The 65,013-nt window shown below is 40.5% G+C and overlaps 1 protein-coding gene across 1 annotated transcript; it reads right to left on the minus strand.

The window, feature by feature from the left end:
* Window positions 1-9,417: 9,417 nt before the first annotated feature.
* GABRA4 (gamma-aminobutyric acid type A receptor alpha4 subunit) lies at window positions 9,418-47,410 on the minus strand. The gene is made up of 9 exons (XM_026033495.1): window positions 47,317-47,410; window positions 47,096-47,214; window positions 36,968-37,035; window positions 34,844-35,064; window positions 34,659-34,741; window positions 32,767-32,910; window positions 31,265-31,417; window positions 27,208-27,467; window positions 9,418-12,017 (listed from the first exon to the last, which is right to left on the minus strand). Exons 1-9 carry the CDS (start codon window positions 47,397-47,399, stop codon window positions 11,484-11,486), a joined length of 1,665 nt encoding a protein of 554 aa, XP_025889280.1. The 5' UTR covers window positions 47,400-47,410; the 3' UTR covers window positions 9,418-11,483.
* Window positions 47,411-65,013: the final 17,603 nt, after the last annotated feature.

Below are 65,013 nucleotides of genomic sequence, written 5' to 3' on the forward strand. Positions count from 1 at the left end.
TTCATCATATTGCTGCTGAAACCCATCCCTTTCTTTATCTGTTCAAGTGCAGCATTAGGTTGATTGAATCACTAAGCTAGCATTAACATTCTAAAATAAATGTGCTAATATAAACTGCAGGAGGATGCACATCAAAGTTTGCTACAGCTCTTCCTTTTCCCTGATTCAGGCCACAATTAGAAAGACAAAGTGCTTAAGAACTCTCACAATTGTATTTTATTTGACATCAGCAATATACACTGGAGTATAATAGGAACAATTTTTGCACAATCTTTCTTGCAAGATGGATTTTCCAAATACACAGATGTTCATAATACAGGAAGGTAGTAACAGTTAAGCTGCACAATAGCAAAACAACTTGACAGCTACCAAACCACCTTTTATATTTTTTAGTTCAATCAGGTGACCAGCATTGAACAGATGTGTTCAGATAATTTAGTTAACCCCTGATTCTTCCGATCTTCCAGCCATATTTTTTGTTATTTCATTCCAATAAAAAATGTGCATGAAGAATCATGTAAAGGAATTCAACTCTGAGGCTTCCCTTGCTTTGACTTCCTTCCAGTTTTTCCTCATGCATGAGTCAATACAACGGGATATACGTCAGAATTTGGCATGGCACAGAGACTCTTGCAACATGCATCTAGGACAGTCACATATTGCAGAATTAGTACATTTTTGAAAGAGAAGTTAGGGGATTTAGGTCTTTCTAGAAAGACTATTAACAAAGCATTTCTACTAGGCTGTATTAGGGCATATTTTCTGCATGCCACAGCTTTTACAGAAAACAGATACAACTACTTCAAAATGCTTCATTTTTTTTCCACTGGGAATATTTCTTACAACAGTCTAAGCTTAAATCTAAATGCTTTGGTTGCAATGGACGGGGCTTCACAAGAAAAAAAAAAAGCTCACAGCTCATTAAAATATCAGTAAATATTAGCTTTTTCTTGCTTTTTTTTTCCCCACTTAAAAATGCCACACAGCTCTAAACAGCTACTGTACATCAAGTAGGAATTCATCTTCCCTTTTGTTCCTTGTGTGGTACAGCCATTACACTTTGAATTAGCCACTGGCACAGAAACAAATATCTTTCTCCCATTCTCAAAGCAGAGAAGCAGACTGAGATTGGAGGCTCCATATTATTTGTTAGGTGAGACGTCCATGGAAGCGTCTCAACAGTCTGTAATATTAGAACTAGCAGGAAAAGCAGTCACTGGTAGAGCAAAAGGCAAGAGCATAAAGGTGGGAGCAATATAGGAACTATATGACAAATGTGGGCAATTATTATATAGATTTTACTTATTGTGAGCAAACAAATATGTATTTTCAGCCAAGCTTTTAATATGTTTTTGCAATTCCATGTATTTGTTAGTGATGCAACATTTTTCAGGTGTTTCAGGTGAAACAGTCCTTGCCCAGTAGCATACAGCACATGTGGAGCAGTGGCACCAGTATAAATCTACCACCTCACTGCTTTATTTTTTCAGGTAAGTGCCCAGGAGAGTGGCTACAGATACTGCCACAGTGAAAACCTTAGGGTGCTAGAGAAGTATCTGAGCTCCTGATCAGTATTGCACAGTTTCACAGCAGGGAGAGGGAGAATGGCTCATCGATTTGATAAAATTAAAACTGGATAATCCAGCAGATAGAAGACCAAAGGGAGCCAGAAAATCCTGTGTCCGTATTTCAACTGACTTCTATTTCAAACATCCAAATGCTKTATGTTCCTGCCTTTGTTGAAAACTAGATCTTTAAATGCACCCAGGTAAGGGCAAGGCCATCACTCTCGTGACAGCTGGAAGACCCTGCGCCCACCTGCACCCCAGTTTATTCCATGCCAGGCTCTGCTTGGGAGATGCAGCCCCCGCAGCCAAGGTCTGGAGGGATCCTCCATCCACAGCACCCATGGTGCAGCAGCATCCCTAGTAGCACCATGAGGGACAGGCCAGGTGGCACCAGAAGGATGCAGAAGTAGCCGCCTGTGCTGGAGCTTCATTTTGAAGACAGAACATTTGGGTTTTTGAGCAGCTAACGAGCAGCTCTTCAGCCTAATTCAACTCATGTCCTACCTCAGCAAAACACTGAATAGTCCAAGGCTCAGCTGTTCTCTTCTAGAGCTGGGATACCTTCCCCTGCTGTCCTTTACCAGGACTAAATTTAGATGCATTTGACCACATTCCTAACTCAGCAAGGCAGGGAAACCTGGGGCACTGACTGCGCGCGCTCCCGTCTGGGCTGAGGAGCTGAAGGTACAAATTCAAAGCCTTGGTTGCGAATACCTTGCCCCCTGCACTTCTCCCAGAACACAACAGAGAGAAAAACTTGTAAGTGGAAAAGCAAGACGTCAACTAACTTATTAATAATAAGAACAATTGACAGCATATAGGTCAGACAGAGGACTTTTTGTTTATTTATACATTTTCTATTATCCAATTTCAATATAGTTATGCATATTATTTATAGCTAGTGAGACGTAATCTTTCTAAATCTCTCTACAAAATTCACTTGTCTCTTTACAGTCTCAAAAGAAAAATATAAAAATCGATATATTTGTGGATCAGCCACTGACCATCACAAGGCTGAGCACCTTTCCCGTCRTGACAGATAATAACCAGCTTTCAGTTCAAGATACAAAACAAACAAACATGGATATTCATGGTATCGCAGCTTCTTGAGTGAAATGGATAAAAATAAAATCCATATTTTCATCATAGAAAAAATACTTTGATAAACTACAGTATATTTTTTAAATGGAATAATTAAGTACCATTCAAATGAGACACTGTATTTGAAAATAAAAGCTATCTTTTTAATATAAATCACCTTTGAGACTCTCCTGAAATTACTCTAGGAAGATTCTACCTTCCTATAATTTGCAATAAACCTTGTGATTTCCACATATGCAGGTGAATTAATGAACCAGGAAGAAAATGTCACCTTGTTTTCCTTCCCACTGCTCCCCTTCACAAATACATAACAGAATCGAGAAATAAGAGTCAAAGAAAAAGCCCTTTTACTATGTTTAAGGTACAGGAGAAGGTGTAGGAAAAAACAGTTACACTTAAAAAAAAAAAAAAAATAGAGAGGCAATTCTGTACCTAGGAAAGTCCATGAATTGCTGGACACACTTTACCACTGCAGGGCTAGGGAGAGCAGATATACCCACCAAGCAACAGAACTAGGCATATTCTGTTTAATTAGCACACATGTACTTGACCCTCCTAACACGGCTCACATCAGAACGTCTAGCAGATGTCCAAGGAGAAGACAAGACAGCAGGACACCCTGATCCACATGCGTGCTCTGSATACTCTGTGCTGCCGCAGTGGATGTCAGCAGTGCTGAGCTGGAGGAGCAGCTTTCTTCAGCTTCAGGACTCCAGGAAAACCCTTCCCATCCCACGCCCAGGACTCTAAGGGCCCAATCCACCACACTGCGGTTGGATGCACTGCAACATGGATGTATTCCAGCTGGCAAAAGCCAAGCGAGCTCAATCCTAGTCCTGTAGTGATGGCACCAGAAACCTTAGGGCAGATGAACGGTGTTGATCCTCAAGCAGGAACTGCAGCGGGTGGTGAATTACACACGGCTGCAGCTGCACACTGCCAGTGCCTAAGCTTGGAGAGGAGGTTAGGGTGCCTTCTTAAGTGGCTTAGGCCAGCGTAAGATCGGCAACACCTCTGAAAGAGGTGGCCTCACTCTMCATCTCTTTTGCCCTTGCCTTCTGCCACCTCAGTAAGGTGACACCACTCATGAAGCCAGGTTCAAAACTCATCTTTTCCTTCCATAGGATCTGCTTTCAGCTCAGCACAYGGACCACAATGTTTAAGAGCCAAAACTGAGCCACTCACAGGTTTCCCTGTTTTCAAAACATCCCTGTTACTGCAATGAATTTTTAACTCCCTTTTTTTTTTTTCTATTTAACCAAGTTAAATTAGGCAGGAATCTCTGTATTCAGTCTCTTAAACAGAAACAAAGCTAGGCAATAAAAGTTCCAAAGTGCTTCACTACTGAAAATAAAATATATGGAGTCCTAGAAAGCTTAAAACTGACACTGTTTATATCTTTGGCTAAGAAATGCTTTAAAATAGAGAAAAATAGTAATACTTAATAAAGTAGATTTTTCCCCTTATCCTTAATTCTTCCTGGCTAGTATAAAAATATTCTCTTTAACAAAAAGAAGTTTAACAGAACATAAATGTTTCTAAGAGTGCATTAGCAACGGCTTTTCTTTATTACTTTCTCAACATATTTATAATAATAAAAAGAAATATTTATTTCTAGGCTGTTTCCTGCCAGATGCTGTTCTAGTACCTCTAATAGAACATATCTTAAAATAACTGCTTGGAAGCAAGAAACTGATTTTTTTTTCATCCTTACTCATGTTTTCTCCTCCTCTTCCTTTTCTGCCTCCAAATAACTTGACTGACTTTGGCTCTGTCAAATTCTGGCCTACTTGTGGTTTTTGTCCATTAATTGCTTTGTCATTAGCATAATGGGGAAAAAAATGACTACTGAAGACACCTGAGGTTTGAGAAAGCCTGTGAAGCCACTGTCCTAATGCCAGTGGAAGCAGGAGAGAGTCCTCAAGCTGTTCATAGCAACTTTAATCCAGGCCTAAACAGCAACCCCAGCCTCTTCACCACCTCCTCTGTACCAGCACTAACTGCACAGCAAGMCAGATCTGAGAACTGATCCTAACCCAGCCAAAAAGATAAACTGGCTTTTTAGCTAGACAAGTTATTCCAAGCAGCTCACCATATCCACACAAATACTTYTCCCCACACAAGGCAGGCAGCAAGGAAGAGGGCGAGAGCATCACATTCAGCAGCAGCACAGATCTCTGTCAGAACAGTCATGTTCCTAAAAAGCCGAAGTCTGTCTACATGGTCTGCTGCAAACTGCTCCAAGGGAGCAGGATAGAAGGCTGCTTCAATCCAGAAGCCTGCTAGAACAGCTATGCCTTGACTTTTGTTATTCCCTGCGAAAAGGCTCAACTACCCAATACCAGGAGTTTGCACAAGTGGATTTGTTCCCACTTGTTCCCCTGTGCTGCTGGTATTGATTGGGAAGGCAAGCAGCAAAACGACACCCGCAAAACTCCACAAATACCCTGTTCATCTGCCATGCCTCAGATCTCCGCTGTTCCCCTGCTACTGTCCCCAGCACACTGGGAACATTGCCACAAGTGAATATAACAAAGGAAAATCAYATAAGTACACAATTATTTCTTTAAAGTATGATTCATTTGAGGATGTGGTAAACTCACAGAATGGGAGATTTGCAATCTTGCAGCAGTAAAAAAGACTATGACGTTACAGTGCAGTAATGAGGTTCAGTCAATCTCATTTTGAAACCACTTTAAAGAAATACTAGTTCTCCGAATTTTGCATCTTCACTTACCATGCAGAAGAGCCACCAACACAAGATGAGAAGGCAAATAAAGCAGTACACAATATAATTTCGCAAGACATTGGCTCAGAAGTCCAGGTGAGCTTTTCAGACAGTCAACTTCTACCAATCTCCAGTCAATCTTTTTTCCAATGATGAAAACATATCCATAATAACAATTATATACTACATGTTTCTTTACACCATCAGATCATCTGTAGAATGCTATGGCAATTCACAGCATTTACTTCAACATGAATACAACACTCACTAAAACACACAAGAAACGTTGATGCAGATCAACAACAGCAAAAAAAATAACCGAGATCTCTGTACTAGCTGAGAGTTAGTTTTTTAGTACAATATTTTTTAACTCAGGTTCTTTTTCTTGCTAAGAATGGAGATATCAAGATAACCACCTACCTCATACAGTGCTTCAGGGTACTCTTTCAAAAAAAGAGTGCTTGCAAATGCTTCTTGCGCTTGCCTCCCTTGATATTCAGAGAATTTATTCTACTTGAATATTTTTATATACATGCGTATGTATGTATCCAGGCTGTGATCAAATTAAACACTAAAATTATACTATTATCATATGATATCATTCAATAATTGACTGGAGTTTGGATGCTTTTCTAATGTTCTGTTTACAAAAGGGAGTCTCCATGGCTTTAAAAATATTTTATTTTAAAGAAGCCATATGTCTCTCAGTTTTTCTTGCATAAAGAAATGAAAATACAATTTTACTCAAAAATTGTTGTGAGCTGCATTGGATACTAATTGCTTTGAAGCCCTTTCTAGTGCAATGATTTAAAAAGGATACAACAGTCCAAAAGATACCTTTAGAYGTACTGTTATGTATTATAATGCAAAAATATCCAACTCTGAAAAGAATATCTAACACATTTTCTAATTAATGTGAAAACAAAGTATGTTTTACACATTTTATGAATTTTACAGTGATTACATTCTTCAATCCCTCAAGTTGGCACACAGTACATAATAGTATTACTAAAGAGATTTGTTTCTGTTTTTTATCATTTTTTGTTCTACTTTCAGAATTACTTTCAGATTCAGATTTATACAGAATGTACTAAAACTGCACACTACAGATATACCCTCCAAAAAATTACATTCCAAATCTGAGACCTACAATTGAAGACTGTAAATATTAAATCTTACCGTACTTTTCAGAAAGGCTGTGCTTTTCCTGGAGGGAGAAACAGTAGGCCTGATTTTCATTTCACTTGTCTAAAGTGCATGGGAATCAATAAAATAAAAAGAACAACTTTGATTTCAGCAGATTTCAGTTTAGATTCTTAAGAAATAACTTACCTTGCAATCATAAAGTAAAAGAAATTATCAGGTCTTGGAAAAAAAAGAAATGTTTCGAAARGAAAGATTCTATTTTTGCAACTTGATTAGTTTCTTCTTGACTACATTTTTTCTCTTGATTTTTTTTCTGAAAGATACTTACCATATTTAAAGGACACTATCCTTTTGCCTTTCACTGAAAAGTTTTGCTCATATAGGTCTGCTCCTTGTGCCACCTGCCTGTTTGTCATTCTATAAGCAATTAAAGATTTAATTTTACTTATTTTAAGAAGCATCAACTGACCTGAAACAAACTTACTGCCACSATTTTTTGCAGGTCTGTAGCACTTTCAAAACTTTGATTCAAATCATTCTGTTTAACTTGAGGATTAAGTAAATTCATGACCAAATTTTTGTCAGGCATTTTTTACTATAATTTACAACTTAATTAGCTCTAGGATAGTTACCAATTTTACAGCAATCAAATCCTGTCAGGAATTCCCCYGAAGATAAGGCAAAACTCACCAAATTTTCCTTCTCCTAGATCTTTTGTGTCAGRCAGAAGTTTGGAGGCCATCATCCAATGTCCACAGTCTCCTGAATCCTCTTTGAACCTATTTGGGCTTTCTCAAGGACAGTAAGCTACAGCTGAAGCCACACTCCAGCCTCCCACACAGAGTCTCCTGGAAAGCCTCCCCTCCTGTGGCATTTATGAGAAAGTCTCCCATGTCGCCAATATCTGTCACTTACACAACTCGTGTGGTTACTTCTCCCCTTCTGACCTTCAACAGCATAAGAGAGATGATAATAGCAGGCTTTGGATAAATGGCAAAAATATATATTGCATTGTCATGTGTCTGCATTTTGCACACAGATGTTGTGCTACATCATAAATTACATTTTTTTTAAAATGACATATGGGAGGACAGCAGAAAAATGGAAGGGGATTGCTTTTTGATATGTGCAGAATTCTAGTTCCACTCACTTTTTCTCTGGAAATGCTGGCTAAATCTTATTAAATATAGTTACTTTCCCCAATTTTTGTGAAGTCTATCCTGAATAATGGAGATGATGAGACACCAAAAGCTATGCTCGAACTCTCTGTAAGCAGCAAATTCAGTATTTTTAAAGGGAGAATCTCTGATCACATTCCTTGTTAAATTATTTGCCCTTTCTGTCCATTATCAYATAATCTACCTGTATCATCTGAGGAAAATGAAGAACCAAAGATAATACGAGTTTATAAAATGTACTTCTCACTCCTAGGAAAAAAACATTCAGCAGAAGTAACCCAAAGCATCTGAGAAAAAATGCATTACTGATGTCCATACAAGGGTAGCAAACCCATTTTATAGGTAGAGAAACAGACTCCACTTCTGTTTGGCCAGCTCAGGTCACCACAGTTCTGGTGTCTGGGTTGGCCTCTTTGCTCCACTTAATTATCTTAGTAATTTCAGTGAAAACCAACAGGCTGATAAGAATGTGACCCTGCTCACAGTTGACTTGAAAATACAGGACAATTACTACTAAGCTAATCTTCTTGGACTGATTTTTAACTAGTTTTCTCAAATGACTGCATTAGTGGTTGGGTCTGCAGCACTGAAAATTGTAGGAGTTCTGCATTTGGCAACAGCATCTCCGAGGCAACAGCAGTTTGTGGAAATTTGTCTGTATTTCCTGGTAAGGTTTTCTTTTATCCAGTTTCCTCTCCTGATTTTAACGCATGACTGTCTGGGATGATGGGTTAGTTTTGAATTGCTATGGTATCGTCAAAAAAAGATTTTTCAACCTATAGAAAACAAAATAAATAATTCCTGTAATATTCATCTCACTCCAAATCCTCCCCAGTAATCTCTCTGGTTACTGAGATGACACCTGCAACATTCTYCCTTAGGATTCTGGTTACCTGTATTCTGTGTTGAATATTTGGACCACTATATTTAGCACATTCCTGTTTTCATTTCTACTTCTGTATTACACAGTATGCAGAAGCTGTCAGGATTACTGAGTACACTGCAGGCTGTCTACTGTCCCTGATCACGCTACAAGGAGATTAAATATAACAAAAAGCCACTGTTAACAATAACCTCCTATTTACATTGCCCTTACATTCTTTGGAAAGTTAGTTATGGTAGTTTGTTCATATAACGCAGCACAAAAAAGTAGCACAGTACAGTAAATTAGTCCTAGACTCATAATGAGATGGTTTTATATCTCATCTGGAATGCAAGCATGCAAATGCTGGAAGGATCTTCAGAAATACAATGACAGATTAAAAACACATATATTCCATATATGCCATTAAAAATTTCTTCCAAAATGGAAGCATAGAAATAAATATTTGTAATTTTATTAATTTTTGCAACCATTTTTTTCCTCCTTAGAAGTCTTTAAAAAGAAATAGGAACTACAAATGAATCCAGGCAGTGCATTCAGATCAATCTTGGTCAAATAGTTTGAATCGGCGTTGATCTCACTGAACAATGCACTGAGAAAGCTGATTATACAAGCAGTATAGGGGGATGGGAGGAAAGGAAGAGACTGCTGTTTCTAGTGAATCATTTAAAGCTCTGCCCAAGAGAAAACATCCTTGTTTTTCATCAGAGAGGAAAGTGAAGAATAATTTCAGTAACTTCTGGAGGAAACACTGGGTTCCCAAGAAAAAGCCATAAATAAAAAGAAAGCCATAAATATGGCTACAGCTGCAGCTCCTAGAGACACATCCAAAGATGCAGACTAATGCAGATAAACAACTCGTACAGGTGCTGCATTTGCAGCTCCACACTAGAGAAGGTATCATCGTTTCCTAAGGAGGGTGGCAATTTCAGGCTTCATCTAAATGTAAAAGTAAAGGACCGTAYATCGCATCCTGACAGTGCACATGAAGTTAATAAATAAATAAACCCACAAATCCTATGCATTCTATCATATGAAATTTAATGACATACAAGGAAATAGTAGCCTGGAATCCTCACTACGTTTCATGTTTCATTTCATTACATGTTTCTTGCAGACTGCCATGTCCTTTAACTTAAGTGGTCAGATTCTCAGCTGTGAAATATCTTCAGGGTTTGGACAGGCACAAAGAGGCACATAGAACACAATTCCAGTTTTAACACTCTGGAGTCTTTTTACACCAACTCTTACCCCAACATAATGCACAGCAGCCCTATGCACTTCATCAATTACTCCAGCTGCTTGTGGTCTCCTCCCCACGCCCCTATCAATAACTTGACTGTTCCTTAAGCCCAGACCCAAACAACATTCACCTTTATCTGCCCCCAGCACAAATCTCTGATTGCTGCCCACATGTCAATTTGATAGGCCAATATATTCAAAGTAGAGATTATTCCACCTAAAGGAGGTTCAGGTGCTCCCAGACAGCCAGATCACAGCTGAGAACGTGGCCTTTAATTTGTCCTTATCACCTGCACAGAAATACCAGCCATTTGCCAGCCAGATGGATCTGTGCAAACATTTTTAGATTTATTGCCAGCATATCTTCCACCCACTCTGGTGAATAGATCAAGATTTCTAGTAGGTTTAAATTGCTCACTTTTTAAATAAAGATAGGCAATTGCATTTTGCAATTTCAACCATTTAAAAAAAGGCCCTATCTATGCAGTAGTTTAAGCAATGGACTATAAATGCACCAATGCACCTTGTGTTACCCCCCTGATCTCTCTAGATACATTCTTATTTATGCAATATGAACCCTTCACAAAAGAGTATCTTTCCTTTCTTCATTCAAAGATGTGCCACAATAATTCTGCTCAAAGGGCAGAGAAAATTATTTTACTTAATTTTGAAGCCACCTGTAAAACTGCTTGCAAAATTTAACATGATTCAAACATTATATAAAAGAGGAGAAAGAAAAGTAGGAGTTTGAAAGAGAGTGTGACTAAAAAGAAGAAAAAAAAACATACRCAAATGAAAGAACAAAAAAATTAAGTAAAAGGTTGAATACTGTGGGCCTGATCTACCATAAGACATGTACCTTAGGAGCAAATCCACTCAAGCTGCTCAGGAAGGTCAAAGAAGAATCAAACTTAGGATTTTACCACACAAAAAAACTTCAGTTTCAAAAGTGGCATCAGATTTCAGATTTTGCAAGGTTCACTCCATATTTTGGAGCGAGAATTTCCTAGGCTGCAATGAAAAAAATAATGGTTAGTAAAAATATATGGAGCTCTAGAACTCCTTTGCATAACTTTTCTGGAGTCACATTCTCCAAGGCTGGACTCTACTCTCCTTTTCCATTGCTTATTCCACCTCCCCATCCTGCCCACTTCAAACTAGCAGAGAAAGTCCCTTCCCAGCAAGTACTGCCCAAGTATCCAGGACCTGGGCCCTGCACTCTGAGGATGCAATAAATACTGTGTCCAGGCAGCAGTGCTGGTGCCTCGGGGATTTGCAACAAGCATYGTGCGTACCCCTGGCAATCAGGATGTGTTCCACCGCACAGCTCCTCTGTGCGCCTCTGCCTTTGATGTGTTTCCTCTTCATGCTCCTCTCAAAGGCAAGTTCTGTGTAGCCAGGGTGGCCTGTCTGAAGAGAGTGATGGTTCACTGCTAGTTGAAGGGAGGAAGACAATTCCGTCACCCATTACTCTGGTAAGAGTTAACTGATTATCCCCAATAACTCCAGCCTTTACAACGGGAACGTAGCACACAGCTTTTATAAATAAGAATTATTGACCTCTTTCAACAGTTTCAAAAGAAGAAACTCTGCATCAAATGTGAGTATAATTTAGAAACTACTACATAGCAGCAAAACTACATTAGACTTTCTGATTTTTCCATGGTGTCCTTGGATAGATACACCACCCAGTAGACCATGTTAAATGCTCCAAACGTAACAGGGAATAGGATGCGTGCATATTTGTCTATCTTACTGGTGCCAGAGTGGGAGGCAGGGGGAGCAGGGGGGGGCATAGCAGATGGCTTTGCAGATGCTCCTGACGTATTAGGTGTGGTGGTCTGGATCTGTTCCAGTCTGGATCCAAGCAAGCGCTGAATGGAGGGGGATCCAGCTGCAGCATGCTGGGATACAAATCCCGTTAGAGTCGGGGTGGAAGGAGGAGCTGGAGGGGTAGCTCTCGCAGAAGATAACGTCTCTGACGCACTGATACGCGTGAAGGGGTTTGGGCTCGATGCAGGAAGGGAGTGGGCTGTAATGTCGGAAGACCCCTGAGTTACAGAGGGAGGCTGCACGGAGCTGTGTCTTGTATCGATGCGGCTCCCACCATCGGCTTCGGACTGTACCGTGGCATTCGTTCTTTTCCTCACGTTTGAATTGGCATCTGTACTCTGCAAAGACAATACTGTAAATGCTTAAACAGAAGCAATGGAGACCTTACAGCCAAGAGCTATCAGAGCAACACTCTAAAGCATCAACAGTASTTTGATCCTGGAGCTCAGAGACACCACGTGCTCATGGAAGCAGATTTAATAAAATGATAAACAAGAATTTCTCTTACCATTGACTGTACCAAGGAGATACCATCCGCATGAATGCATGAATCACACCATATGAGGTGTTATCTATATAAACTTATTACCATGAGACTAAAGATGCTTGAGYTAGTTTTTGAAGCCAATCTCTCTGGTGATTTCCTCCTTCTCCGTCGATATAAAAGTAGCCTGGACCAACTTACCAGCCATGATTGTTTACTTCTGCTTTGTATCTCTGTCAAAGCTACTGTAGTATATACAGCATATAACTACATAAACTGCATTTTGTTTTGTAGATGCTATTAAAATGCAAATATTTGCCAAACCAAGTTACCACATTGTTGTTCTTCCAAAAATAGAGAAAATCCTTTTCCATGTCAAGCACAGGCAATACATTCACCAGCTGCAACTGAAGCAATGAATAAATCACTCTTTCATCAACTACTTCTTTCCATTAATTAACTCAGAAGTGGTGAATTTTCCATCCCCATGGATGTCTTCAGGCAATTCTGGATGTCTTTCTGAAAGATTTACTTAAGCCAAATACAGCTTATTAGGCTGGATGAGGAATTGAAGTACAGATAAGCATATACAGATGGGAAATCAAAGCAGATTTTAATATTTTACTGACGTCTAGGAGTGGGACTCAGCCTCTGCCCCTCTATGCATCTAAGCAGAAGACTAAATGTATACTGGGACTCCTCTAGAAGGATGCCTGAAGAACCTTTGGGACTTGAACCTTCAGTCTTAAACCTTTTAGATATAATCTGTGAACACAGTTTGAGTTAAGTCCCATCGCTTTTCAAGAGATGTGGATTTAAAGGTACACAATGTACCTAGGTTAAAGAGCAACACTGCAAGTCTAAATGTAGGCAGGACCAAACAAGCCTTCATTATGCATCAAAATAAACATGGTTTGCACCTATCTGATGATACGTTTTCCAAGCACTGCCCTGCACCACCTATAGCTGCGGTGCCTTTGGCTCCGCTCTGTTGTCCCATCTAAAAACCCTGGCAAAGATCACATCACAAGGAAGAGAACAAGAGGGGAAAAAGGGGGTAGCAACCCCTCTGGCCACCCTCGGCCAACAGGAGCTCTCTCCAKCCAAGCACCAGGGCACTCTGCTGTCTGCCTGCACTCCAGAGGTCCTAAGCAGAAAATACCTCAGGTGTAATCCAGGCTGCTAGTTTGAATACTGAGAAGAGTGCAGGTCTGATGAACCAGTTGTGGTTAGCCATTTTACTTAAGGGAATAGGGAAATGGGAGCTAAAGTCAAAAAAAAAAAAAAAAAAAGAAAGATTCTAATAAAGAGAAAAATCACTTGACATCTCCCATCTCCAGTATTTCTACCACAACCAGAATGCTGGTCTCAAATTCTGTTAAYTGCAGTGCAAATCAAGCACTAGCAATACTGCTAGCCTGAATTTGTCTAAAAACATCACATATGTATTCCAACTCACAGTTCATACATCAAAAAATATCTCTTAGATTTCATTGTTTCTCCTCTTGCATAGAGGCATGTCAATCCCTTTTATTTATTTGCATTCATTTTTTATTAAGAGCAAATGACTGAAATTAATACATAAACACCAAAGGAAACACATATTTTATGAAAGAAACTTTACTTGTTTCATTTGATAGAAGTCTGAATTGCTTTTCAGGGAGTGCAGGGGTACTCACCTGTCTGCAATTTGGATATTTTCACATTAGAGTTGCCAGTGCCCCAGGAACAGGAAAGCAGTTTCAAGATGGATAAAACGATGGCATACAATCACTATAGGAGTGCGTTTCCTAAACGCTTAGCAATATCTGACTGAATACAAGATCTCACTGAAAGGTTTGCAAAGCTTAAATACTTGTCACGCACGGAAGTTCCCTACCCAAAATAAGAGCTCCATGCTACTACAAGGGTTGGCACTGAAGTCTTTCAGCACGACACTACTCTCTTAGCTCTGGCACAGTATGAAACCAAGCAGAGAGGAGCTGCTGCCACTACTGGAGCCCACACGTTTGTGCAGGGCCTGCGAAGCCGACCTGCTGCACTGAGAACCAGTGGCTTAGATGGTGCTGCTGGAGAAGATTCTGCCAACAGAAACACCAYATCTGCAGTCACAGGTATGTGCAACCATAAAACAGAGGTCCCAAGAGCAGAATAGCGTGTGATTCAAGTTTCAACTCTCACGCCCACTTGAACTGCTATCTGTTATCTGTTTTTAACAACCAGCTCAGAGTCCTTCCCTGTTGTGCACCATCAACAGCAGGCCCTGGTAAGGGTGACAGGGCACAGTGAGGTTCCTCACCACATCCTAGTCATTTCTATTTCTTCTCTGGGTTCTTCCTTCTATCACTACATATCCATGACACTCACCTCTCTTCTACCCACTTCTACCACTGCAGCCGTCCTCAAGGGAACCAAAAAAGAGCTGCAGCTCTTCAGTACATTACATTTCAGTACATTAATCATGGCTTCTTACAGTGTTCTGTTCTGAAGTTATGTCACTTCAAAGGGTCAGAATGTTTAAGTGCTTAAAAAGCTACCAATWTTTTTTTCCATTGGCACATAGAATCCCAACACTTTGGGAAGCTATGTTTAGAGAGAATCCCAGTTTCCAAAGTAAGTATTACAAAGTATACACAGAGTTTCATATGGATGATTTAAGGTGTCACAATGCAGCACTGCATAATAAGCGTGTGCAAAAAAAAAAAAAAAAAGTGTATTTCTTGTTAACTCTTTAGAAATCACCTTCCAAGTGCTCAACCATGGAAATTAATAATATATTCCTTTCTTGCTCCACAGACAACAGCGTGATACCACTAAGAGCTGCTTTTCCTTAATTACTCTGTCAGGAGAATTCAACCTCTGAATGTTAACCAGCAGAAACTCTGTGGATGACTGTTTCAAAATCCTGAGTGAGCTGAGTACATGATTCCTGCCCATGCACAGCCAGAGTTCTCAAGGGCTCTTATGATAACTTAGAAATATATATATATATATATATAGTGTTATATATGTTATATATATATAGTGTTATAACTATAGCATACCTTCAGTGGAGAAAGCTTTAGGACTGTCTGGGATATGTTAATACCAAAAACAAATAAACAAACGAATAAAACCTAAAAACCTATTTAACAGCTGAGATGGGTGACAATGAAGCAGCTGATTCTCAATCTGCACAGGATTTCAAACATTTACCTCTGACATTTTGATTTAGATACAGCCTGCCAAAAGGCACAACAGAGCAAAGGCAGACAGGTCACTCAACCAAGCATCAGGAAATATGGATTTCAGTCTTTGTGATGGATCTTCATTCTTTCCATGTTTCATTAGTCTATGTAAAGTAAGAAAGCAAACCCAGTACAGARGTTTAGCCAGTCCCAGCATATGCTTGAGTGTATTTTGCCGATGGGAGGGCATTGTGTCCTATCCCAACAGGGCAGAAGGTGCAAATTCTACCTGTCAGAGAAGGGACCGCAACTATTCACATCTCTTGCATCTCTTGCAGTGTATAAGATACATCTGTGTATCTGAGGAAACAGTTCAGTGGCACACAGCAATTCTTGAAGTTCAAACTCAGACATCAGAAGCCCTGACRGAGGCAAACTAAAGGCCTCTCCCTTGGTATTCCATCTGTCTGGGATTTCAGCCTCGCTTTCTCAGAGACCTGGTTCACTCCGCAGTTGATTAAAATCCATTAAAAAGACACAAGATTCAGAATAAAATAATCTAAAACATCTACTCCATGGACAACAGCTGTGTTCCCTGCTGTATTGAGTAAAGTAACGGCTTTCCACATTAAATTTATTTGAAGATAGGAATTGTTACATTACAATCAATAAAACAGYATGCAGTATGCAAACAACCTCTGATTAAAAAGCATAGAGATCCTGCTTTAACTTAAGCATTACAGGTTACTTTGCAGAGGTGGGAGAGAGTTAATAAATAGGCAACCTTAACTGACACGGGGAAAGATATGTTCAGGGTCTTCTTTCTACATGAGGATTTCTGAGGTAAGACACCCTTTTGSTAATCCACAACAGAAAGTCCATTTTATTTGACTTGAAGAAAGAATAAATAAGCAAACTTGCTTGAAGGTGCATGTAAAATGGGTTAATTAATGCTGTGTAATGTGTAATTGCTGTGCTTAGCTTACCAAGTGCAATCACATACAGTTGACCATGGATAATATAATGAAGGATGTTGTTATCATACTTCAAATAAGTCTATGAAATAAGTTAAATATTATAGCAGGTTTGTTCAGTGAGTTTCAGACTTGGCTTCTAGGACAGAACATGTAGACCAAAAAGCCTGAACAACCAATTTACCTAGCTTCAAATCAAGTCACAGATCATTTGCTTTTCCATTTAAACATGTATTTCATGGATACTGCTGTTTATTACCCCACTAAAATGACGCACAAGTATGAGTTACCCTAAATTCTTCAATATGTAACAAGACTTGCATGCTACAACTTAACCTGGAAATTCCAAAACTGTCTCTAAGTCTACATAAGCTTTGACTGGAGCCAAAAAATAAGGTGCAGGATTGTTTTGTATGTATTACCAGCTTTTGACAAGCAAACCAACTTTTCACTTCTGTGAAGTCAGATTGCAAATTCAGCATGGATTGAAACTGTTTGCAGCAGCTGAGCTGAGGCTCCTCAGAACGGGATCAGCAGCACAGCAATATTGAACTGAGAAACTTAGTCATCTTGTAACGACCATAAGACATATTTTCTATGATAAAGCCAAGCTAGAATATGTAAAAACAAACAAGAGCAAATGAAAAGTCCTGGGGAGAACGCAGGAATGATAAAAGTGATTACCAGGGCATCGTGTGATATCACTCTTATGATTGTGCCTGTGAACATAAATACTGAAAAAAATGCAAGCTGTGAGAAATTCTTTTGCTGGTACAGCACTATACAGCATTACCTCTTCTTTTATACAACTTGAGCATCCTCCTATAGCCTGCTAGTGCTCTGCATAGCAGTTTTAAAGCGTTCCCTTGAATTTGAAATTGCTTCACAGTTTGTGTGATGGATACATCCTGCTGGGAATTGCATCCAAAATAAGCAGCTCCTATTCGCTGAGCCAAGAGAGAATCAGTGGTACTCTGCACCTAAATCCTCTTTATAGGGCTCTGATCACCAGAGTACACAGTCATGTCCACATGCTGATAACCAGGTACTATTAAAATTAGGGTCATGTATTTGCAGTATAATATAGAGCTATTCTCCTAGTCAGCCTCAGCACTATTTGGAGACCAGTTCAGCAAGACTGATGTGGGATATATGAACAGTTCAGAAGCTCTGCATCTCCCTCATTCTACTGTAGAATATTATATAGGATATAGGCTACAGGATATTAAGAGCAACATTAGGGAAGGTCTCAGGGCTGCCTGGGCACCATCTGTTAACTGTAACAGGGTATAATGAACCCTGTTATAAGGCCAATGCAAGAACCTTACTAGAGGACACAGAATTTCACTGAAGTGGTATCTATCTCTCCGGGACCAAGGCAGTACCATATTCAAAGCACTATCATCTATTTTATCAGGGATAAGAACTCACAAGTCACAATGTCACCATCTGGGACCAAGCCTAAGCTGGGCACCCAATGTCTGAGCAGCAGCAGAGAGCTGCAGCATCCAGCAAGCAGCTTCAAGGCCACTGAGAAACACCCTGGGTAGGAGCTGAGCCTAAAGCACTTTTCCTCACATTAGTCAGGCAGCCAACTCTAACCATCACTCTTAGCTCCGAGCTGAAGACTCTTGTCCCCCTCTATAATAAGCCAGCGACCAGAAAGGAAAGCAAGGTTTGGAGATAGGAAACCCACTTTCAAATTTCCCCTGTGTTCACAGGGATGTGAACACAAATCTCCCCCATCACAGGAGAATCTCTTCTGGCTACTGGCTGTTCTTAGGCAAGCAGTAGAGTTGAATCCTCTGCACTTCTACTTGACCCTTTTATTTCAGTGGGTGCCCAGACTGCCAGGTGAGTTTTGTGGGCGGCTGCAGCCAGCACTGATGACGAGCTAGCACTCAGGCTGCCCGTTCAGATAAAATGCAGTGCGCATTCCTCCCACCTAAGGTTCATGGCAAACAGTTTGGTTCAAGTCAGTTCTGTACATACCCACCCAGGGAAATTTAGTAACTAAGCCTCCAATGGGCCTGATTAGCATTTTAGATGCTTAAAGTCTCTACATGGAAAAAAACTGAAAAGGATCATAGAATCATAGAATCATAGAATGCCGAAGGTTGGAAGGGACCTCAGAGGTCATCGAGTCCAACCCCCCTGCTCACGCAGGGTCACCTAGAGCACGTGGCACAGGGCTGCATCCAAGCGGGTTTTAAAGATCTCCAAAGAAGGAGACTCCACAACCTCTCTGGGCAGCCTGTKCCAGTGCTTTGTCACCCTCACAGTGAAGAAATGCTTCCTTAAGTTCCTGTGGAACTTCCGATGCTTCAGTTTGAAGCCATTTCCYCTAGTCCTATCCCTGCCCACCACTGAAAAGAGGCCGCCCCCCTCCTCCTCACTGCCTCCCTTGAGGTATTTATACACGCTGATCAGGTCCCCCCTCAGCCTCCTCTTCTCCAGGCTGAACAGACCCAGCTCYCTCAGCCTTTGCTCATAGGGCAGATGTTCCAGGCCCCTGATCATCCTGGTAGCCCTGCGCTGGACTCTCTCCAGCAGCTCCACATCMCTCTTGTACTGGGGAGCCCAGAACTGGACGCAGTACTCCAAGGATACCACAGTCAAAGCAGTATTAAAGTTACACAGGTGAATTTCAATTGTTTCTTGCAACAGTCAAGTATATAATGCAGAGGTGTTACTACAACCAAAAAAAAAAACCCTAAATAAACCTTTTTATAATTCAACATTATTTTTGCAGACTAAGATTAGAACCTTCCATGACAGTATCACGAAGTCTTCAAGAAGACACAGCTAAATTAATATATAGGAAATCTGCTGACATGCTATACAATGCAACGTGGTAAAAAGCATAGGTTTCCAAAATTAGAACTCACTTATCTGAGAAAAAAACCTCATAGAGAAAACTGGAAAGCTTAAAACAACAAAGTGCCTGGCATTACAAACTGTTTAGCTGTAGCATGAAAACTGTTTGCGTGGTAATTAGTAATATTTTGCTATTAAATGCTATCATAGTGCTTTTTATTCTTTCTATTCATTCCTGAGAAAACAGACTGCGTTTTCTGGGAGGACATTAGACCGCCTGCCAAATCCACACACAGTTTGACATTTACCAGGGAAGTAGCACGCTATCCTCAGTGTAAATAATGCTGCTCGTCCCAATTCCCACTGAGTCACCATATTGCCATGCCACTGGCAAAGGCACAAACTTGGAGGAGAAATCTAACATGTTTTACTATTAGGTTGTAAAGCAATCAATTACAAATTCACTGGAATAGTGCTAGGTATTTTTGTCTATAGAGTTCTGGAATACAAGCAAAAAAATTCCACCTGGCCCAAACTACAACAAACCTCAAATGAGAGTTTCAGCAGTGCAGAGAACAACGGAGACTATTTGGGAGAAAGAGTGAGGAGGAGAAAAGTCGAAGCAGCCAGTCCACCAAACTGCTCATATTGTTGTTTGAACCTGTGATGGGAGACAGGAGCACTAGGACCTCTAGGTCCTAGCACTAGGACATCATGAACTCTGAAGTTATACATTGCTAAAATGGCATCATATGGAAAACATATATTTAAAACTGCTATAGAGACCCATATAAGAAAAACAGAAGGAGCATTTTTCAAACAATGAAGTATTCACCTATGTCAAATAATCTTATCCATCTGTACCATTCTTAAGTGTATATACATATACACACACACACTCTTTCTCTATATGTATATATACTCATATAATCTATATACACATATCTATATTTGTGTGCACATATATTATATTATATACAGCACATATATACCTGCATGTATGTAGCTTCATGCTTGGTTCAAACCTTTTCTTTATATTGTGTCAAAAATMTAAGCACTGAAAATGGAACAAAGGGAAAAAATTCTCTTGGGACAGGGTGCTTACTARCCAGGTGCAGAGGGGCTCTGTACAAGAAGTAGAACTGGTTAGGGAACAGAAAAACTTCATTACTTCATATACTTTTCAATTTTTCAGTGACTTTAAATTTTCACCATTAGTTTGCTAAAATGCCTTAACCACTCCTCTATCTCAGATTTTTCCAAGMTTCTCAGTGCTTATTGCTTTGGACTTCTATTTTCCCAGAGTAAAAATTGACTCAGCCAGAAATTTCACACACAGCTGTGAAACTGCATGGCAAATTTGGTGTCATTGGGCTTACCAGTATTGAAAACTCCTTTTAGGCAGAGCAGAAGCAACAAGAAAATTTAAATGTAACTAAGGAAAGAAAAAATATAGCAGAAAACATGGAGAGGTCAAGTTCAAAGGCCTCATTTTATATTAATCACCATAGAAATTGCTATGTTACACTAAAACACCTGCAACAATTTGCTTTATTTCCTCTTAAAAGGGATGCTGAAGATTCTAAAAATCTTACTGTGACTTAGTACTTCTTAGTGCTCCTGAACTGTTAGCATGTATTTTCTTTCTAAGTATTTAATGCTTACTCATAGTAAAGAGAAAAAAAAAGGGGAAAGAAGTTGCAATTAGATCAATATAAGAAGCCTACAACTGCTGTTACCATGAAAATAGCTTGCTCATTTATTTTTTTTTAATTCAAAGATAAATCCATAAGGAGTATATTTTTCAATATATCAGCACTGAAAACAAAAGGCACTTAAGTGTATTTTTTAATTAAAAGTGTTTGGTGTTTTCTGGAACAGTCCTCTGGAGGACTGACAGTACTGAGCTGTACTTTGGTCTCCAAAATAAATGTTTTATCCTAATACTACTTAGAGCAACGYTAAATCTCCCAGTAACTATTGTAAACACTGGATCTGGTCTTGGAGCATCAGACAAATAATAGCTGAGAACATCCTCAAATCACTTACAGTTGTGGTAGTTTATCATCATACTTCTAGAAAATAGGATAGAGAGAAATTACCACATTTCCTAGCAAGGTTTGGGAGCAGCACTCCAGCATGGTTTCTTGCTCAGCTCTAAATCAGGTATTACAGGTAACCTCCTGCCTTTTGTGCACATCAAAAGAGTCATTTCCACATTTAGTGGAAATTTGAGGTCTAGTACCGTTTTGTTATGCTTGACCAATACCCAGCCATTGCTACCTTCATTATAGTTGAACTCTGCAATCAGAATCGAGCTCTAAATTTAATACCAGGTTGTGTTCTTTCAATAACTACTCCACTCACTTAGCACAAGGCAAATGTTTCTGCTTCCAATGTAAATTTATTCCACAAGTCAACCATATTAAAGGTTGAGAAATATCAGGTTCTTGGAAAGAGACCAGAGATTTTAATGGAACGCTTTCATGCTATTTAGAATGGCACGCTAATGTCAAATATTTAAGAAAAACATTTAAAATTGTGCGTTCCAGTTTTACATCTGAGGCCCAGTGTTCTTTGAGGTCATTATTAGTTTCATACATTGTGTGCATTCCCAGTTAATGGATAGGACTCTCTCAATCTAAATCTACCAAACCAAATAAACAAGTAAGTCTTACTTCCTCTCTCCTCCTTCCCCCTCCCCAAACAACAACAAAAACCATTTGTATCTGAATATCACAAGACCATTTTAACAAGTATTTTGAATCTACACTATCCTCAGCTATCCAGACATTCAAAGTTCACACGAATCACTGCAGCATTATCCCATGTATTCATCCTCCCCTGCCTTTCAAAGAGCATTTGGTATATTTGGAATAACATGTGCCACTCATTTTTGAGCTGCATCTAACTTCTTCCTAGTGAAGCACACTGCTAGCAGATTATGACTGCAAATTATTGACAGCAAAGTTGACTAATGAAACTAAAGGGGCATGAAATTGTAAACATGCCACAGAAATTATTCCCATGGCACAGCAGCTTCCCTTCTTAAGGCCCTGCTCTCTGCTTGCATGAGCTCTACCATCTTTTTGGGTCTAGAATCCTTCATTTGGTTCCTAACAGGATCAGAGATTTAAATGCCACCTAAAAATATACTAAAAAAATCTATAATATGTCAAGCAGTGGAGAAGTAAACCAAGGAAAACAAAATTTAAAAACTGAAATGCTGTTCCATGTCCAAGACTACGCAAGTCACACTGAAGAGATAGCCCAGCTTCAAGGGCCAAAAATTTGTGACTTAAGAAATTATTCAATTCAAAAGGTTTGTCTGAGCCTGATCTATTCCTCAAGTTTTGCACTCTTCTAACAAACAGCTGAGGTTGAAGCTCATGTTAATGGTGCTTAGGAACGTATTTTAAAGGGTATTTTTTCAGTTATACTTCAAATCCAAAATTGGGTAGATCTGAAAAGAAAAGCTTTCATAGGGATACGGTGAGAAGAAAGAGGTGCAGAAGCATATAAATAGACTTAAGAGCCAACTGCAAAGGATAAATCATTCACTTGTGCCTCACACCTACTTGGAAAAAAACACTGCTGGTGTTACTAAGGAAAGGAGTGTACAACACTTAACGACAGGTTCGTTCTTTCTAACCTGTAAGCACTTTAACTTGCTCTCAAAACATGCAAATCACAGGAGACCACGGTGTGAGCCATCTGTCTTCTTTTAAAAGATTTGGAGAGAATTTGATAGACTTCTGATCTCCAGATCTTAGAAATGTGTTTAGACAGACTTCTGGGAGAAGTGTAGAGTCTTGCAAGGTAGGGTGCCACAATATTTGTTAAATTCTTATAGCCCATAAGCCTAAGCAAAGGAACTATAATTAAATACAGGTGTCAAGGGTCACTCACTGCAAAATTACCATCTGCAAAATTACTTTAGTCGTAATAATTGGTTGAGTATGTATAGTAAAATTAAATAGCAAGAACAAACTCAAACTCAGAGACAAGAAAAAAATATATTCCATAATACATCTAATGCCAGAAATCTCCTATTCAGACGACTGCAGGAATTGGGATTCACTGGACTCCTCGATTTCAGTGGATTGCTCTGAAGTCCTCATTGTGGAAATACATCAGTTTGTACTAGAAGGTTATATGCAAAGAAGAAGGAAAATTCAGAATGGGGAGAACAAAGAGAGGCTAAAACTGCATCAGGTGATAAAGGAGCACACGCTGCATCTGCGGGCACAAGAAGGCAGTTCCCGTCCCCCCTGACTTTGTAAATCAGCTTCATAGCAGCACTTTGTTTGAATTAACAAGGATCAGATTGCTTAATTAACCTCCAAARTATATTCAATGTTTACTGTAATTGATATATTGGGTCAAATCCACTGCACAGCTCCAAAACAATAAAAAATAATTTCACAAAAAACTTGGCAAAACATACAGTCCATGTTGGCTACAGTAAAGCTGTACTGGTTGTGGTCGAGAAATACAGAATAAAAATGAACATAAATCATTTGATCATAATAATATGAGCTGTCTTTGTTAAGTAATCCAAAACAAAAGCACATATACATATACACACAAAAACCTCTAATTTGTCCTAAAAATATACAGATGGATTCAATATGGAAAACCCACTTTAATTCTGTGATCAAAAATTGATCAAACATGCTTATCAAAAAGGGACTTCCAACYGGGTACAGGGAACTTCCTTACTGAACTCTACTATTAATATACACTTAATTTCTAGCATGACAAGATACATAGTAAAAATCCRTGATCGAGGATTTTTGGTTCTTTGACCAAAACTAAGAACCAAAACCCAGAACCCAATTTTATAATCAAACACTTTCCCTTCAAAAGTCATTTCTGTAATGATGCCACTACAGCTGCTTGAAAAAGTCAAACATACAAATAATTTCCCTGTAAATAACATACAATCAATGGTCAATCTCCATTTAAAAGTATATTAGTGCATTGCTTTTTTTCTGTAACAACCTCAACTGTTCTTTCAAGGCAGAGAACAGCATAAGGGAACTCGACCCGCCTCCTGCTCCAGATTAGCAGGAGGTACCAAGCAGGGTGCAAATGTTGAGACACAGACCAGAAAGAATTGTAAGATTTAAGTATTTAGGCACCTTCATTCCTAATCTGTACTCTAACTCTCAGAATATTCACATTTCTTCCTCAGCTAAATGAAATATTTGGGGCACTGGCAAGGTCACCAAATTAGGCAAAGACTGAAGGGAGTGCCAAGTTTAAAATAAAACTTTTCTTTGAGCTCTGACAATTGTATTGCTAACACTAGAATTTTTAGCACAATACTGACCATGCAGGACAGACTTCTAAACACTAAGTGGGATAAGAAATCAAAGATTATTGTTTAACAAAACAAATACTATTTATGTTAAGAAATAACATAACTGTACACTAAGGCCAGGCTATTGTCCTATATTCTTTGTGGACCAAAACCTCACAGCGAAGTTGAGATTATATTAAAATCAGTAATGACTACACAGTATACATTCAAAAAAAAAAAAAAAAAAAGGATTCATAGCAAGGTATAACACTAGATTCAACTTTTAGAACTAGAACCACAAAAGTTTTAGGGAGAAGGATTTGTATTACATTTACAACTTGTAAGGCAAAGTCCAACAGCCTATCGACTGGTTCTGTGCAGCGAGACACAAGAACAGAAGTCATCCTCCAGTCACTAACAGGATGAACCAGCATTTGCAGGATAGCTACATCTTTTTATAACAGTATCAGCAGGCTCACCCTATATCTCTGCYCCAGAAAAGATTTAAGTTTTAGTGTATTATGATTGGAGGAAAAGCCATAAAAAATAAAAACAATATATTTTTAATATCAACATTATCATTGGCTTACATGCTCTTAATATTGATATGCAGACCTTCAGAAAAGTAGATTGTTTCCTTGAGCACTTTTAAGGTCTCAAGATCCTTGCAGGCACACTAGGACAGGTATCATAAGGATATTAATTTAGCAGCAGAACAGCACTGTTTACATCTCAATTTATTTAGCTTTGCTTAAATTTGGATGTTTTTTAAAAATAAGTTTTCCTCCAAGATTTTTATGTAAATGATTAAGCAGAACACCACAAGACTGACTTACAGCAATTCTGACCATTCACCCAAACCAAATCTTCATAACAACCCCCCCCAATAAGACTACAATCTCTTTTTCATGTTTTAATCAGGTCTCATAAAGAAATCTAGGATGAAATTGTTATTAGGTTGTAATTCATTTGCCTATGAACTCAAGTGAAAACTAACAATATCTAAAAGCACTAAAAACTCTCTCCAGGAATGCCGAAGGTGCTGGATTAAACTCCATGCTTATGCTGTACAATCAAGAAGATTGGCATAAACCAACAGCACTCACATCTCTCTATACAAACAGAAGAGCATGCTACTACAGGCTTACTTCTTCTTGCTCCAGTCTCTTACGAGCAGAAAACGAAGTGACATGTGTCACGTGTTCCAGGAGCACATCTACCTTTTTAAGTAAAATGGAGATCTAAGAGAACAACACAGCCAAGAGACTGCAAACGGCAATGATACATGAGAGGAGAGTAAAGAAGGGGAAGAAAAATGGAAGTGGGTGGACAGCACTTGAGGAGTGATAGCAAATGGAAGGGGTGGGAAGACAAAAAGAGCAGATGAATAGGGAAGGAGACAAATGAGAGATGAAAAGACACAGAAGACACGAGTTAGTCTAAAACTGTGGTTCTTAAATCACAGCTCAGTCAAAGAAAATTAGATAGTCAGCCTGGCAGAAAGGGTAAATTACAATGCTGGTGTCAACCTTTTCCTTCTTGACTGGTGCTGCCAAGCTGGTCAGCCACAAAGAGGAATTACAGGTCTACCATAAGGTCAACCTAGTACAAGTGTCCCAAGAGCTTTGTTAGCTACGTGTCTGATGAATGGGAGGAGGAGCAGAGCACCTACTAGGGATATCRGAGCATGACAAGGAAGGAAAGGAAAGGCACTGGTGAATTCAACCAGAAATGAGGTAATGTCCTTATTAGCTTGCCCACACACTAAGAAAGCTACAACACAGCCACATCTAACCCAAAGGGCTATTAAAGCTGAAAACCATTCCACTAAACAAACCTTTCTCAGGGGCTGAGGTGAGCTCCTGCACAAAGTGAAGTTATGTGAAAACAGTTACTTATGGCAGACACAAACATTTCATCCCACACTCCTCAGAATTTCCCCAAAACATAACTGATTGAGAAATAAATAAACTCTAGGCAGCCAATACATACAATGAAAGGAGAACCTTTATAACCAGGGAGAGGCTCCATGGTACGACTGTAATGCTTCAGCATATTTTAATTCATTACAAGATACAAACAGTGTAGATTATAAYGCTATCCTTATACTTAGTAGTAACAGGGTTTGTATTAGCAGTCCAACTCAGATCAACATGCAAAGGGAAAGAAACAGTTCCCTAAAGACAGCCATCAAAACGAGCCCCCTCCAAAACTCAACTAGACAGAGAAGAGCAAAGAGACTGCATGTGCTGATGGATGCAACCTCCTTCTGCCCTCCGAGCTAACCCAATCAGCCAATACTCCAAGAATTAAAAATGATTTTACAGGATTTTTTTGCCAAGGAAAATGAGGCAGCATTAATCTTTTGTTATGCCCACTTACATTGTATTCATGGGAGAAACATGGCCCCTAAAGACTTACTTATACAACACACTGGATCCAAATTCTAGAGAGTAATGCATGTACTTTCCTCCGTCCCCCCACCCCCTCCCCAGAGGGAATTGCTCATTTTTCATGAGTCTGTGTCTGAGAGAACCCAAAGCCAGATCTGCTGTTTCATCTGGGCAAGAGATGAAGCCTCTTGGGTTGGACCAAGATGGGCAAGATGAGTTGCAACTAACGTCAATAAYTTTGTTCACTGTCTGAACTACTAGTGTTGGAGAGAATGCCAGAATAATATGGATATGGAGATCAGAGAGAGGCTGGGAGGAAATTCGAGTCAGTTTTACTGAGAAACATTGCCAAAAAGAAGGAAAATATTTGTATAAGCTGAAAACATACCATGACTGTTTCTTCTGTACTTTTTTTTCTCTGTATTGGAGCAGCTGGAAATTCAATGAGGGATTTTACTGTCTTCCTTTTGGCTCTTTCCATTTGAATGTTAGTAAAATAGTTGACAGCAGCAAACTCGATGAGAGCAGAGAACACAAAGGCAAAACAAACCGCWATGAACCAGTCCATGGCAGTAGCATAGGATACTTTCGGCAACGAATGTCTTGCGCTGATGCTCAGGGTAGTCATCGTCAACACTGTGGTTATGCCTTCAAGGAAACAAAAGCACTGCTGAAACCRGGTAGAACAGAAATGCAAGTTGTCTCAAACAAAGCATTTTAAATCATGTGGGAACTTTGCATCTGTGACTGCAAAACCTGCTAGTACCAGCAAAAGAAAAGGTACAGCTGCATTGCAAAACATCACTATATAAGTCATTTAACTGAATGTACCACTTGTCATGTCAATGACGAACGGGAAAAATAACTCCGCATTCTATTAAAAAAATAAATACTAGGCTTTTTCACTTTTAACTTAGCATCGCCAGCAACACATAAACTAACTCAGCTAAGCTGTCCCTRGACTACAAAATACTGCATGATGTAACTTCACTGACCAAGGCACAGATCTTGCTCTCTGGTATTGGCCCCCCCACCATTYGCTTTATATGACAGTTTTAATATCTTCAAAAACCCTCCACCCAAACATCAAACCTCCATTAAAAGAAAAACTGTCATTTCTGTGTAACAGAAAACAGCCATATCTGACAGTTCATCTCTTCATTGGATAAACAGCATAGGGGTAGGTCTTTCTCTCCTGCTTGTAAATAACACACTAAATTTAAGCGATGGCAACCACCATGTATCCCTGAGCGCTGTTGCACACAGAACTGCTACCACTTTTTAAAGGAAGCTTAGAAAGCCACAACCATCAGATCATCTACATACCAAGTAAATGCAGAGGCCTTCATTTCACATGTTCGTCATGTCAATTTAGATAGGATTTCTACAAGAAGTTATTGTTTTCTAAACATTTGCTTTAAACGCCTCAAATTATGTTCCTAGTACTGTGTTCTGCCGATAAAAACACGACTTTCCCTCTAATAGCTTTAGAATACTACCAGTTACTCAGTGATGGTTCCTCTGATCCCACTCATAATCCAGGTGACATTAAATCATGGCAAATTATTTTCACACTAAGGGAAACTAGAATATTATGTTGACAACTCTGTTAATTACAAACCATCGCTTTATGTTTCAAACCCTTCTGCTACTATTGGAGCAATAACAAAAAAAAAAAAAAATCAATTAACATTTCATCTTCTGAAAGAACAGCTTTTATAAGTTTACATACATGAACACTGCTCTCAAAACATGACCACTTCACAGTAATACTTTAAATGCAAATACATGCTGTATGAAAAAAAGGCTAATCATTCTAAGGTCTGAGCTTTCCTTTTTTTTAATTCAAGATATTCCAAGAGTAGTTAGAAGATTGCGTCACATACATCCTTCAAATAAAAAACATCTAGTATATAGTAAATACTGCTTAAATCCTACCATGAGAATCTGAGGGAAAAATGACCAAACATGACTGTATCTTTACTGTTGTTTTTTTAATTGTAAACATTTTAATTTCAGATGGAATGCGTATACTACAAAATATATGCAAAAAAAAAAAAAAATCAGTGTGTTTTCCAAGAGAATCTTCACTTTTCCTATTTTGCAGATGGGTGTATTCAATCCAGGTAATCTCACACAAAAGAGTTTCACCCAGACACTGCTGTAGAAAGAAAAGGACACGGTGAAGTCACCTTCTAGGCTCTTCTCTTGAGGGGACGACAAAAAAAAAAAAAAAAAAAAAAAAATCTGCAATAGCCCTGTTGACAAAAGCACACAGAGAAAAATCTCAGAGCAGGATGAGCTTCTATCTTTTTCATCAGGAAGGTGTGAGAAAACCACACTAATATCAAAATGTTTAGATCTGAGAAAAAAAAAATCAATGGAAAGCTTATTTTTTATGGAAGACACCCATCTTTGCATAGGCCCATTGTTTCTGACTTCGTTTTCTGCCTTAAGCAAACAACTAAGCTGTTTGAAAATAATAATAAAAAGGACATGTACTTAAAAAGTGCATGAATAAAATGACTTGAATGACCAACCGTTCCCCAACTAAAAGCAGGAGGTGGCCAGCCCTACAATATTACATGGCTGACACAGTCATTACCAGCTTTTCTCCACATAAATCATTCTTTTGCAAGACATGCAGTTGCCACTGCAATCGCCCTTGGATATGTGCATAGCAATCTGCAGGGTAGACAATTAAGTTCAGCTAAAAATATTTTATATGCACATGAACTATAATTATCCAAAGCTAAAAATTTGCAAGATCTTGGTCAGATATGCACACAGCTATATATAAATACATTTAAAATATTTTACAATAAAAAAAAAAAGCATGAAAGAAAAAATTACTTCTGCTTTTTGTCTGAGAAACACCAGGCCCCCACAACCATGAGATTCAGGTGTCCTGAGCTGACTGCAGCAATCAGGATCTGATATATCTCATAAAGGTTGTTCTAATATTTTACTTAAGCATTCTGGCCTAGCACTGCAGCATAAAATCTTTTTAAAAATGCAACTCAATACTCTTTGTGTAACTCCATCTGCATAAAAAGTTCTAGTGAATTTAAGTGATTTTAGAATATCAGTTTATATAGTAGTAATGTCCCTAGATTTCTCCAATTCAAAAAAAAAAAAAAAAAACACTGTTTGTAATTAAGTTGGATGCACAATAGTAAGATTTAGCATTTTATTCCCGAGATAACTAGTGCTTATGAAAGATAAAAAAAACTTACAAGGATATTAGGCATATTACATCTATTACATCTATTGCTCTCTGTCGTGTGCATTTCAACTACTGAGTTTGTCTGTAAGGACAGATTCCACTTTTCTAGTTCATGGCATTAATAGGACTTTCCAGAAAGGAGTATTCACTATTATTGCCAGGGCGTGTTAAGAGATATATTGGTTTGCCTAATGTAGTGCTTGAGTTGAAGGCAGGTGAAATTCATATTGGGTGTGTGTGTAGTGGGGGGGTCCTGGAATTGATCCTTAGTCCTGTCTACTTTCTGATGCTAGACCACGTTAGACTTTATTTACATGTAGGTATGGACTGTCATATAGAAACATTAGTTTCTATAATTCTTGCCAGCGTATGTCTTTAGTGGCCTTAGTAGAAGGCTTTCCTCTTGATTAGCCTTATTTTAGAATACAGTACCTTGTAAAGTCAAGACATCTGCTTTATAAAGATTAACTTTAACCACGTTTTTAATCTTATTCYTTTTCTAGGAAGCATATTTCCATTTAACTTCTTATATTTTTTGTCTTCCAAAGAAGTATTTTTACATTTTATATTTTCATTGTTCACTGCAGCATCTCATTTCCAACTGTACTTTGATGAGTTCGGTTTTAATATCTGCAATCATTTCCCTAATGGCTTTTCATTTCATTTTCACAATGGCAATGGGAGAAAGGAGAGAAGATCACTAAACATGAAATTACAATAACAGGATCTAAGACTTACTGATAGGAAGCTTTCAGTGATGACACTTACCTAGTAAGATATCTGTCCATATCTCACCCATTCCCAATCAAACTATTTTAATGGGGTTTTAGAGGGCATGCTTCAAGTAATCACGGTATTGTTCACTGGAAGATAAAATACCCTAGATGRATCCCTACCAAAGGATCTCATTGGATTGCACAGGGCCAGATTTTTTGATTCACTCCTCCAATCCTCTAAAGCCAGAAAGATGTACACTGTTTGCCACAGGCTACCACGCTGCACTTCGGGTTTACAATTCCAAGTTTCTCTTTCCATGTCAAGGCTTCAAATAATTTTATTTACCTTACCTCAATTACCTCAATTTTATTTACCTTGCCTCAATTTACTTTTGCACCACTACAGAGGAAGTATAGACTTTGGACACTAAAAAGGACTATTCTACTGGAAATTGTTAGAAGATGAAGTACAATAAAAGGAAAAATTAAAATGTAATAATTACCAAACACAGTTCTAGCTGGAACAGATTCCTTATTTATCCAAAATGAAACTTGAGAAAGAATCACGGTCATGATGCATGGAATATATGTTTGGATCATAAAATAACCCATTTTTCGTCTGAGGTGGAAGTAAACTGTCATAACAACATATTCACCTAAAAAAAGAAAAGGAAAATATTATTTCTGTCCTTGCATACAGTTTTTGTTTAGCAGAATAACTATGTTTCAGACAGTCAACTAAAATTGTCAAGAAGATGCTATCCATACCAATTAACATAAATACAGGAAAATAAGTTATTTTGGAGAAAGAAATTTGTAATTAGAAAAATCCACAAAGTAGTAGATCCTGACAGTGTTATTCTGAAGTTGTTATTGAAAACACATGACTAATACTGGATTACTTTTTATAGTGTAAGTCTGATTTTAAAATTCTTTTAGCATCTCACAAATAGTCCCAAGACACAAGCTACCTACTTACCGTAATATCCAGAACATTGTGATACCTCCATGCAAACTAAAACAGTTACAACAATGATGCACATTAAATGAAATAGAGGCATTACAGCTTTCAACTAGGGTTACACATCAGTACCACAGAGTGCTAATGAGATATAAATAAATACAGTAATCACTAACAACAATTAATAATGCTGTACATTATATAAATGTTATCATTGCTCATAAAGAACTACCTGCAATTTTAACAGATACTGAGTAAATTGCTCAAACAAAACAGCTCTAGAAAACTGTCTAACATGTAAGAATTGGTAGACAAGTCAGGTTCCAGGATATTGCAAAACACTGTTTAATCTTTGAGAAGAATATCCATAGAGCAATGTCAAATATATTTGCTTTATCTGTTCAATTTTGACGATTTCAGAACACCCAAACTTGCTGATGTTGAGAAAATGATTCCAAATTTGAAAAATATTTTGGGAACATGACTGTTTATCACCAAACTGCTCATCAGTGAGATTTTACTCATTCAGGGTGCCCGTTGTTGCCGTTTGCCTTATTTCTTAGAGCACAAAAATCAGCAGAAGTATCTATTGTGACTAATGCATTTGTGCCTATCCTTATCTGACTAGAGAGCTTTTTATGGTTTTAATAACCTATTCTGCATGCTGTATTTCTATCCTGAGCTGTTTGCACCACCAAACAAAGCAAATCTTTTGCACATAATGCGGATACAGTGCTGAGAAATGACTTCCTCACCCAAGCATCCTCTTGACTCTTCAAACTGCATTTTAAGCAGTGCTTAGAAATATTCATTTTGTCCCTTGGAGTAGTGATCTCATCCTAGCTTTCTGAAAGGCCTTTGCAATCTACTGCAGTGAACCTGCAAATGCAAATCTGAAGGACAGAAACCTGATTACCATTTATGTCCTCACTCCTAATGTATACCCTATGAGATGCACTAGAATACATTACAGGAAAAAAAATATAGGGCAATATTATAGGCTTAGCTTTACCTCAAGTTGATTTTGACTGATGAGATTCCTACCTGTAATAGATTTAATGGTTTCAGAGGACACAGTATGCCCAAGTAGGTCATACTGAACTAAACTGGAAGACTCTTCAGGAACTTCCACTGACTTCTCTGGTCCTTTTGTCCACGTGTAAATCATTTCACTCTTTGGATATGCATCTACAACAACATAGTATCAGTTTGCTTAAAGAGGAAACGGCTTCTCACACCTAATTCCAGGCCAAACATGCCAAAACCAATGGTAAGACTTACACCGGTATCTTTAGAAGACACCCTTCACGTTTGAGTAACCCCCAGAAAAACACCCACAGCTAAATAGTAGCTAAGGCTATGCAGGGTATCATACACAAATTCAGTCTACATCTGAATGTGATGTCTAGGCATGAGTTCTTTTAAGATCAGGCCTTTTGTTAGGCATGTAAAGTTCAACTTTAAATAATTTCAAATAAAGATAAAGATTTTCTAAAATTTTATCATTAAAGATATACTGATACAGGGGGAAAAAAACACACGTATAGGAAAGATACATTTTGGAGACTGGGGACATATCTCTTCATAGAAAATAATGATTGTACCTAAACATCGCTTTTAACAAATATATTTGCAAGAAATCAGAGGTCAATAAAAGATTCACAATAACCCCAAAATAAGCAGGCCCCAGAAAACATTCCAACATTTAAAAGACATAACTTAGGCCAACCATTCAATCTCTACACAGCTCAAACTCCTGTTAAAATTGAATTCAAAATCACAGCCTTGCATCTGAATTGGGTACATCTTATTTCAAGTTCCATTGGGAATATCACAGATTAGTGTTAAGCATAATTTCTGCTGGTTGGTGACTGAAAAAATCAGCTATATACTAGGGAAGCTTCAATGGTGGGGACTTCTGCACAGGCAGATGTAGTACATGGGCACTTCTGGCAACATCTGGCCTCCAGCCTCACTGTATCTGGGAAGAAAAGTCCTCCAAGGACACTGACTCTAAATAATTTCCCTTCTTCTTGACTACCCAGCTGTATAAGCTAAATTTATGCAAAGAAAAAGTATGAGTAGCTTCCTGCCGTTGCACACTTCCACAAGATTGTGGGGTAAGGAAAGCAGATTAATGTCCAGCCACTGACTACATCTGAGTGCAACAGAGAGGAAGTCAGCGAGGGAGGAGGATCAGAGCAGTGACAGGRCGTCGCTGCTGGAGCGCTCCAGCAAACACCAGGTGGTCTCAGCCATCACTATTGCAGATCCAAATCAGGGAATCTAACTACTTCCCTCTGCTGTGTGGCATATGTTCCTCCAAAAACATCCCTCCTAGCAAAAGTTTGGAGATTATTCAAAAAGAAAAAAAAAAATCTACATTTGACTTCAAACCAGGAAGGGAAAATCGCCTGCACTAAGTTTCCTCTCATCTAGCCTCACCACTCTAAAAATTACTTAACACTAACTGTACAGACTCCTTCCCATAGGCAAGGAGATGCACAAATACAACCTAAGATCAATTCTTCAATGTCCTAAGAGAGATTTGTATGCTATAATCTCCCTCCATTGCCTGGAAGGAAAGCCAAATAACTAGAGCTTCCTAAATTTTTTCATTGGTTTAAGGTCAGATGGACCCTGCTCTCTGCCTTCTCTMGTTAATCTCCAATTTTGCCAAGTATTCAATTCACCTCTAGGAACTGGGAGAAAAAAATATATATGTATTTCAAGCGATAGTGTTGCCAGTCATTCCTTTTCTAACTAAGTTTAAATTTTCAGACTCCAAATAAAATGTCCAAAAAACTTAACAGGAGTTTTGTCTGCATAAGGATTGTGGATCAAGATTATTCACAAAATCTCATAATTGTTCAACATCTACTTCTATTATTTAAAGCTGTAGTTTAGTTACAAGAAATTTCATAATTGCAACTTACAACTCCCAAATTTGAGAGGACAAGCATGACCGTCCATGGGAAAATCCACTAATCTCATGGGACACTCTGCACTTATTGTAAGCCTATAATGGAACAAATTGAATAGTCTCTGGTTGCCATTTTGTCTAGGCAGTATAACTTTTGCATACAGTAATTGTAAGAAGCTGAACAAGCAAGTTGGATACCTCATTGTGTACAGGATGGTGCCATTTCTCATTATCCTGAAGAGTTTATTTGGGGCTGTCATATTGTGTGCAACAGACTTTTTCCCATTCCTGAAGAAAGTGTCAGGTGTCCACACTTTGGAAACCATCAAGTTGTTAAGTCTCAAAATTTCAATAGGGCCATCATATTTTAGTCTTTTGTCTACCCACGTCTGACGAAAGAAGACATCCATTGTATATTCCTGTTTTAAATTGCAAAAAAACACGAAGATTACATTTGCTTGTATTTCATGCAAAAAGGAATCTGACAGAAGCAAAGAAATAGTAAAGAACATGTTAAGTCCACTACACAAACATATTTCCACAAACTACAGTGAGTTGCAAATTTCCTAACAGCTCAATCTCCCACATTAGTCGCATCACTTTAATATATATKTTTCATCTTGAAAGATTAAAGCATTTCACAAAAACTGTATCATGTGACATAGAAATGATCTAACGCTTTTCTTGATACCTTTTTCAACATAATTGCAATTTGGTTGAACTAAAGTCAGAAAGCATTGCTTGTCTTGCATAATCTCCTATATAAGTACTATCATTAAAACTTTACCTGTATGACCATGTCTATTCACATTGCAAAGGATGCATCTCTATAAGTGCAGGGCATCCTAAAACTCTGTTTGTCTTCTCTTCCATGGCTGCAACACTCGGTGTGGTTTATAGTTAATCCACCTAAGTCTCTCTCTCCTACTGTCAATTCTAGCTGATGATTTCATAGTAGCTGTTCCTGTTACTAGCTTCTACAGGATAGATTTTGTAATATAAGATTTCAGCTTATTTCATTATATTAAGTGCCAGAGTAAACCACTTCTAAAAGAATTCCTGATCTCCCCGTGTTTCAGGAGTACCTCAYATGCTGTTATTTCAGCAAGTTTTATGAATGCAGCAATATTTGGATTATATTGGGTAACATTAACTGAAAATTAGCTGTCTGATAATGTTGAAAACAGGAGCATCTGTGGTAAATTCTTCTGCCAGTTCCTGACCTATTTTACACTTCTTGTTTTTATTCCTGTCTTCTCCAACATAAATAATAATTTCCCAAGTGGCACCATGTCAAATGCTTCAGAGTAGCCATTGAGATCACATGTAGACTTCATTTTATATTTGAACGACATTTGTTAATRGATCTGCTTGGGATCGGGTTCTGGTATCACTAGCCACCCTGAACAGCCTCACACTGTACCTGACAACCACCGAAGAGGTGAGACGTGATTCAGTAATAGACCTCTGTGAGAACCTAGCCCTTGGAAAAAATAAAATTGCTATCCTACACCTTTCAGTAAGAACAGAAAGAAATCAGAGTATAACAGAGTGCGGGATGACACTGCATAGAAAGGCAGTTATTCCTCTGAAATTGCCTTGCCTTTAAAGAAGTGCAACCATATTTAATGTACATATGGCTGTCTTGCTTCCATGCGACTTCTGAATTATTTTCTAAAAAAAGAGAAACTATCATARGCCTGGATTATAGAAGTTGATGAGAGTTATGATGGATTGGACCTCAAACGAATATAAGTGCCTTTCAGGCACAAATAGTCRTACGTGCAAATGTAGCATTTGTCTTCTGTGACTATTTCTTGCATGTCATTTTGACATTTGATTCCTGCAGACACTTAGGAAAACTCTCATCGCTCAAACATTTGCTGAAAGTGACGCTAAAAGTGGCACCAAGATGGGCACAAAGAATTCATCTGAAATGAAAATGCCAACAAGTATTTGTGAAATGATGTCATTATTATTCACCTGAGAATAATACAAGTTTCAGAAAGGGAAGGCAATTGCAGCGACATTACCTGTTTTCCCCCTGTAGTGCACTTGCACGCTCCCCATAGGGCCTGATTCTGCCTCGACACCAAGAAAGTCTGTTTCAAATTCCTTCAATAACCGAAAGCTGGTGCAAATATGACCAGAATCAAGCTCGAGGTATCTAATTATAACCTTTCAAAACGAGCCGCTGCTAATCTCGCCTTCTTTGCCTGACTGACAGAAGAGTACAAAGCCACATGGATTAAGCATCCACTCCTCACTGCAGTTAAGTTTCTCAGCACCAGGAATTGGCATTTGAATTCCAGAAATACATACCATCTCTACATCAGAAACAGGTCCAAAACTGGTGACATATATATCTGTTTTGACTTCAGTAACAGGACCTAGTGTATGAAAAGGAAGTGAGCAAGAAAGTTGAGTTTTGAAGATCAACAATTCTCATAAACGATCCTGGCATGTGAACAGTTATCGCTCTGAGGGTTCTGTGGATGAGCAAGAACAAAACGCAAATACAGGTCATTTCAGATAAGTCTCTAGCAGTGAACACTGCTCAACTATTTTTGCTGCATAAGTAAATCAAAAGCAGTATTTCCCATGCAAATCCCCATTCAGAAACTCATGTTGACTCAATGAATAAGGAAACAGTTGCCAAAAATTAAAAGGCTTACAGAAAACACTACGTTAATTAACAACAAGCGCCTAATTGAGGAAAACTGCATTCCCCAGGGTATTTATTACTAACATTCACAGTTCTAATTGGCAATAACTGGACTACTTACATTAGTATGCCATGCACCTGGCAATTTAGCATTGCAGGATCAAGACCTATATCCATAGCTCTGAGAAGCCAAGAAGTACTCAAGTGTTTTAACACTAGCAATCAAAATAAGAGTTAGACATCTAAGCATTTCTGAGAGTTGAACCTAGGTGCAGGTGTCCTGCTACTGAAATACATGCTACAATAAAACAGGGAAGGTCTTACCACTTTTTTCATACTTGGGTACAGATTAGCAACTATCAGGAAAAAAAAAAAAAAGAAGTTTCATCTTAATGTATTATTTCTTATTCCAGGACAAAATACACCTTAAAAGGGAGATGGAAATTCATGTTACTGAATCATGTTACTGAATTCATGTTACATGCTGAATTCATAGTACTTAAGTTCCCTTGACCTAAAAGGTCATAGAACTTAAGTTCCCTTGACCTAAAACCATATCAACTATTTTTACCAGCAACAAGATCCATTGCCAGATGAACAGGTTATTCTAATTTTTACCAGTTACTATGATGCTTCTGTGATCACAGTATTAAATGCCTAATGGTTTAATTTAGACAATAAACTCGTAATATCTATTTTCCTAAGCAGATAATGTTTGGTAAAAACATTAGAACACTTTCAATTTCTGTTTGACAAGTTCACAACTACAGTTTCTAAACTCTCACAACTCAAACTCCTAAGGAGAAATGGTTTGTCTGCTAAYTCAGGCTTTATCACAGTACTTACAATCCAAAATGAAAGGAAGAAACACTTAAGACAGTTTCAAAAGCAGAAGAACGTGTGCCTTTTGGAAAGAAAAAAAAAAAATCACTGTGCTCACAGACGTCACTTGGAATCAAATTTTAGAAAGATAAAAAGAAATAAACAACTGGAAACAGGGGACCTTTTTCCTTGCATCTAGATCAAGTATCATACCACACATGAAAAGTAAAATGCAAGCATGTAAAATTATTTCTAGCAGTTTGAAAATTATGTATATAAGATCAGCTAAGAATTATTCAGCTAAATGTCAAAAAACAAACTCTTTACTGGAAGTTAAGTTTGACAGAAGGGCATTTTTTGAGGCAAAAATCTAATGAAAATTCACCCTAGAACAGTTGGTAGCTCAGCAGTCTCTGGAAACTTGGATACTTTTACACGTCTGTCTTGATGAGATTTAAAGAGGGAAAAAAAAAAAAAAAGAAAAACCCTCCCAAGTTCCAGCTCGCACCCTTTCACACCATAACATTGGATTTGCAATGGGCTGCTCCCTGCATACTGCAGATAGAAGGTGCTCCCGCGTCTACTAATAATTAATCGTTCACTAGCTCACAGGAATTCATATAGTAGCCAAATCATTCATCTTACTGAGATGGATATGGATTAAATTTCCTGAATGAGATATATTATATTTGAAGAACAAAAAAAGCTCCAAGAGATTTAAAAATTCCATACTAGAGCTGTCAAGATACTGGAAGTGAGAATATCCACCTGCAGTCAGAGAAAATAGGGGAGAAAAGTTCAATTGACTTGCATGTAGAAATACAAAAGGCTCTTTGATCTTGATCTCCAGTAATCACCAGTATTCCCATAATCATTAAACTATTTTTAATTAACAAAAAGAAAAAAAAAAYTTTATTTCACCTGATGAACTTAAAGTGTTTCAGAAACTACGTGTCATGGAAATGAAAGAGACATTTTTCCACACAGCTCTTCTGAGCAGAAAATGCAGACATTAGTCTTTGTTACTCTGTAGGAGAATAGTGATTATTGTTGGGGCAGGGGGATATACAGAGCATAATTACTTTACTTGTTAGTTCTAAGACACTTCAATTAATTATACTTCAATTATCCTCCAAAAATTATATCCTTCAAAAATTATGATATCCTAAAAAAAAAAAAAAAAAGAAAAAGTCTTTAACCACTTTCCTCTGTGGTATCTCTCTTCCTTTCTTTAGCTCAAGAACATTGTAATCTTATAGCTGCATCAAAATCAGCAAATAGACAGCTTTTTTTCCCCACAGGCATGAGCTGTTTTTCTCAGCCATTGATTTTTTTTTTGTTCTATTAAACAATTACAGCTTCCTGGGCAGTAAGTTTTCAGAGTTCCTTTGCAGCTTTATTCTTTGGAGTTTCTTGGAAAGAAGGGGAGAACTAAGACTCTAATCTAAAATCTCAAAATCTGCAAACCTGATTTAATGCTGTTAGAAATCCCAGTAGCATAGGATTAAAAACGGCAGCATAGGATTAAAATTATGCTGAAGTTCACTATTCTAGTAACTGCTACCCTGTTCTCAAATCTTTATTTATTAACTTTTTAATTAATTTTTCTCCATGAGAAAATAAAAAAAAAAAAAAAGAAAGGAGGAAGTGGGAACTCTAAGACAGTAAGAAAACCCAACCTAAATTTGAAAACAAAGTATCAGAGCAAATCATGCTTGAAACCAGTAGACGTCATTGGATAAGTGAGGAKCTAAAAACATTTCAGGTTTGTGAAATAAAAGGGGAAAGTGAGAACAGTCAAAGAGCCAGGAATCATAACCGAGCTTGTCCATTCCACTATCCTAGCCGTGCAAATCCCTTTTTTGCATCCAAAACTTTCAAATGTTAAGATGTTTGGCAGGAATGAAGACAGCAGCAAAGGGCAGGGAAAGCTGCTGTCTCCTTAGTGCTTGTTCTGCAGCTGCAGCCCTGCCATGTTCTCCTGTCCATTCACAGCTGTTAGGTCAAAACTTGCCTTTTCCAGTTTTCCATTATAGTTCTTAATCCCAACGCAGGAGTACCTACAGGGACCTCAAAAACTTCTCATATTCCCCTTACTCTTAATGAAATGTAACTCCTGTTGGTAGCAATAGCAAGGGTATATAGCTTGTGAGTCAGGCTTCTTTATTATTATTAATCATAGCAAAGCTTGTCAACGAGGAGGGAATCTGTAGTCACCTAACCTACTTTTGCTGATGATTTAAGCAGCCCTCCAGAACGAGCATGTTGCACCACTTATCTCCAGCGATGCAATCAGAAGATCCTATTAGAATCCTTAACATTCTATTACTGGCAATAAAGRGCAGTGAGTTGTAAGAAAGCCAATTAACTCTAAATATTACCAACTGGGCTTATCTTTCCATAGACGTTCAAAAAGCATCTATCGACCATAAATGTCCAGAAACACTAAAGAACTATTTATAACACAGTGGTGTGTATTTTTATATCAATGAAATAGGAGGAGAGTCCTACACACTGCAGTGGGAACAGTTAAGTCTGAATCACTGCTCGCAAGATAATATACTTTAAAGAAGATGAGGCAGGATTAAAAGCAACCCCTGCAAAATCCAGAATAGTTGTTACATGTGGGCTGAAGAAGCGATGCCMGGCTCTAACCCCGTGAAGAGGAACATAAGACAGCTCTCCCATGCACTTGATGCCAACATATGGGTTGAAGTGCAGCACAGCAATCAGTGAAAGACTTTGGGCTCCATTATCCCCTCGTCTCCATAGGCAACTGTCACTGCAGAGATCTCCGCTGTATGTAAACAGTCACAGAAATCTCGCATGGGCTTTTTGCATATTGTAAATTTTGCCTTCAAGAGACACGCAGCCAATGAGGAACCTGAGCAAACAAGTCTGCACGGAGCTYTCAACACACACGGTGCAGCTTAACCGCCAGGCGCGGCTACTGCCACTGCTCCGAGAGCAGCCCCTGGCTGCACACGATGCATCAGCTACCTGCAACTATATTAGATCAGATCCTGATCTGGTCAGATTCAGCTAACAAAAATAAATAAATAAAGTTGGTGCAGGGTTTGTTTTCTTTTTTAATACACCTGCATATGAAAGACCTGCTGCTTTTTATTTCCAAATTCTCACTGGCTTAGCAGGATTGCTTTTTTTCAGCTAAAAACTATCACTCAAACGAAGCATGTTCTCCTTTGTTTTGTTCTGTCAGGAYTCCTGCTACTATTTTCTGTTGGGAAACCAAGACAACTAGGTAGGGAATTTTTAAAAGATTAATGAGAAATCCAAACATATGGTATACATTTCTCTGGAAAAAGAAAAAAATGCAAAGGCATACAGTAACTTTTGTCTCTGCAAACATTCACCCATCAGCATGCCTGAACCCTGATACAGAAAAAAAAGATACCTCCAGAAATTACATCTTTTCTTTGCCTATTTAGCAGACAGTCTGTGCTGAGACAGCCAACAGGGTTCCTACCGGTGCCAATTTTCATGATGTGGACACCTGTCTACTAAGAGCTGGACTAAGAATACCAGCTATTTTATACAGGTCACTGACGAAGAGACAGATGGTAATGACTTCAAGCATTACGAACTGAAGCCAAAGTCAAGCCAGTCAACGACAGGTAAATAAGACCATATCCTGTCAACAAGCCYTTGAGTCATCTACTCTCCCCAGCTCAGGACTGGCCCATTGCCTGAAAAAAAATGATCAGCCACACTTTGCAGTGTTCTGGTCCACCTGTAATGTAAAAGCTAATCACAAAATTGATCAAAATAAGCAATGGAACCTTGGAAGGTATGTATGAACTCTTAAATAAGGGCACATAGTTACGTAAGTACTTTATGGTCCTCTAAAAAAAAACAGAAAATTACAACGTTGCTCTTCAATTTTATCCTGCCTTTATTCTTTTTTACTTTTTGGAGGCTGATTCTCCAAGTCAYATCACTTAAGCATTTCTTGTTCACATGATGAGCTGAAAGAAGACCACACATTGTTATAGTTAAGCCACTTGTGCACCGAGAGGAAGTGAAAGTCTTTAGAAATTATGCTCATGGACTGAACATTTCTCTGTCACTTCTGTCTTGCCATGTTCTCCAACCCTGCTTAGGGGGAGACGATGGCCAAGGTGCTCAAATCTATCCAGCTTTTAGCTGCACTTTCTCACTAAGAGGTTGTGAGAAAGAGAGATGAAGAGGACAACCCCACCTGAACAGTGCCTTAAATGCAAGACACCCAAGAGCCATCTTTTCTACAAGAGTCACTTTTGCAACACAGACTGCATGAGATGGAACAACCTCTGGACAGCTTCAGGTATTCCCAAATCAAGTAACATCTGATTAAGAAACATTGAACCCTCCTCATTTATCAAATTCAGCTTAGATTATGAGGCAAAATGGATAATAACTGACCAAGAACCAAAACCTGCCCAAAGTAGACTATGCTGTCAAGCACACTGTACAGCTCCACCACCTTCAAGGAACTACATGGTGTAAGTACCAAGAAACTTGCACTCTGTCCCACAAGTGAGGAAAAAAGGACTTTGCTCCATATCCTCCTATCCTGACTGGGCTGATTCTGCAGGCATTTAAGAACACTATCAACAGAAATATGTCCTTTTCTTCAAGTAAAGGGATGCAGCTCTTAAACCTCCTACGTTTGGAGATGTTGAAACAAAAATAATGCTATATTTGACTCACAGCACAGGACTACTTCTGAAGCATATCCAAATCCATTAACTTCTTCCAGTAACTCAGGGACTGCACCACTCATCCAACACATAGAAGAAGATTAGAAGAAGATTGGGTTAATTTTTGCCCCTTTCGGAGGTATTTAAACCCTTTTGTGCACCCTGAAATGCATTCCTTGTCCCTTTGGCAAGAGCTTTGGCTCCTGGAGGACAGAGCCACATAGCAAACCATTCTCTTGAGGCTCTTCCCTTTGCAAGAAGAAAGGGAGCATTCATTGTTGTCTTTAACCTATATGGTACCCAGGGGACCATAAAGCAGAATGAAGTTTGAAATCCCTCAATAAGGGAAACGAAACCCCATTTTTCCTCAGTCCCTCACCAGTAAGCTACAAAAGGGAAAGGGAAAGGGAAAAGGAAAGGGAAAGAGCACGTTGTGAGCCAGTGCACCTGGCAATTTCTAAACAGAAAGTCAAAGTCCTATCAGCCCTTCACTAGTGGCTGGTGAGACTGGTGGCTCATGCCAGGCTGCATAACACAAATAACAGACCGTACAGGAAAAATAGCTCTAGTTTTCCCTGACTGATGTTCTAACACCCTGTGATCAAGGTTATAGCCTCAAACCTCACTTTTTAAACCCATGCTCAGTGGGTTTCATGTCCAGCGTATTACCTACTAGTCTTGGGGAGGAAGCAAATCATACAACACCTTCTGTCTGATTTCAACTGGCAAGATGATAAGGATGGGATGTTCTGTTGGACACTCCTAGCCTAGCAGGAAGAAAAACAAAATCACTGGAATTAGTAAACAGACAGTGATACTGCTCCCTCTAATTTCAGACACCTTCTTTCTTCTTCCTTCAATAAGTGTATGCATATGTATGATTACTTAGCAAATCATGAAAGTTTTAAAGATACCATCAAAAAAAGATGTTATAAAGCAAGTACAAGTTCAAACCTGACCTCACGTGCTCTTACCAATGCCAAGAGTTCCTCAGGACTCTGAAATCATACAACAGTTTAAATGGAAAATCAAATTCAGGGCTTTTACTTATTTACAATATTCCTTTCAAAAAATCATATGTAGCCTACAAGTATTTTTAAACTAATCACCAGTAAAAGAAAAACAAGGTTATTCTGAAAGGGAAGGTGGGTTTTACAACTTTTCAGTTGCCTTTGGTGACATACACAAGAAAAAAATGTAAAATCAGGTGGAAACTGAATCCATATTCTAACTAGTTCCTGATTTAGAGCTTTATGGCAGAATCAAAACAGCAAAATGACAACACTTTATTTCATTCACACTAACTGACTTCTACTAACGCCCTATTTTTGTTATCTAGTAGATTATAGAGTAGCTTTGTGATGTTAACAAGCGGGACAAACTGTATTCTGAAATTCAGGATAATGGTAAAATAGGAAATACAGCTTAGGCAGTACAACTGACTCAGTTATCACCACACTATTTTCAAACCTCACAGAGGATTACTTTTTTCATTAGTACCTAAACACTTTCCCACTACTGAAATTCTGATTACCTTCAAAACTGTTCTGCATTTAAATTTCTCCTGACAGCACATCAAAACTTTGTTTCTTGTATGAAACTGCCCTTTCGGATTTATTTAATTGAACTTCCACTTGAAATTTCTTTGCTAATCTGTTGCTACTTTTAAGGGTTTCAATTTTTTTCCCCAAAGCTGGTGTAGTTCCCCTTCTAAAACTAGTCCTGCCTTTAAGCAGCATTTTTAACAAACATGCAATGCTTAGGAAGGTAATGACAGCTTTCTGATTTTGTATCTGCTTCATAAAGTGAGTTTGTAATGCACAGGGCCAACCAAATGACATGGGGAGCTTCGTATTTCCGTCTGTCCTCAACATTCTGCCATCCTTCTGCGTGAGCAGTACCAGGGCAAGTGTCTATACATCCACTCAATATATAGAGACCTCGATAGACTATTTCCATATCTGTGAGAATGACCAGGAAATTAAGCTTCTCCTCCGTAATTACCAACAATTGGGCTAATTAAGGATGGCCTGAAGAACACGGATCCAGTCTTAGGAAATCTCCAAAAGCCACCGTTTCCCACTTCGCTCCGCAGGAAAAAATCTTCATGAATTGTTATTTGTGGCAACGCTGGAATATGCCAGGAAAATTCAGAATTTGGCTAGCTCCCCAAGTTTGATTTTAAACATCACTTGCACCAGAATTAGAAATATTTTCACTGATTTGAGGTTTAAAATTCACATCCGTCAGATCTCCATGAGGCCTTTTGTTCTTAAAATAAAACGTATGTTTCATTTTGATCCACGTGAAATCTAGATGGTGAATCAGCTTCCATAAAAAAATAAAATTAAATAGTCTGCTGTTCATCAAAAGTGATGTAGTTTTAACATAAYCAAAACACACTATATTTCCATCTCTAAATATTCCCATCTCCTGTGTCATTTTTTTTAATACGCTATATACTAGCGAGTGACCCACTTTTAAGATGCAAGTCCCAATTGCCATAAGGATTTATCAAGAAAAAAAAAACATAGGGAAAACTTGATCTGGATAATATACATTTTCATATATATGATATATATGATCCACAGTTACTTCTCTGAGTGACATCAAAAAGCAAAAATGCTTGACTAATTGCCAAGGTGGGGGTTTTGTGCTTTATTTTGCTAAAACTCTTTCCATCAACTGAGGTGAAGGTACTTGGACTGTGAGGAGGTGCAGGCTGTAAGGTAACTTCGGCTGAAAGTAACTGGGGCTGTTATTTTTAAAAATAAAACATTTTATTATGTATTACTTAGACGTTCAAAACTCAAAAGGGATGGTTTGTAAAGGTCAACTGTGGGAAGAAATAAGAAGCAATATAATATCCAATTTGACAAATATTCACCTAAAAGTGCTTTTCTGGGCTCAAATCTAAGCTTTTTCCTCCCTGTATAATTTACTTTAATATATCAGTTGTGAAAGTTCAAAGAGCTACAATATTTTTTTTTCTTTATAGCATTTTGTCGAGAGCCTGTTAACATTTATGGGGGAAAAAAACAAGTCTACTTTTGCAAAATATCCTTCAAAAGACACTGTTAAAATAAAACCCAGCATAAACTATATGTCATACTGCAGATTTAGTACATCTTTAATTTTGGAAATCTGATAATGCTCATAAAGCATCTTTGCTAGATGACTAATTAGTTGGCATTCAACCTAAAACGATGCCAAACATAGCACATCCCCTGCACGCATGCAGAAGTATCTGTAACCTCTCTGCAGAGCTCAATTGCAAAAGGCCACCTGTTCTAATGATTCCTCTGGGTACTCTGATCAAAGTTTAGCTTTAATAATGACTGTGARGGAGGTGAGGTTATAGAAAACCTCATTTATAGAGTAAATATACTCCAAATAATAAAATGTGATCGATGATGCCAGGTTATTATTAAGATCATGCACGTGAGCATCTATAGGGCATCTATGTGGCTTGCACACCAGTGCCGATGCATCACGTGTATGAAACAGGTACTTTCAGGGGAGGAGGAAGGGATTTCGCTGCATAAACCTACGCGAGGAGCTCATTCCATCCCGGATCTGAGGCAGCCCGTGAAACGTTCTTATTGCCTTCACGCATCATGAGAGGGGAGGCATCTTAAAATAAATAAATAAATAAATAAAAGCAATACTATTTTTAATTGCAATCTGTATTTTTAACACTTTCATTTAATACTTCTATTAAAAATAAGAGAAAAAAAAAAGAAAAAAAAAAGGGGGTGGGAAAGAAAAAAGAAAGGGAAAAAAAAAAGAAAAAAGAAGGAAAGAAAAGGAAAAGAAAGAAGCTTTTGGCTCCAAGCCGCTGCCCGGTAGCAGGAGAACGGGAGGAGCGCCAAGCCCGGCCGCTCGCACAGGGACACGAGGGGGCATCTCCTCAGCGCAGGGGGCACCGAACCCGCCATGGGGACGCGGACGCGACAAACGCAGCCTCCCCCGCCTCCGATTCCTGCCCAGCCACCGCGCCCGCTGCTTCCCAGGCAGAGCCAAGCCCCGGCCAACGCCGGGGAGGGCTCGGGCGCCCCGGGACACCCGCTCTGAGCCCTGCCCGCCGCTCCCGAGGGCGGGGGGCTCCGCGGKCCCGCTGCGCGGCTCCCGGGAGGACAACGGCGCCCGGCGGCTCCGGCGCCGTCCCGGGCTCGGCGCGGAGCCTCCCCGCGGCGCCGGGGCCGCCCCCGCGCGTCCCTCCCTGGCGCCCCGGGCCGGGCGGGCGGCGGGCGCGGCGCGTACCGCCGAATCCCGGGCGCAGCCGGTTGTCATAGCCGTCCAGGAGACTGTTCAGGATGCTCGTGAAATTCTCCGGCCATAATTTCTCCTCTTTCTTGCTCTGCCCTGGCGGCCCGCTGAGACTGCAAGGCAAAGAGGCAGGGCAGGGGTGAGCCGGGCCGGGCCGAGCCGAACCGGGCCGGGCCGAGAGAACCGCGCGGCCCTGGCCCCGGGCGCTCACTCACCACGTCGCCAGGCAGAGGCAGTGCAGGAGGGCGATGGAGAGACCCGAGGACATGGCGGTGGCTGGCTCCTTGGCAGAAACCATCTTCGCATGCCATACTTCTCGCCGGGCCACGCGCAGCGCCTCGCCCGCCGCTGGAAGAGCCCCGCGGCGCGGGGGCGGCAGCGCTGCAGCCCGCGGCGCCGGCAGCCCCGGCCGCCCCTACATCCCGCGGCGCCCCCTCGCCCGGCGGCGGGAGGCGCCACTCGGCCCGCGCCGTTAACTCTCTCGGGGGCAACAGGCGCCCGGCGCCGCCCGCCCGCGCTCCGCTCCGCGCTCCGCCCCGGGAGGGGCCCGGGCGCCGCACGCGGCCGCCGGCTCCGCCCCGCGCTGCCCGCGCGGGCGGCAGCTCCGCGGCAGCGCCCGGGCGCGCGCGGCGGCTTAACGGCAGCGCTGCTTCCCCCGGGGACGGGGGCGGTTGGGAGGAGGGAGCCGGGGCGGGAGCTGCGTGGGGCGGGAGGGGCGTGAGGAAGGTGCGTGGGGTCGGTGTGTGAGGGTATGAGGTGCGTGTGGTGCCTGCGTGGGGCGGGTGTGTGAGCAGTGGGGTGTGAGGGGCGTGTGGGGCGGGTGTGTGGGCAGTGGGGTGTGAGGGGCGTGAGGAGGGCGCGTGGGGTCAGTGTGTGAGGGTATGAGGTGCGTGTGGTGCCTCCGTGGGGCGGGTGTGTGAGCAGTGGGGTGTGAGGGGCGTGTGGTGCCTGCGCGGGCTGAGCGTGTGGGGAATACGGGTATGAGGTGCGTGTGGTGTCTGCGTGGGGCGGGTGTGTGAGCAGTGGGGTTGAGGGGCGTGTGGGGCGGGTGTGTGGGCAGTGGGGTGTGAGGGGCGTGTGGTGCCTGCGTGGGCTGAGCGTGTGGGGAATACGGGTATGAGGTGCGTGTGGTGTCTGCGTGGGGCGGGTGTGTGAGCAGTGGGGTTGAGGGGCGTGTGGAGCCTGCGTGGGGTTGGTGTGTGAGCAGTGGGGTGTGAGGCACGTGTCGTATCTGTGTGGGGCAAGTGTGTGAGCAGTAGGGTGTGAGGTGCCTGTGGTGCCTGCGTGGGGCAGGCATGTGTCAGGGTGGGAGTGCAGGCATCTGGTGATGCTCACAGGGGTTAAGTCTTCATTTGTCACCACCATCCTGTCACTTTTTCCCCTGGGGGAAGAGGAGCACGGAGTAGGGGAGAGAGCCCCCTGCGACGTGGCTGCTGGCGGGCACAGCAGACACCCAAACGGAGCACAGCAAGAGCCCCGTTCCAGGCATCTACACGCAGAAACGCCAGAACAAGGCGGTTTTCACGTCATGTTTCTTTTTTCTTCCTTTTTTTTTTTTTTTTTCTTTCCTATAATTAGGAAGCCAGATTTGGTGACCCAAATAATTTCCATTATAGGAGGTACGAGCGATGCCGCGGCAATTACTGTAAAATCCACGCAGAAGCGCTGCTATTCTGCCAGAGGATCTCGGGATGGCTGGGAGCAGAGGCGGGTTTGGGAAGCGGGAATGGGTTAGGAAGGGAAAAGGCATCTCTTATTTCCCCCTACACAATAGCTATTGACAATAAACAGCTCGTTTTTCTGATCAAGTGCACTGTGGAGTTGTGTATATTTGGAAATCAGGGTGYGTGTCAATTTTAATGAGGATACTGAAGTTCATTGTGCGGGAGCCAATAGAGCGGGTCTATGATTGACTCCAAGTCTACAGATTCCAGCACTGTCAATGCTGACATGAAAAGGCTTTATTCATCATTTGCTACAGGATCTYAACTACTAAAACGCCTTGATTGTCGTCAAAACTACTGTACACTTGAAATCTTCCTGATTGCACTTCAGGGTTTGTTCCAGCCAGASTGCCCTTCAGTGGTTCCTTTGAAAAACAATTAAAGCTGTGCTCGAAAGCTGCTCAGCTTACGGCTCCTGCTATCTTTAGGAAAACACTTGGGAAAATAGGTAGCCAGTTGGGGTTCCTGTTTTTTTAAGTCCTATTTAGGCTTCTGCAAATTATTAGTCTGCATTCTGGTATTTCGTTAGGATGAAATGCAGACATTTCCCTTCAGCACCCTCTTTCCAGGAATCACCAAGCAGTCTGTGTTCCTTAATAGTTCCCCAAATGGTTTGCACATTCCCTAACAAGTAGCAAGACTCTGGGGATTAAAGTGGCATTATTGCTACAGCAAACATAGCATTTGTGGCCCGTGGCTTTGTGTCCTCTAAATTCTCTTTGCCCTCAGTCTGAAAAAGATACCTGTGTGACCACTCTGCTGTAAGTGGCACACAAGACCAGCCCCTGCCAAAGATAAGTAGCTGTCCAAGGTATTAACTGGCCTCTAGCTACCAGGCTTTCCATCMTTGTTTAAATAGTTGCCACTCTTAGCATTTTGCTACAAATTCCTCTAGATCCTCATCCACAATGAGGAACAATGATTTTCTGCCTAACACGGGCAGCCTGCTGAGGAATGGCACACACGCTCTGTGCCATGGTCACGAGCCTGGGCAGTAGAGGCGATAGCATGTCCTGGGAAGGTCACTCAGCTCCATGCTGCAGGCGCAGCCTGTTTCACACCACATGCTGCTGAAAGCTCCAGCAAGAGCTCCCTGCCATGACTCTATCAGCAACCTCATCTGCAAAGGCAGCAGGGTGGAGCAGCAGCTCCTCAGCAATCTAATCTCCCCACGTGATGTAAATTTGCCAGGGTTAACCAGCCACTTTTCAACTTYCATAAACTGATGTAACTTCTCTGGAGCAATCTCCAGTRGTCCTGCACTTGGGAAGGAATAACCCTGGACACCAGTACAGATTAGGGGTGGACCTGCTGGAGAGCAGCCCCGCAGAGAGGGACCTGGGTATCATGGTGGACGACAAGTTGACCATGAGGCAGCAGTGTGCCCTGGTGGCCAAGAAGGCCAACGGGATCCTGGGGTGCATTAAGAAGTGCGTCTCCAGCAGGTCGAGGGAAGTGATCATCCCCCTCTACTCAGCCCTGGTGAGGCCACATTTGGAGCACTGCGTCCAGTTCTGGGCTCCCCAGTACAAGAGTGATGTGGAGCTGCTGGAGAGAGTCCAGCGCAGGGCTACCAGGATGATCAGGGGCCTGGAACATCTGCCCTATGAGCAAAGGCTGAGAGAGCTGGGYCTGTTCAGCCTGGAGAAGAGGAGGCTGAGGGGGGACCTGATCAGTGTCTATAAATACCTCAAGGGAGGCAGTGAGGAGGAGGGGGGCGGCCTCTTTTCAGTGGTGGGCAGGGATAGGACTAGAGGAAATGGCTTCAAACTGAAGCATCGGAAGTTCCACAGGAACTTAAGGAAGCATTTCTTCACTGTGAGRGTGACAAAGCACTGGAACAGGCTGCCCAGAGAGGYTGTGGAGTCTCCTTCTTTGGAGATCTTTAAAACCCGCTTGGATGCAGCCCTGTGCCACGTGYTCTAGGTGACCCTGCGTGAGCAGGGGGGTTGGACTCGATGACCTCTGAGGTCCCTTCCAACCTTCGGCATTCTATGATTCTAATCTTCTCTTCCAGCATGGAGTGTGCCGAGGGCAATGCCTCCAATAAAATGAACCTCTAGCTTTGCTGCCTCTTACCAGAAGTAGTCCATTGCTGTAGAGCTTTAAAGCTATTTCCAAATGAGACTATGTGATGTAGGGATACCTCAGAAAAGTGCTGCTAGGGAAGCCAAAACTAAGCAAATCAAAACAAGGAGAACAGATGATAAACCAAGACTGGGAAGAATTCTCCTGGCTTGTGAGAAGTACAGAACAAAACCATGCTCTACAGAACTACCACTCGCTGTCAAAATGGACCAAGAAAGTCCTGGCAAAGCTGAGGATACCCTTGGGTTTAGGTTGTTTTATTACTTTCTGTGTATGTACTGACACCTGTCTAAACTGAAATAGAAAAGTATTCACCCAGTAATAATCTTCCCACATAAATGTCCTGAGAAATGTTATTACTCTATCTCACTCAAATCCATCTGTGGCATCAATAAGGTACATAGATACTGTAGGCCCAGTAGAGCCACTGCAAGTAGAAATCAAATAAACTCACTCCATTATCCCCCTTCCAGGAACTAGGCTGTTCTTTATATGACCCCAGATTCTTTAAAAGAGAGCACTAATAAGACTGATATCTGACTCGGATCTCTTCAGTAAAAGTAAAATTGTTTTGTAAGGTTAGTGGATGCACATCAGGACATAAAGAAGTACTCAGGACATCTAAGAAGACACTCAGGTTGTCAGGATGTTTCTGATAAGAAAACACAGTGCCCTTCTGTCACTCCCAAATGCATGTTATATTGATGTAAGACTACGTGCTATCTGGATACATTTACTCACTCCGAGAGCTAAAAATAAGAATAAATGATAAATCACTTTTTCTAAATCCCAAAAAAATGAGTTCAGACAGTTCTCACATTTAWCAGCAGTTAGTATCTCCTTTAGATCCTGCAGTGGCTATCAAGAATTCGGTAAAATTACTACCCAAAGCAGTGATTGCTTTCCTCAGACTMTGAAGGACTATATCACTCATATGTTATTAAAACTTCTAAAAAACTAGGCTTAAAGAGAACATAAAACAATTTAAAAAATAGACAGTAAACAGTATTGTAAGCCAGATGTCACTTCTGAATACCTGCTTGTACATTTCAGCATATCCATTGCCCTGGGTACTTTTCAACATTTTTGAGYTTTATCTTTAGAGGTTTTCTACATTCTTTTGTAGTAGTGGCATAGATACACACAAGAACTCCCAGAATATTTATTTGTATCACCAGCTATACACAGATTTTTAAAATACCACTTCAACTGCTCTTCAATCACTTCAAAGAATTTCTAGGTAATATCATCTCTCTAAAAGAACCAATGATGAAACCAAGATGGTTTTAATAGTCACTGGAGAGATTGATTGTTCCTAAAAGATTTGGGGAAATTCAACATTTAAAGCATTTTCTCAGATACTTCAGCATATACCATTTTTTCCAACATTTCTCCTAAGAAATCTTGGTCATCGTGGACTTCTGTTAAGAAGGGCACCAGAATACATTTGAAAACCACAAACACACTCTTTTTTTCTGCCACTGTGATAATACACCTAAGAACTGTGAAGCAGTAGATACCCTGACTATGTCCCAAGAGCAATCTTACCCAAAAGTATAGGTCTCCAAGGAAAGCTTCTTCATTTTTTATTCATCAAAATACACAGAGAAGTAGAAAAATTCTTCATCCTTCTCCTCCCATTTCCACTTCATCATCATATGTATGGGAGAAGAAAAAGAGAGCCAGTACTTATCTTTTTATCTAGCCTTTTTGTAGCCTTTCTTTTTGTAAACCATAGAGTTTGCTGACATTACAGACCATGTTTGTAAATTAGAGGTTCCATTCTCTTTCCCAGTGGATTTCATTATTCAGCTGATTTTGACATGATCTAGTCYTGTCATCAAATCCACAAAGACAGCTAAGCCCATACAGAAAAGACTGGGAAAATCTTTATGGCCAACTATAAATTACATACTAAAGAGCCTTTAGYGCTTAGGAAACAGGAGATAAAACTTGGGTTGCTGCCAGGCACCCACAAGTATCTTTATCTAAAAACCTAAATCATTGATTTCTTTTTACATTTTCTTCTCATATCAGTATCATTTTTTACAATCTCAGTCAAATGGCCTGTTTCCACATACACCCTTTTCAAAGACTGTGGTAGAAAACCCATTCTTTAGACAACTTCTGCTCCTCTTTCATTTTTCGTAGCTGATCAAGAAAAGATATGGATGTAATTCCTTATACAGTTACTTGTAAGATCTCTTACTCCCCTCCCTGCTCCTCTCTCACACTCCATGTGTTGGAAAAATCCTGGGAACTCAAAAAAGAAAAAATAATAATAATAAAAAAAATACATCTGCCTTTACACCTTGGTTTTATACAGATTTTCATCAGGAATTCAAAAGAAGCACAAAATAGCTATACAGGGAGGAGCTCTCTGCCACTGAGATAAATGGTGTCTTCTTGGCCATGATCACACCTCTGGCTCTATCACTGTTTAAACACTCCATATTGGGCAAATATTGACTGCAGTTTAAGCCCTGCACTGGGAGCAGTTAAGACAGCTGCTTAAGCTCTTCCTGCTCTTCTTCCAGTGCAGCTTTTAGTGCTGTCATTAGCAGTTTTTTTTCAAGTTGGGGAAAGCTCCTTCCTTCAACATCTGACCATGAGGTTGCTGCCGCCACATTTAGTAGGATCTGGTTGTATTGATTGTATCAAAAACATATGTTATTAGATGCAGTTTCTGCTTTCAAAACCCGAAAGTCTAGGTAGGTAAGACCAAGTAAGGACTGGGCACAAGGAAGTACTCTTATTTCTGTTTTGATGAGAACTGAGTCACAAAAAACTCAAGTGGTGACCCAACATCAGCTAGGAGATTTGCGGCAGAACAGGAACTTAACTGTAGTCTGCTACATCCCCGTCGAGGTCTTTAATCACCACTTCTTTGGTCCTCTCAAAGCACAGCATCAGCTCTGCATAAAACTTCAGCTCTATGTAACCWTCAGCTGGCCCAGCTTTGCGTCACTTCCATGGCCAAAACTCCTACTAAACTGTGGGAGTTAATCYTGTATTTTTCCTATGTGAGGCACTATGTAAATACCATCATATGACAAAGAAGGTACTTACACGGTCATGCTGTTAAATGCACACATACTCAATACCCTGGTCATATCGAGTCACATAGTACCTTGTAACAACTCATACCCTAGTCAATGCTTTGAGGACCACATATATATATATATACATACTGCAGTTGCTGTTTGTGTCAAAATTTATATGGACTCTTCTGGTGATTGTTATGAGGATTGCTAAAGGGATAAACTAAGTTTCATATTTAAAGGGACCTTTACTTTGGCCATTGCATTAGAAAATCTTGGAAACACTCACTGCAAGAAATGCCAATTTGGAGCAAAAAAAAGTGAGAAKAATATTTCTGTTTCATCTAGATGGAGGATATAGCAATCAGATAGGGAGGAACGTGAGATGCATCTGTCCTACCTTCCCCTGTAAGGGGTACTAAGTTGGGTGCAAAATGTATCAAAAATGGTGGTTGCCCAGAGCAACAGCAGGAAACCTCCAGCAGCCTTCARACACCAAAGGCAGTCTGGAGAGCAGGGTACATGGCTGGAAGTTCCCTGGAAAAGACATTCCAGAGGGATCAAGAGAGCAGGAGCACCAACAAGCCCCCTCCCCGAAAGCTCTGGTGTTCCTGCTGATTTTGCTTTTATTAATCTCAGAAGTAAGCAAGTCATATGGCAGATGTTCAGGGAGTGAGTTAAACATGCCAGGGGAGATATCAGCCTTGCTGCTGATTCACACGGAAGCCCACAGGGCCATCTCCAGCGATTTTCTCCTTGTCTTCACGATACTTGGCTTGCCCAGTCTCTAAAAGACTATTCAGTCTTTTTTTTCATTAAAACAGAAAAAGCATGAAGCCTCTGGATTGYACCGCAGTGGAGAAAAACCTGTAAATGTGACTCATGTACCCCTCAAGGCACCACATAAAGACCCCAGAATCTAGCAGGCAGATAAAGCTCCATCGTCAGAAACTCGTGGCTCTTGTGAGGCTGTTTTCTGATTCTTTTTCTTGTCTTTATTTTCTTCTTTCTTTACTTTATTCTAATTACTTATTTTGCTAGCTGAAATTCTAATTACTTATTTTGCTAGCTTTCTTGTCCTGAAAGAGGACAAGACATACTACTGCTCCAGTCTGAGCAGAGTAGATGCTTACCACTTAAGGTGTTCTCCGTATGTATAAAGCAGAACAGTTGCACACTAACTGTAGTCAAAGTATACGCCTCATCTTCCTTAGAATGATAGTATCTTTGGACTAAATATTAACATCAGCTGGTAACACAAGCATTTGGAWGTCAGGTATGAAATATTCTCTTTAAAATGTTTTAAATATAAAATATAATATATTTTAATATATTAACACACACACGATGAATTTGTTATGTAAATAGAGCTGCTAAAGCAGACTTCTGCAGCCCAAAGATCTGTAGAGCTGAGCAAATTGGCATTTAGAGCTCTACCTGTAATCTCTTGCTTGCAAAGGCAAAATATGCTGTTGTGGTAATAATCTACAACAGACATGCAACCAGTTTGCTCTTCATTACCATCTGGCGGTTGCTGCATTGAGTGGCATTGCACACGTCTCGGAAAGTTAAGATAATTTTCCTATCATCACCAAAAATGAGAGGGTGCTGCAGCAGAAGAGGGCTGGTTTTGTCTTACAGGCACACACAGAAGCACTAGGCTCAGAAAAAAATGACAAAATGAGAGGAGAAAGAGAAAATTAGGAAGCATCTGGAGGTACTTCAGCATTTCTTCAAATAATTCAAGGCATACCTTAATATGATATGCAAGGAGCTGAGAACTGCCTGGAAAGCTTTGGGCACTGCTGCTTCCCACTGCCAGCAACAGCAGCTGTGAGCATTTTCCGAGATGAGGTAACCCATTAATCGCTTCTCCTAACTGGTCCCTAGATCATTTTCAGGCTCCTTGGAGCAATTCTTGCCCTGATGGAAGGTTAATCTGCTGTTGTAAAAAATGAAATAAGTATAATGATTGTTAATGAAGTACAATACCTCAGTGTATGGATCAATGGATAATTGATAGCAGCTAGAGAGAAAGTATCCTAAGCAGACAGGTCCACTGGAAGTATTTTGCAATACTAGAAATGTACCCTCTTGGCCAAAATTTCATATGGTGCTGCTCTAGGCACAGCATGGGGCTGATCTGCTGCAGCTTATGTACTAGCTTGCATTTTSAAGAATAGCATGAAATGAAATAAAGTTCATTGTCATGATCATAAAATTCATCAATCATATGACACTTAAAAACAGAAATACTTTATCTGGCTCAGTTATTTTTATGTTTAAAGAAGAAGGTCTCTTCCACTCCTAGCTCTGCCACTGAATTCTGTGACCTTGGCTAAGTCACTTAAGCCAAATTTTCCCAATACGAATACCTACTAGTAAGTACATAAAAATATGAAGGCTTTTTTTTTTTTTAAAAAAAAGGGATGACACAGATTTACTGCAGAACAAATACCCAAAAGCGCATTTAAAATTTCAGTCTGCAAACCTCTGTGCCCAAACTTCCCATTCTGTAAAATGCAGATGGGGCTGACACGTGCCACAGGCATACCTGGAGTATTAATTAGTTCAAATGTGTACAGTAGCTTAAAAATGTAAAGTACATAGCTACCAAGTATTATCATCAAATAGGTCAGTAGATAATCCATACTAATGTCCRTGTTAGTTTAGGCATTTTGACAACTTTGTGTCTAATTTTAATACCTAAATCAGCTTCCTAAATATTTCTTTGCTGGACACGGGCGTCATGGTACATGAGATTAACACTCTCTGAGCAATAAACACTCCTTAGCTACAACCCGCTGCCTAAACAGCTTAGCCAACACAGGCCTCCACAGTCACCTCAGCGACCTCTCAGCCCCCTTAGACAYGAGAAAAGAAAGATTTTCACTGTTGACTGTGAAAACGAGTGGGAGGAGGATGGGAGGCAAAACCCAAAGCTGTTTACACAGATAAATACACTATTCCAGGAGGCAGACTTCAAAGTGGAGTGGTCTGAGCAGGCCAGCTGAGGTGGGCGCTCACAGGCCCGATCCGTGTGTCGTATGGAAAACTGTCTTTCTCTCTTCCYGATGACTGCTCTGCAGCAATAAATACTCTAACGCACGTATGATTTAGACAYCAGCATCATTTAGCTTCTGTTCCAAACTCACTGAAGTAAACTAAAGACCTGCYATTCACCCAGAGGATTCTGGATCAGCCTGGATCAGCACCAGAAAGCACTTCTTACTCTGTGTTTCTGAAATAATAACTGGTTGTCTTCTTCCCTCTGGTGATATCTACACTTMATTTTCCGTGTTGCTCAGCAGACCAGCCAAAGATTCACCCTTTGCTGCTCCTCAGCACTGCAGTGCTGCTGCTTGTCCTAGGAGATGCTGCAGTTTTGCCCTAAATGGCGGAGTTGATGTTGGCCACAGCAGCTCAAACTGTCATCCAAAATGCACAAGGAATGATCAACTCAATAACCCTCAACAACTCAATAACACTGCCCAGCTGTCCCTCTTGTGGGCCTCTGCTCAGGGCAGCTATCCCTGGGAAAGTCTACGTGTCCCAGGGCCCAGCAGAGCTGGGGGGAGCAAATGTCAGAGCGGCTGCATGCCCGGTGACATCCTGGAGGCATCTTAGTGACATCCACAGACTGAGGAGCTGTGTGGTCTGCCTTAGAAACCTCTATTTCATATCTCTGCCAGTTCTCTTATCTGTGCACTTATTTTTGGCTTTATTTTAGGGTTCTTTTTCAACTAGCTAAAAACAGCACAAATGACAGGGCGTAATCTATTTCTTAGTTTATGGACTGCTTYCAGTGACTGCTGCCAGCCCACATGACATATATAAATTATGGATTTTAGACCTGCACCCCTGCATCAGTTAAAGAAATATGTAAAATTACTCATTGTCTTACACCTCCCTATCGACAAAGTGGCTCGCAGCTCACGAGATTCATGTGCACTCTTTATTTCAGCGAGCAAAAGACATACATCTCACTCATCAAATGTGCTTCGGAGACAAGAAAGGAACGTGCAAGCAGCTGCTGTGTGGGACTACTGCATTTGTTAAAAGTATGCCCACTTTGTTTTCTCCTAGTGTAGGTACAAAATACATGGCGATATATATCCAGTGCTGCCATTTACATGCCTGTAAATTTAGTCAACAGAATTCCAGAGGAAATTGCAATGTAAATTTAGTCAACAGAATTCCAGAGGAAAACACCATGAGCAAAGAAAAGAGACAGACCGTAACTTTTCTGTCTAGCAGCTCCTATTGTTATATTTTACTGTGCCTCCAATACTCAATTTTAAGTGGGAAATATTTTGTACATATTCTTGAAATATTCTAAAGGTGACTTATTCCTGTCACCTTGGGCCCTGGCAGCAGACAACCTTCCTAACAAAGGTGAAGTGCAGAGGGGGTGAGGGATGTGAGGGGGGTGCAAGGGAAGGGGACTGAGTGGTTCCTCATTGCAGTGCCCATGCCTGGCACTTCTATGGCTTTTATTCTCTAAGCTCTTACCACGAATTAGTACAATCTTGCTCTTGCAGAGCAAGTCCTGTGCAATCCCAAACCAACTCCATTTCTGGAGGAGTTCTGCTTACTGAAGGTGAACGTTGAGGAGCATGCAATTTGGAGGCTGAGTCTTCAAAGGAAGAGAGAAGTTCTGTGACTGATCTAAGTTTAAAGCTGGAAACACTGGGCAATGGGAAATGACAGTTTTCAGGACCGTTTTTCATCTCAAATCAGTCTGGAGTCAACACGGAAAAACTTAATGTAAAGTTAGTTTTGAAAAAAATAGCTAGGGACCTTCAATATCCCTAGCCACTACAGTGCAGAGAGTGAGCAGGGCCTGTGTGAGGTGACTAACGAACTGCAAGTACAGTGTCCATGATAGAACAGCCATAAGGAGAGGCAGAAAGTGACATTACTGCCCCTTACAGGCCCAGAACCACAAATGGCTTGAGCCTGGAGGGGGAAGATGCATCGTCTACCTCCTGCTCAAATCTGAAGCTCAGCTCCCACTAACCTCAAAGATAGCTCCAATTGCTAAGGGCTTTCAAAGGAGTACTTTCTATTCTAAATTTCTTATGAGTAAATAATGCAGAACTATCTCTTTACTWTTTTTCAAAGAAAATTTTGTTAAAATTGATTAAATATTTTCTTTCTTCTTCCTAGTGAGGCAACACTTTGATCTGCACACCTATCTCCATGTGAAGATATCCCCAGAAAAGTTGCTTGTGTGGCTGAATTCAGCCACCTTGTTTCTTTATTGCTAGAAGCAAACAAGCTTGGCTCTCATTTATGTGAGTCACAGACTCATAAGCTTCTGTATGTGATTGAATGCATCACATCACCGCAATGGCACAAAGAGACACATTGCATTCTAGTGGTTCAGCATGGTAAAATACTTCTGTTATGAGAAAAAAATAATTCCCAGACCACTCTAGTGACAATGTTTCATATTTGTAAAAAAAAAAAACTCATAAAGACAGGACCAGGAATAAAAAACACAGAAATGAAGGCCCCAGTCCTTCAAATATACACAGAGAGCGCTACAGCACAAATCAGCCTGTTAAAATCAATGGGGCTGTTTGCAGGGCRACGGAGCGCCGCATGTGTGCCCAGCTTTTACAATTTACTTTGCACATCAGCTGCTGACTCTCTCATGCGTCCAACATCTCACCTGCACTGACAAATCTCAGGTGTTGAGAACTGCATTAAAGGGAAATATCTTTTAATGGAAATTATATCAATATAATCACTTCGTATTTCCTAGTGTTTTTTAGATATGTCCTTAAAATGCTTATGGCACCCTTTGTTTGAAGGGGTGGGGAAAGAAGGACAATACTTAAGACTAGTGGCTACTTGCAGCTAAGCTAGCCACCAAGGCTATTAAAATAAGCAAATGCAAACAAAAACCAAAATCATCACTCTGACAGTTTACACCTCCTCTTGCCTGTCTCAACACTTGCTGAATCTCTTCCTACCACATCCTAGATGGTTCATTCTCTGAAGCTGGGATTGTCTTTTTAATAATTTCTCCACTGTATGGCACAAAGTCCTTAATTTGCAGACTCTACTACTTCTCCTGAGATAACGTCACAGGAAGGAGGAACCTGGGAGTCTTTCACTTGTGGAATGAATTAAGAATGCCAGAAAAACTGCTTACACTAGGTAGGCAAGAGAAGGACAAAGAAAATGTCCTGTAAGGGATTTCTGTGTCATCGGGCATTCCGTATTAGACTTGTGAGCCTAGGGAAAAGACAAGTTCTGTAATGATAAGAAAAGATTTTGGATGAGTGGTGTACACTTAAGGTTGGCAGATCTAAAAGGGGATTTCAAAAGAGGATTACAGATGTTTATCTGAAATGATTAAAGACTTGCTAAGTTATTCTATCCATGCTTATTATAAGGACAAAAAAGTCACACACTCCTTATAATATATTCTCTTCTCACTTTGATTACCAAAGATGAATAACTTCAATACACTACTTGCTATTATTTCCTTAAAAGCACTGTCCTAGGTGTTTCACAAGCTCATTAAAAAAAAGGGAAAACTTGCACTGAAAAAGATGTTAATTCACCTCCATAGCACATAAAAAGAGGAACAGGGCACCAAGAAGCAATTGAAAAGAGGGCACAAGTTGTGTGTTGTACCTTTTTCTTTCCCCTGCTGAAGGAAGCGTGAGGCTGTGCAGACTTCCTGAGATCCCAAGGAAAGGGCTTGGGAGGAGGAGATGCTCTCGGCATCGCCTGGCACCGCTGCTCAGCCCGTGGATCCACATGTAGATTGTGTGAGACTCCGTGTGTGGCCCCACTGCTCCTCTCCATCACTCGCGCAGCTTTTCCTAGCACACAAAATCCCAAAGCTAACACTGTTCCCAGCCTGCCGTTCCCTGCCATCCACGCACACTGCTCACAGGCCAGATTTGACTTAAGGGATTACTGCAGGTATAAAATGACAGTAGCATCMTCACTAAGCAGACAAAATATGTGACCTACTTTGCAACTTACCTCTTTTCTCCAACTATAACTACGTACAGGTTTGGGTGTTCTGTCTTGTTTTTTACCTGAAAACATAGTCATTTCACTGTCCCAACATTTAATTTTGAAGTTTTCAAACGCAACCATTAGCTAATTTTTTCAAATGTGAATTTTTATTCTAAACGTTTTAATATACTTTATAAGTATTGTTACTGAAAAGCATCATCTGCTCAGTGCCAAGTAAGAAAAATCCCCTCTTCCTTCTACATGGGATGTTTTGTTTGAGGCAGCAGCACAGATCACACAGCCAAGAAACCAGTTGGGCACAGATGTCTAACGGCAAATCCAAGATCCAGAGCTCTGTTTCCCCTTCTGTTTCCTGTGCATGTTGTTACACTGTAGTAAAACATTTGCTAATTAGTGACCCTTCTTGCATGTTTCACACAACTCTTGCTTCTGGCCTGTCTGGCCCACATTCCCCTTCACACCACAGTTATGTTTTCCAACTGGAAAACGGCAAGTCTGGATGATGAATATCCTGGTTTTGCAAGCCCCTATTCCTAATTACTCAGACCTGCCAGTGGGGTAAATACTGGCAATCCTGGCGCTCAGCTTCACATGCGAGGTGCACAGTGCAAGATACACAGGGCACTTCCTCCATTCTGAGCAAACTGCCAAGTCCCACCTCCCCTCAATTTACATTTAAATAGGCAGAATTTGTCACTAAGGAGACATGCACCTTTTGTCAGTATGTGTAGTCACCACTCTGCAATATTTTTTTTCCTGGTTTAATTAAAGTTGGAGTCCTCCTTCTTACAGATCTCATCCAATAAGAAACAGAAACAGTTTGTTCCTTTTTTCTTTAAATGATCTTGAATTCTTTTTAAGTAGTCAATAATATCCAAGCAGGACATTGTCTTTTTCTGCACTTTGTGAGCCTCAGATAAAAATAAGCAATGCAAAAAAGACATCATTAAAAAACAAGAAACATTTCTTTATATAAGAAAAATTCCCTACCGCAAATGTTCTTGCACAGGCAGGTAAAAAAATGAACACATATTTAGTCATGGATGGTTTTATGGATCATGCTGTGGGATTATATAATTTTTGTTGCTTCTAGGTAATGTACAATGAGCTAAAATATCAAAAGAAGATCATGTTAAAATCACACTGTTATCATACTGTTCATCATACTGTTAAAACCAAYGTACTTAAACTGTTTTAGACCTTTTCTGATGTGCTTGAATCAAGTTGAAAGTTTTCCTCACTCTAAAAGCCTGTGCTAATTCAGCCCAGAAATCTGTCCTCCAAAGTAGTCTTCTTTCCTAGACACAGGCCTATCCTGATAATAAGGATCTGATAATACTAAGCACATTGTAAAAATGACTGGAAGAAGAATTTGACTTTATCACTGCCTAATGGCTTAAAGAAAATACACTGTTGTGCAACAAATGTAATAAAACAACCATAACACAAGAACAAGATCCATTAAAGCCACCATGGGAGCCTGTTTTTCTTTAAAAGATAATACAAATTAATGGTAAAAGTCATCAGATTAACCTCGTAAGTTTTTAGGCACAAAGCTGCCTGATTTTCCAAAGTGCCAAGGATTACAGCCTAGAGCCCTGGATTTTTGTGCCTAATTTTGGCAGAGTTCAGCAAGTTTCAAGTTGCCTAAATGTCATGCATGGAACCTGCCACGTCTCGCTGTGCCTGACTGAACAAACCCCTCAGGAGTACATGGAAAGACCTTGTTAACAACTGCTGGAGATGATTAGAAAGGAATATTTTTACTGCACTGGCAGACAAGATTCTTTCACGCTAGTGGCTTGGAAAAGCATGCTATGTTTTCACAGAAATATTCTGTCTGCAAAGAAAGCAGAACTTCAATATTCCTTAAACTGCAGATAAAAATATTAATCATTTCAATTAGTAACGTAAAAAAGTCCTGTTCTTAATAACTTGCCTTTTCAGCCCTGGAAACATTTGGAAGACAGGTCCTGATCCCACTGTCCACCCCACACCAGGGCAGTGTAATGCCGTGACTATAAGTTTATAGGCACTTCCCACAAGTATCTATAAACCTCATGTTCCCAATTCCCAGCTACTTAGGGATCTTGACAATATTGTCTTTYTGCACACATATATTTCTTTGTAGTCAGGATAAGGTTTAAGACCGTCAGGTATACCTGAGGAACCAAGTAACACGGCAAACATTTATCATATGGAGAAGATATTGCTTCATCCTAACACGGTCCTGCGAATGCTTCGTTGACGAACCACAGAGCTGGAAGACTTAATTTGTTAGGAAATCACAGAAAAGATTTCTAAAAGGCATTGAGGAGTCCAGCTCCATCCACTCTGGCTTCTGTCCACTTCCAGTGGGAGTTGAGCACCTCACTTCCCTGAGGGCTTGCAGAAATATTCCCCCATATTTCTATCACTGAATACACCGGGAAGTTTCACCGTGACAACTAGCGCTGTGGAATATTGCTACCATTAAAATTGCATGTGAAAACCATTCCATCATTCTGCAAAGGTTGCAGCATAGGCTACAAAGTCTATCCATGGTAAGCACTGGGCATGGCACAGGAACCACAGATTCATTCTCAGTGTCCCACAGGAGCCTATCAAGGCTTCAAGGGTTGCTTCAAGGTCCCAGTTTAAAGCCCAGATGTCTCCCATTAAGCACAATGAAAAAATAATGGGGTTGAACTTCCTCAATAAAAGCAAGATGGACCTATGGGAAATAGGCAATGGATCAGTGAAGCAAGCTAGATGTTACCCTAAGGAAGCCCAGCTCGGGATGAGGTTTTACAGGAACAGGCTTGCCAAGAACTTCCCTATCTCTGCTGGGACTACACTTGCAGGAATGGAAAGAGATGTAGAGGGCAGCATCTTTGTTCCTGCCTTTTCCAACTGGGGGATGAGCACTTACTGCACCTCAGCCCTAACAGGCACTCAGCCTAGGAACCAAGTCTAAGGAAAACCTCCCAGAAACGTACCTAGCACAGGCTGTGGGCACAGAGCCTTTCCTACAGGCACAGCTGCCTTTCAAATGGATTATGATTAAAAAGCTGCAGTTATCTATGTGATATAATGCTGCAAACCACCATGAAGTAAAGAGGGTGCCCATGATCCCCTGAAAAATCCCCATTTAGGGCTCTAGATGAACCAGGTCGTTTTACCACGTTTATCTCAGGCAGTTCTGAGTGATAAGAAACCTTCCAGCAGGCCTCTCTGGAGGAAATTTTGAAGAAACCTGCTATGGCCAAGCAACATCAACTGCACACAAATAGGTGTAAAATATACTCGTCGTGAGCAACACATTTTAAAAACTCCTTCAAAATGGCAATGCTGAAGGACTGTCAAGCTGAGCTAGGAGATCAAATCTTTCAGAAAGACTGTAGCAGGAGCAAAAGAAATATATATTCACCATGTWAGTTCTTGCAGCCTACTGAAGAGAGCCATTATACCTCTAAAAAGCCACAAATTTTCATTACCACAGGTACAGGATGCAGCTGTGATGTGAAGCAATCCAGAGACGAGTTCCCAGGAGCGGTGTTACACTCCTTCTCCAAGAGGGGCAAATTCCCTTAGAAATACACACAGTAAAACCCCAGATCGATCCCAAAGCTCCCATCACAACTTGGATAGTTCGACATCCCTGTATTTTGCAGACACTGCTGGATGCTTCCGCGACAGTAGCGCCTCCAAACCGTGGGTTTTGTGAGGAACAGGCCCGCGGAGGCCGCGGGAGGCGCCGAGGGGCAGCGCAGCCCGGTCCCCGGGCGGGACGGGGCGGCCTCCCCTCGGCAGCGACCCCCCGAGCCYGGCACAGCGCCCGCGCAGTCGCTCCTCAGGGCGCAAGGACGAGGCAGGAGGCTCCATTTGCACCGAATCGAACTTCCACCTCTCAGACGCCCTTTTGCCCCCGCGGCCGCTCCGCGCGCGGATTTTCCTGGGAAAAGGCGCTTCCCCCCCTCCACCCCGGGCACGAGCCGCCCCGCGGGGCGCGCAGGTGCGGCCCGCCCGCTCCGCGCATGCGCCGATGGCGGCTCGGCTCCGCTCCGCTCCGCTG

Source organism: Nothoprocta perdicaria, unplaced genomic scaffold (genome assembly GCF_003342845.1).
Source record: "Nothoprocta perdicaria isolate Ctin4 unplaced genomic scaffold, notPer1 scaffold_13, whole genome shotgun sequence".
In the NCBI taxonomy this organism is placed as follows: Eukaryota; Metazoa; Chordata; class Aves; order Tinamiformes; family Tinamidae; genus Nothoprocta; species Nothoprocta perdicaria.